At 41.4% G+C, this 71772-nt stretch overlaps 2 protein-coding genes and 4 long non-coding RNA genes across 9 annotated transcripts; 4 read left to right on the top strand and 2 right to left on the bottom strand.

Annotated features, from left to right (window-relative positions):
• Positions 1 to 13216: 13216 nt before the first annotated feature.
• Positions 13217 to 15071, top strand: LOC118562579. The gene is made up of 4 exons (XR_004930679.1): positions 13217 to 13319; positions 14767 to 14794; positions 14903 to 14932; positions 15016 to 15071. It is a non-coding gene; the product is annotated as an uncharacterized LOC118562579 (long non-coding RNA).
• Positions 15072 to 15078: 7 nt separating this feature from the next.
• Positions 15079 to 19212, top strand: LOC118562574. 3 transcript variants are annotated; one of them, XR_004930674.1, is made up of 5 exons: positions 15079 to 15099; positions 15912 to 15980; positions 16560 to 16607; positions 16685 to 16882; positions 18924 to 19212. It is a non-coding gene; the product is annotated as an uncharacterized LOC118562574 (long non-coding RNA). The 3 variants fall into 3 exon arrangements; XR_004930672.1 differs by lacking the exon at positions 16560 to 16607; XR_004930673.1 differs by lacking the exon at positions 15079 to 15099 and having other exon boundaries at positions 15483 to 15980.
• A 7917-nt stretch (positions 19213 to 27129) lies between these two features.
• On the top strand, positions 27130 to 48430 carry LOC118556181 (interferon-induced protein 44-like). Of its 2 annotated transcripts, XM_036135006.1 has the most exons (8): positions 27130 to 27223; positions 27331 to 27351; positions 27424 to 27457; positions 46988 to 47189; positions 47457 to 47615; positions 47745 to 47913; positions 48000 to 48100; positions 48171 to 48430. In XM_036135006.1, exons 1-8 carry the CDS (start codon positions 27190 to 27192, stop codon positions 48330 to 48332), a joined length of 882 nt encoding a protein of 293 aa, XP_035990899.1. In that variant the 5' UTR covers positions 27130 to 27189; the 3' UTR covers positions 48333 to 48430. The 2 variants fall into 2 exon arrangements, with proteins under 2 accessions (XP_035990899.1, XP_035990900.1); XM_036135007.1 differs by lacking the exons at positions 27130 to 27223; positions 27331 to 27351 and adding an exon at positions 29032 to 29033 and having other exon boundaries at positions 27437 to 27457.
• On the bottom strand, positions 31787 to 45900 carry LOC118562578. The gene is made up of 2 exons (XR_004930678.1): positions 45741 to 45900; positions 31787 to 33014 (listed from the first exon to the last, which is right to left on the bottom strand). It is a non-coding gene; the product is annotated as an uncharacterized LOC118562578 (long non-coding RNA).
• On the bottom strand, positions 42635 to 45485 carry LOC118562572. Its single transcript, XM_036135001.1, has 3 exons — positions 45099 to 45485; positions 44841 to 44908; positions 42635 to 43965 (listed from the first exon to the last, which is right to left on the bottom strand). Exon 3 carries the CDS (start codon positions 43946 to 43948, stop codon positions 42902 to 42904), a length of 1047 nt encoding a protein of 348 aa, XP_035990894.1. The 5' UTR covers positions 43949 to 43965; positions 44841 to 44908; positions 45099 to 45485; the 3' UTR covers positions 42635 to 42901.
• Positions 48431 to 50405: 1975 nt separating the features above from the next.
• Positions 50406 to 60497, top strand: LOC118562575. Its single transcript, XR_004930675.1, has 4 exons — positions 50406 to 50561; positions 57102 to 57173; positions 57908 to 58105; positions 60116 to 60497. It is a non-coding gene; the product is annotated as an uncharacterized LOC118562575 (long non-coding RNA).
• The last annotated feature ends 11275 nt before the right edge of the window (positions 60498 to 71772 follow it).

The following is a 71772-nucleotide window of genomic DNA, read 5'->3' as shown; positions in this document are numbered from 1 at the left end:
AGTCCTGGAGCGCCTCCATGGCTCCCTCAGTCCACACCCTCACCTGCCTCACTGTAGATTTAGCTCTGATCAGCAGGGGCCTGTATGCAGGAATTAGCATCACAGAGAGATGGTCTGAAGAGCTCAGGTGGCAGTGGGGGGCTGCCTTGAATGCGCCTTTTATGTTTGTGTAAACTAAGTCTAGAGTGTTCTCTCCCCGAGTTGCAAAATCCACATGTTGGTAGAAATGAGGGAGAACAGTTTTTATATTTGCCTGGTTAAAATCCCCAGCAATAATGAAAACTCCCTCTGTGTGTGCAGATTGCATCTCAGATATAGCCCGATAGAGAACACTCATAGCCTCTTTTGTGTTTGCGCTGGGAGGGACGTAAACCGCTGTGATAACAACAGTAAACTCTCTAGGCAGATAAAAAGGTCTGCAGCTAATAATCATCAGCTCAATGTCCGGAGAGTAGAAACTTGTGACTAATCTAGCATTTTTACACCAGGTGTTATTGATGTAAACGCAGAGTCCGCCTCCTCGCGTCTTACCGCAAAGTTCTCTGTGTCTGTCGGTGCGGAAAGTAGCTAGCCCCTCCAGGCTAACGGCGTTGTCCGGGATTGATGAGGTGAGCCATGTCTCCGTCAGGATCAGGGCGCAGCAGTCCCTGAACTCACTCTTTGCAGAGAGCTCGAGTTGTAAATAGTTCATTTTGTTGTCCAGTGAGTGGACATTGGAAAGCCAGATGGACGGGAGCGGCAGTCTGAATGGGTTTGCCTTTAGCTTCGCTGCTAAGCCTCCTCGGCAACCGCGCTTCTTCGGCCGGCTACACCGCTTTCGGTGTACACCGAAAGCTACACCGCTTTCACCTGCGTGAGCTGCTTGTCGAGGCCGCTGCTTCACAGGCCTCCGGGGCTGGTCTCCGTAAAACGCCACAGCCAGAGAGGAAAGTAGAGCGTAGTAGTAGTTAAAAGTCCAAAAGCGCTACTTGATCGTAACTCCAACAGGCGCTCGCGGTCAAGTACTGATCGGCTGGGTAGATGAGTGGTTTCTAGCGATTGTAAGATTACAGTCTCTCAGTCTAGGTCAGTACGCAACACAATTAGAGGGAAAACAGCCATTGACACCCTCCGCAAGGAGCGTAACCCAGAAAAGATCTTTGCTAAAAAAGCAGATTGTTCAGAATTCTGTTTCCAAGCATAGCCATAGAAATTTGTGGTCGTAGCCCTTGTCAGGAGTTGTCTTCTTGCAGTAGAGAAAGGAATACATTAGGATGGTTGAAGGGGAAAAATTGCATGAAAAATGTTATATCAAAAAACATCATAATTAGACACATTTCAGGTGTGGGGGGAGGGCGGTAGCATCCTAGTCCAGTACTCCAAGTGAGCAGTGCATGCGTGCACATCCAACCTAGATTTCTGTGCCAGTGGAAAAATAACAGTGGGCACAGCGGAGGCATTGAGGCACAGGGTGTGTATTTATTGCCATGTTTGTGTATGTGTGTGCACCTGTGCATCAGTATGGGCCCATGACTGTCCTGTAGACCCCCTCCAGTCGTAGTCTTAGTTGTATATTATCAGCAGTTCAAGAAGGACACTGTTTGAGTTCACAGGTGTAATGAGCAGCTGATCAAAATTCAATTTAACCGCTTACACACTCCCTGCAGTCTTACTAAGGCCAGAACTGCCACGAGGTCTTCTGAATTTGCAGATATACCAGGTAACCGGCAGCTCCAATAAGCAGAAATCCTGTTATCAATAATCCACATATGTCCAGCTGCGTGTATCCTCGCAGGACAGCTCAGCTACCCTGCCCCTGGGCTTCTTGTTGAGAAAATTTGATTAGGTGCGTTAAGCAACCAGCTGATCAGATCCATAGTTTGCAATTTGGATGATTTGCAGAAAAAGTTTCTGAGTGATTTACACAGCAGGATACAAACAGAGAGCACAAGCAGGAAAATGTGTTACCAAAGATAATGGTTTTTTTTAGCCAACACGTACAACACCCTTGAGTTAACACCGCCTCTGTTTCTCTGTCCTTTACTGTCCTAGCGACAGCTCCAGAGGTGACTGAGGAGCCAATGGTTGTAAATCCAAGGGACCCGGCTGGAGGGTCCCCTTCAGACTCACCTCCCAGGGACATCAGAGGTGCAAGGGAATTTCCTGGTGAGTCTTTGATCAGACCAGGTGTTTTCACTTGAACTATTTATGTTACTTCAATCTTCCTGGTTTAAAACATTTGCTGTCTGAAAATAAAATGTGTTTAACATTTGATCACTACGTTTGACATTCATAGTCAATGCAATGAGTTAGGTACATCTGACCTCAGCTCCTCTCTGACTTGATAATACAATAAAGACTTTAGCTTTGTGGTAAGTTCAAAAGCTTTTGTAGGAGGAAAACCAGGAGAATAAACACTGAAAGAACCAGAGGAAGAACCGTGAGGATGAAGAGGATGAAGATACACTGGAGGAAGAGAAATATATTTTGTGTTTGTCTCCTTTATAAGCGAAGGAGATAGGGAAGTCTGTCCAGCCAGTGCACTTGGACCACCTAATGGCAGAGGACGGGACAGAATTGTGGAACACCATTTTTTAGTGTTTAATAAAAGACGAAACAAATAATGTTTAGTTCCTGTCGTTTTATATAAACAATTCTTTATAAAGAAAAGCCAGCAAGTCATATTTTGCCTGCAATAAGAGATTAGTATTGTATTAGTATTAGTATTTACGCATTAATTTGTCTGCTGCTTTTTCCAGCCCTCTCTCCTGGCTTTAGCAGACTTTGAGGTGTTACCTGTCATTTTAATTAATGACTCAAATTAGGCATAACCTTCCATTAAAAGCTCTTGTTCTGCTTGGCCATGCTAAACAGCCAATAGCAGCGTTGTTGATCATGGTTTCTACTATTGATACATTTCCCCTTTTAAACAAACGCATGAATGCGCAGAAATTTCACATAACTCAATCCAGCGATACTAATCATAAACAACAGGTGTGTTTGAAGAACCCAATTAGCCGGATCATGATTAGCCGGATGAAATCATCTTGGATGTCTCATTTGATCTTGGATGTTTTAAGCAACGTACGAAGAACGGGCCCCAGGTTTAGTAGATGTGTTAATTTAAGTTAACAAAATCTAAAATAATTTATTTCAGAACAGGAAATTATTAATAACCAGAAAGATGGATATCATCAGTTCACACTTAGGTTAAATCAGAGTTAATACTTCATGTCATTTACTACCTGTTCAAAAGGGAAGTGTTTTATGTAGAAAAAGTTTGATCTACAGTAAGTTCCATGTTCTGGATCACAGGAACATCCAGGACATGGAAAATTGGAATTCATTTGTTGTAATTGAAGATGTTTTGCTTGTTTGAAATTAATGGCTTCTTTTACTCCTCTTCTCTGTACAAAATAGTCTGTGGGTCAGAATCTGTAGGACGTCTCCTTAAGAAGTTTCGTATGAACTGTCAGGGGGCAACTTTCTTCCACCGGGATAAGTTGCTACACAAAGAGGAATGGTCCAAAATACCTCCAAACAGAATCCAGACTCTCATAGGAAGCATTTAGAAGCTGTTATTTCTGCAAAAGGGGGATCTACTAAATATTGAGTTATTTTTTTTTTTGATTGTGGTGCCCAAATTTATGCACATGCCTAATTTTGTTTAAACAATTATTGCACACTTCCTGTAAATGGTATAAACTTCGTTTCACTTCTCAAATATCACTGTGTTTGTCTCCTATATGATATATTTAACTGATTTTTTTTATCCTAAGAACCAACGATTTATGAAGGAAAATCATTGAAATTAACAAGGTTGCCCAAACCTTTGCAGACCACTGTATACCTGCCTCATTCAACCACCCCTTGCCAGAATATCTGGTCTTGTTTCTCTGCGTGCATGTGATGTTATGACTCTTCATCCCTTGAATCTATTCTCGCCAGTTGCTCCACCTCCTCTCTGTAGTCCTGGTCATCGTCGTCTCTGATCAGGCCCACCACCGTTGTGTCGTCTGCAAACTTCACGATGTGATTGGTGGTGAACCTGGGGGCGCAGTCGTGTGTCATCAGGGTGAACAGCAGGGGGCTCAGGACGCAGCCCTTAGGGGAGCCCGTGCTGAGGGTGATGACATCGGAGGTGTTCTGTCCGACCCGGACTGACTGAGGTCTGTTGGTGAGAAAGTCTAGCAGCCAGTTGCAAAGGGGTGTGCTGAAGCCCAGATGTTCCAGTTTTCCCACCAGGTGCTGTGGGATGATGGTGTTAAAGGCTGAACTGAAGTCCAGAAAAAGCATCCGCACGTGCGTGTTCTTCTCCTCCAGGTTTGCTAGGCTCAGGTGAAGAGCAGAGGAGATGGCGTACTCAGTGGAGCGGTTCCGCCAGTTGGCAAACTGGAACGATTCGAGTGTTGAGGGGAGACTGGAGACGATGTGTTCTTTCACCAGCCTTTAAAAGCACTTCATCATGATGGGAGTCAGGCCGGTAGTCGTTGAAACAGGTGACTTGAGGTTTCTTTGGCACCGGAATGATGGAGGCAGACTTGAAGCATGCTGGCACTGTGGCTTGGTTCAGCGAGGTGTTAAAAATGTCTGTGAGGACACCAGCCAGCTGACCTGCACACTCCTTGAGCACCCGCCTAGGTATGTTGTCGGGGCCTGGGGCCTTCCGCGGGTTGACTCTCCTTAGGGTTTTCCACATGTCGGCGGTGTCAAGGCAGAGGACCTCCTCTTCCTGATGGGGAACAGATTTCACTGCTGGAGTTTAGTGCCTCAAACCTCCCAAAGAAGTTATTTAGTCCATTGAGAAAGTCAGCATCAACCTCACCCACCGGGGGGGTTGTATTCGGTGATCGGCCATATGCCTTTCCACATGCTCCTGGTGTTGCTGGCGCCATGGAAAAGCTCCTGGATTTTCTGACTGTGGTTTCGCTTTGCTAGCCTGATGGCACGGTTCAGGTTGGCTCTTGATGTCCTCAGTGCCTCCTTGTCTCCGGACTTGAAGGCTGAGTTCCGTGCTTTTAGCGCTTGACGGACCTCCACAGTAATCCAGGGTCGTTGGTTGGCTCGGGTGATGATAGTCTTGGTGGTGCTCATGTCCTCAATGCATTTGTTGATGTAGGCTGACACAGTCATGGCGTACTTATCAATGTTGATCTTGTCCTCATAAGTTGCAGCAGCTTTGAACATGTTCCATTCAGAGCACTCAAAACAGTCCTGGAGCGCCTCCATGGCTCCCTCAGTCCACACCCTCACCTGCCTCACTGTAGATTTAGCTCTGATCAGCAGGGGCCTGTATGCAGGAATTAGCATCACAGAGAGATGGTCTGAAGAGCTCAGGTGGCAGTGGGGGGGCTGCCTTGAATGCGCCTTTTATGTTTGTGTAAACTAAGTCTAGAGTGTTCTCTCCCCGAGTTGCAAAATCCACATGTTGGTAGAAATGAGGGAGAACAGTTTTTATATTTGCCTGGTTAAAATCCCCAGCAATAATGAAAACTCCCTCTGTGTGTGCAGATTGCATCTCAGATATAGCCCGATAGAGAACACTCATAGCCTCTTTTGTGTTTGCGCTGGGAGGGACGTAAACCGCTGTGATAACAACAGTAAACTCTCTAGGCAGATAAAAAGGTCTGCAGCTAATAATCATCAGCTCAATGTCCGGAGAGTAGAAACTTGTGACTAATCTAACATTTTTACACCAGGTGTTATTGATGTAAACGCAGAGTCCGCCTCCTCGCGTCTTACCGCAAAGTTCTCTGTGTCTGTCGGTGCGGAAAGTAGCTAGCCCCTCCAGGCTAACGGCGTTGTCCGGGATTGATGAGGTGAGCCATGTCTCCGTCAGGATCAGGGCGCAGCAGTCCCTGAACTCACTCTTTGCAGAGAGCTCGAGTTGTAAATAGTTCATTTTGTTGTCCAGTGAGTGGACATTGGAAAGCCAGATGGACGGGAGCGGCAGTCTGAATGGGTTTGCCTTTAGCTTCGCTGCTAAGCCTCCTCGGCAACCGCGCTTCTTCGGCCGGCTACACCGCTTTCGGTGTACACCGAAAGCTACACCGCTTTCACCTGCGTGAGCTGCTTGTCGAGGCCGCTGCTTCACAGGCCTCCGGGGCTGGTCTCCGTAAAACGCCACAGCCACAGAGGAAAGTAGAGCGTAGTAGTAGTTAAAAGTCCAAAAGCGCTACTTGATCGTAACTCCAACAGGCATAACCTTCCATTAAAAGCTCTTGTTCTGCTTGGCCATGCTAAACAGCCAATAGCAGCGTTGTTGATCATGGTTTCTACTATCGATACATTTCCCCTTTTAAACAAACGTATGAATGCGCAGAAATTTCACATAACTCAATCCAGCGATACTAATCATAAACAACAGGTGTGTTTGAAGAACCCAATTAGCCGGATCATGATTAGCATCATCTTGGATGTCTCATTTGATCTTGGATGTTTTAAGCAACGTACGAAGAACGGGCCCCAGGTTTAGTAGATGTGTTAATTTAAGTTAACAAAATCTAAAATAATTTATTTCAGAACAGGAAATTATTAATAACCAGAAAGATGGATATCATCAGTTCACACTTAGGTTAAATCAGAGTTAATACTTCATGTCATTTACTACCTGTTCAAAAGGGAAGTGTTTTATGTAGAAAAAGTTTGATCTACAGTAAGTTCCATGTTCTGGATCACAGGAACATCCAGGACATGGAAAATTGGAATTCATTTGTTGTAATTGAAGATGTTTTGCTTGTTTGAAATTAATGGCTTCTTTTACTCCTCTTCTCTGTACAAAATAGTCCGTGGGTCAGAATCTGTAGGACGTCTCCTTAAGAAGTTTCGTATGAACTGTCAGGGGGCAACTTTCTTCCACCGGGATAAGTTGCTACACATAGCAGTGATCTCAAAACACCAATGTTCCCACTTTTTCACTTGCACATTAATAAGTTGCAGCCGATTAAAAGTGTAAGCCGATAAAAAAATCCTGTCCAAGAGGTCACGTGATTCGACTTTTGCTGCTCAGCCAATCAGATCGCTGTATTGTCAGCTGATCGAGTTCACCAGTTCATCGTGGCTGCGGCCGTAAGATGTTTGTATGCATTTGTTTCCAGACAAAGAAAGCCCAATAATAGCATTTTCTCTTCCTAAACAGCTTAAAGCTCAGAACCTCACTCACAAGTTCAGAACCGAGAAAGCCCCTCAGACAAAGAGTGAAGCATATTTAATTATAAGAACTCAAGTCCAGTTTCTTTTCACCTTTTTTTGATGTGAGAACAAAAGAACTTACGGACAGTGTCAAATCAATATTATAATCAATAACAACACAAAATAGGAGTAATAAGACACATACAAAAAAAACAATTTCATATTATTCATTAGACTGTATTACTTTTCTTTCTTACATTTTTCTGGGTAAGACACTGACCCACAAACCTATGGAGGTCTGTATGATTCTTCCTTTGATTAAACTTTTATTTAAGAGCATTATTTACTATTTTCACTCTTAGGTTCACATCTCATATTTTGGCCCTAAATGGCCCATCTCCTGAAATTTAGAGAGGTCCCTAGCTGAATACATCTAAATCAAATGACTGGATTACCTCGTTGGTATGCAATCAAGTTTCTGCAGCTAAAAACCTATTTAAAACTGTTTAATTTAGGTAGATCAGGCAGATATAAACTTTAAGGACCAGTTTTTTCATTGGACATTCATGTTGCCTTTATGATTATCATAAATGGCTTGTACTTGTATAGCGCTTTAACTAGTCTTGACGACCTCCAAAGCGCTTTACACTACAGTCAGTCATTCACCCATTCACACACATAAGAATTTTGATGCATCCTGTTTTGCAAACCTCTGACACACAAGCAGGAAAACTCAGGATTAAAGATTATGAGAAAAAGAATATTAAAATATTAAAATATATAGTCCTTTCACTACCTCGTTGCAACTGCTGACATTAGCAGGGAAAAAAGGTGGAACATAAAATTAGATGCATTGATGTATGTGGAAGTGTTAATTTAAGCGATAATTTTTACTAAATCTTATAAATTCATCCGTCCGTCCGTTGTCTTCCGCTTATTCGGGGTCGGGTCGTGGGGGCAGCAGCTTCAGTAGGGAGGCCCAGACGTCCCTCTCCCCGGCCACTTGGGCCAGCTCCTCCGGGGGAATCCCAAGGCGTTCCCAGGCCAGCCGAAAGACATAGTCCCTCCAGCGTGTCTTGGGTCTTCCCCTGGGCCTCCTTCCGGTGGGACGTGCCCAAAACACCTCACCAGGGAGGCGTCTAGGAGGCATCCTAACCAGATGCCCGAGCCACCTCAACTGGCTCCTCTCGATGTGGAGAAGCAGCGGCTCTACTCTGAGTCCTCCCTGGATGACTGAGCTCCTCACCCTATCTCTAAGGGAGAGCCCAGACACACTACGGAGAAAACTCATTTCAGCCACTTGTATCCGGGATCTCGTTCTTTCGGTCACAAAGTTTGTGGCCATAGATGAGGGCAGGAACGTAGATCGACCGGTAAATCGAGAGCTTCGCCTTTTGGCTCAGCTCTCTCTTCACCACAACAGATCGGTACAGCGCCCGCTTCACAGCAGACGCCGCACCAATCCGCCTGTCGATCTCCTGCTCCATCTTCCCCTCATTCGTGAACAAGACCCCAAGATACTTAAACTCCTCCACTAGGGGCAGCACGTCCTCCCCAACCTGGAGAAGGCACTCTACCCTTTTCCGGTTCAAGACCATGGTCTCGGATTTGGAGGCACTGATCCTCATCCCAGCCGCTTCGCACTCGGCTGCGAACCGCTCCAGTGAGAGCTGTAGATCACGCCCTGATGAAGTCAATAGGACCACGTCATCCGCGAATAGCAGAGACACAATCCTAAGGCCACCAAAACGGATCCCCTCAACACCTTGGCTGTGCCTAGAAATTCTGTCCATAAAAGTTATTAACAGAATCGATGACAAAGGGCAACCTTGGCGGAGTCCAACTCTCACCGGAAACGAGTTCGACTTACTGCCGGCAATGCGGACCAGACTCTGGGACCGGTCGTACAGAGACCTGACAGCCCTTATTAAAGGGTCCGGTACTCCATACTCCCGGAGTACCCCCCACAGGATCCCTCAGGGGACACGGTCGAATGCCTTCTCCAGATCCACAAAGCACATGTAGACTGGTTGGGCAAACTCCCATGCCCCCTCCAGAATCCTGCTGAGGGTGTAGAGCTGGTCCAGTGTTCCACGGTCAGGACGAAAACCACACTGCTCTTCCTGAATCCGAGATTCGACTATCTGATGGACCCTCCTTTCCAGAACCCCCGAATAGACCTTACCAGGGAGGCTTAAGAGTGTGATTCCTCTATAGTTGGAACACACTCTCCAGTCCCCCTTTTTAAATAGGGGGACCACCCCAGTCTGCCAATCCAGGGGAACTGCCCCCGATGTCCACGCAATGCTGCAGAGCCGTGTTAACCAACAAAGCCCCACAACATCCAGAGCCTTAAGGTACTCAGGCGAATCTCATCCACCCCCGGAGCCTTGCCACCGAGGAGCTTTTTAACAACCTCGGCAACCTCAGCACCAGAGATGGGAGAACCCGACCCTGAGTCCTCAGGCTCTGCTTCCGCAATGGAAGACGTGTTAGTGGGATTAAAGAGGTCTCCGAAGTATTCCGCCCACCGACGCACGACGTCCCGAGTCGAGGTCAGCAGCACACCACCCCCACTGTGAACAGTGGGGGTGGTGTGCTGCTTCCCCCTCCGGAGACTCCGGATAGTGGACCAGAATCGCTTCGAAGCCGTACGGAAGTCTTTCTCCATGGTCTCTCCATACTCTTCCTACGCCCGAGTTTTTGCCTCGGCGACCAGCCGAGCCGCCTGCCGCTTCGACTGCCGGTACACATCAGCTGCTACCGGAGTCCCACAGGCCAATAAAGCCCGATAGGACTCCTTCTTCAGCTTGACGGCTTACCTCACCGCTGGTGTCCACCAGCGTGTTCGAGGGTTGCTGCCGCGACATGAACCGAAAATCTTGGGGCCACAGCTCCGACTAGCCGCCTCAACAATAGAGGCGCAGAACACAGTCCATTCAGACTCAATGTCCCCCGCCTCCCTCGGGACGTGTTCAAAGTTCTCCCGGAGGTGGGAGTTAAAGCTCCGTCTCACAGGGGACTCTGCCAGACGTTCCCAGCAGACCCTCACAATACGTTTAGGCCTGCCAGGTCTGACCGGCTTCCTCCCCCACTATCGAAGCCAACTCACCACCATCAATTCATTTATAAATTCATTTTAAATGACTGATTTTAAAGAGGACAATAATATTATTGGCATATTACGTTGGAGTGGATTCCCACCCACTGACTTTTTTTTAGTTTCCCATATTTTATTAAGTCTGTCAGAACCTCTGGGGAACACTGACTCATCTTAAGAAAAAAAATTGATTTTATTTGCTTTGTTGGTGCTCACATGGGATCACACTGCATATTTAACAGGATTGTGGTAAACTTTACAGTGTCTGGCTGGCAGATCACCATCAGTAGGCTAGGTTGTGTTTTAAGCCTCTAGGAAATGTGACACATATAGTCTATTCTGTCCATCTGAACACCCAAACGCCTCTCTCCATAGAAGAACCCGCTGCTACGGCCACAACAGATCAGCCAAAAGTTAAAAAATACCGTAAGGGAAGCGCTGACCAACCAGGATGTTGCCCAAATTCCGAGGTAAGACACCACAATTTGTTTTTATTGTTAGTAGAGCGATGATGTCTTGTAGCTACTGTTACTTGAGCAAACAACGGTGACCTGAACTGGGAAAAGTTTCTGTTTTGTAAAATGTGTCTGAGATAAGAAATCATGACATTATAATAAAATTAATGAAAAACAAAGTTGAATAAAGGATTGTAGGGTTCTCTATCACAACAAATTTGTGACTTTTACAATGATTTCAATCTTTTTAAATGTATGGACTTCTAATTATAATTTATCTTGGTGTTGAGTTTAATATCCAGAAAGTCATTATTTCTTGAAAATTCATGAACTTCAGCAGCTTCTTTCCTTATATTTAAGAAAACCTGTTCATCACTATTATATCTTAACACAGACTCTCTGCTGTTTTTTCAGCCTGAAAACAATAGAAACTACTTAATGGAGTGTTCAAAGTGTAATATTAAGTTTGCTCCATCTGTCAAATTTGACCAACGTGAAGTCAATATTAAGCTGCACAAAGAGAAAGGAGATGACCAAAAGCCCTTTTTCACGACAACGTTACCCTGCACAAAACAGGTGAGGTCAAATATCAGGGTTGATAAATCTTTAGACAGTTCTATGAAAAAGTATTTGAAATTTTGCTTTTTTACACTTAATCGTTCTAGATCAGACATTTTTTTTTTTATTTCAGAGAGAGATTATATGAGTAAAAAAAATAATTTATTTAAATAAGGATGTAGTTTTATAAGGTAAGAGAGGTATTCAAAGCAATTAATTGGCCCTGAAGTAATAACTAGTTGTGCAGCACCTGACTGCAACAGCTGTCACCAATTCCCATCATGAAATAAATAAAAAAAACACTGCTATCTAGTAACATGAAGTGGATAAGCTTCAGGAATGTCATTAATATATACAACAAATAGCAAAAGAACCAACATTTCAAAAGCATTTCAGAAAATCCCACTTAAGTTTTCTATCATATATAAGGGGCAGGTTATCTGTCTCTTAGGGCCTGGTCTTCAAAAATTCCCACTAACGACCACTAAACTGAAAGAAAACTGTGAGAGCAAAAAGTGGGTTTGTTGCATCTGATCACAAAAGATTACGTCCCGAGTGTATATGAAGTACAACACAGTCAGTCATGCATACTATTCAGTCCTTCCCATTTAAATGAGTAACCTGCTTCTGCTGCTGGCAGAAATTGGAAGATCAAATCCTTCACATAACTTCAGACATGCAGCAAGCACTAAAATTTGTTTTTAATGAATGGAGAATTTCTGCTGTTAATTGTTGTCTTAGAGGCACTATTAATATTTTTTTTAAATAAAGAAAAACAGTTTATTTTTGTCAGCAAAAGTTCTGCAAAACAGAATATTTTTTATTTTATTTTATGTCATACTTTAATAAGAAAACTAAAGTGCTCCTGACTCAATTTAGAGGCAAAAACTGCACCAACTTAGTTTCAGCTTTGGAAAATCGCTTTATGGTTGTTCTGTATTGACATTTGCATATCAGCTCCCATAGCTTTTTGTAGTTTGGTCATTAGCATATGAGCTACATATGCTTGAAGGCACTTATGCAAAAAAGGTTTGTATTCAGTGTTCTGCTCATTTTCTAGACACAAAATGCTTTGCTTTTGGTATAAATATCTAGAAGGATAGCCCCTACTAAACCACGTTTATGTAATTTACCTTTACAGGGGGCATATCATGCAAAATCCACATTTTTAGCCCTTTAAAGACATTTTGTTGTCTACTTAAAGTCCAGAAATGCATAAAATCTGAATTTAGTCTGGCCCAGTAAGTAAATGTATTTTTATCCTTTATGGGTCCTTTCATTAGAGCCATTCAGTTTTATCTTATTGCTATTACCTTTTTGGAACAATTACATATTTGCAGACAATGTTTACATACTGGTGATGATTTTAACAATTTTAATTGTTTAAATTTTATGAAAGGTTTTGACATTGTATATGCAAAATAAACTATATATGAACCTTGCCTTAAACTGATTGATTGTTTGCACATATATCATTTCATCACACCTCAGCTGCTGATTTCATTGCATCATTTGATCTAAAACTTCTATGGTTTCACAAATGTTCTTTGATGAAGTGTAGAGTTTCAGCAAAGTTTGTTTGTGTTAGCCACATTTGTTTTACATAATTTTTTTAGGCTAGTAAATTTGCATATTTTATTACCAGTTTTACACTGTGGAGCATTTTTTATGATCATACTCTCTTATTTGTAACCTTAGTTTTTCCTGTAACAATAGCAGTGTTTTTTTATTCAGGTACAAGTTTACCTTTATTTTTAAAGCTATAATTGTCCATAACATTTTTTATTGTTAAAGTTATGCTGACAATAATAATTACATTTTTATATGAAAGAATAATTATTTCATCATTAGAAAGTTTATATACCTCAAACTTGTTTCTATACTGCCATAGATACTGCTGAATAATGAAGAACAAGGCCTGTTTTAGTGGGTTTTAGCTTTTTAAAGCTTAACTTTCTCTGTTGTTTCATCAGAATGAAGAATACCCTCTTAAAGTGACTCTTAACAACTGTGAACACAATTTGTATTACAAATATGTCACTGAGAATAATAACAAGGGTGGATTCAACATTGACTTGTCCATCACAATCGATAAGGTAAGTTAAGATGCCTAGATTTTTATAGGTCTGCTTTTAGGGAGCATTTAAGTTTATCATTTAACTAAAGTGGAGATGTAGAAACAGGCTTAGACCACGAAAATAAAGCTTTGCTTTGGTATTGTTAGTATTATTAGCATTAATTAAACTGCTTCAAGCTAAATGTAAACGTACTTGATACCATCACTGAAGAATGTACAGAATGATTTAATACAAAATCTATAAAGTGACCTCTAAAGAACCCCGCCTCTCGCCCATTGACAGCTGGAGATAGGCACCAGCCTCTGAGAAAGATAATAGTAGAGGCTATACAAGTGAATTTGTAAGTACCTGATTGCGGTCGTTTATGTGAGGTCTATCCATAAGAAAAATGCTTAATAGTGGCTGTGAGGAGCCAAAGGACCCCACCAGGGCAGCAAGGCAGACGCCAAGGGAACCAGAACCCCAGATGCCCGAAGGAACCCCCAAGCACAGGGGCCAACACAGGAAAGCTGCCTCCCCCATTCCAGGGAAGAGGAGAGATAATCACCACCTCCTCCCTGCCAACAGTCACAATGCCTGGCCAAGCACTCAGTCCCAGAGCCCAAGAGAAGTTATAGTCAGAGAGGCGGTCCACAGGGCAGAGGTTTCCAGAGGGACTAGGCAAGAGGGCTATCCGGAGTCCAGGGAAGATAATTTGGAACTAGCGGCATACGCACCATGCAGATGTATCCAAGCAGGGCAGAGACAGGAGACAGAGCTGAAGTCCAGGCTTGAGTTGTTATGATAAACAGGAGAATCCAGATAAGGGCAGTGGCAGACAGATTTGCTCGACAGGCAAGGCAGGAGGTCAGTGTCAGTAGCAAAACAGGAATGAGACAGGTCAGTAACAGGAGGTCAATACCAGGAGCGCTAGATAAACGGTAAATGGACTGAACTTATATAGCACTTTTCCAGTCATGCTGACAACCCAAAGCGTTGTACACTAAAACCACATTCACCCAATTCGCTCTCACTAACACACCGAGACGCTGCTCAGTAGGCAATTTGGGGTTAAGTGCCTTGCCCAGGGGCACATCAACATTTGGCAAGGGGAAGCTGGAATTGAACTCACAACCTTCTGATTGCAAGACGACTACTCAACCCATCAAGCCACAGTCGCCTCTCGATATAGTGTTCCTCCCAGGTACAACAGCTCCCAGTAATTCGAGTTGCCAAAGGTGAAATCACTCAGAGCAGTTTGCAGGTGAATCACAGGAAGCAGGGTGTGATGTCACAGGAATGCAAACAGCAGGAACAGATGGGGACCGTTACACCAGACCTGAGAGCTTTGGCAAGTAGAATGGTGGATCTGGTTGGATTTACTATTTCTGGCCCAAATAGCTCTACAAAAGGTTTGAGGGCAGCTTATATATTGAATACATGTCCATTCCTAAATGTTGTTTCTGGATGTTTCTTTTGTGTGTAGGACATCCAGAAGGAAGACGGATCTAAGGGTTCGTCATTTTCCTTTGATCACTTTTAAAATTCAACTTTTAGGTGAACAAAAAGCTGAAAAATTGATCATCTAAGGCTAAAGTTTAAACTGCCTGTTCTCTCTGCAGATGCTCAACCTGCACAACATGAACGTTCAGGTAAGTTAACGCAATCTTATTTAGAAACCGTTTCAAAGATAAGTTAATTGGCAACCTCTGTGTCCAAATCTCTGTTTGCTTAGGTGATGTGGAGATGCAAGCGGAAGAAGAGAAGGAGCAATATGAACTGATAGAGTATAAACCACATTCTTTGGCAAACTCAACAGGTGGGTTTAACCTCAAAGAATCAGAATGAACATTATTAAAACCTTTTAATGTATAATATAAAACAAGGTATGTGCTAGAGTTTTTAAATAGTAAATAACTATATATGCATCTGTACATTTATACATACAGAGGGTTAAAAAGAAATCCTGCAGAGTAGCTCATTAACCTTGCTGTAAGGTTTTCATTTGAGACTCAACCTGGGTAAAAAAAAAACAACTGATTGGCGTGTTTTAACCGTACGCACTCAGCAATCCAAAACCTTATTAATCTCACAGGAAAAGATCTATAGCTATAGTTGCTCCATCAAAGAAAATTATAGATTTATTCTCAACAAGATCCATGAGGCAGCAGAGTGCAGACTTGCAATAGTGGAAATAGCACAAAGGAGGAGATCAAAATGTAGGATCTGACAACACAGGAGAAGAAAAGGGGTTTAAAATAGAGGAGAAAGCAGAGATGAAAGCAGGTGAAAGTAATCAACTAGACAAGAGACAGATTAAAGACATGATGAACTGACAGTGTACACACAGAGGAGGAACTGACCAAAATGGGTGCAAGACCTCGAAACTTAACAAAATCCATAAACAATGCAAAGGAATTAAAGAAAGCCTAACCCAAAATTAACAACATCCCAACACAAACACCTAAGGATCGTGACATATAGACAATGAAACTGCACAATGTTAAAAAAGCTTTGCAGTAATGACAACATGGCATGTTTTCCTTAGATATGTCACATAATGTTTAGGTTCAGTTTCAGCCATTCTTTAGCTGAAGCTCCTAAGGTTAAACATGTTTCTTTTCTTTCCAGGATCAGAAACTGACACTGGTAATTGGTTCTCACGCCTGCTTTTTTCTCGGACACCTACCAGGGACACAGGTCTGTTGTTTTTTTTAATTGTTTTTTTATAAAAACATCTTTGGTAGAAAAATACACCCTAAAGTTAGTAAAGTGTACTTGTATAAAATTGCAATATCATTAAATTAGTGTTGCTGATTTATTTGAAATAATTATTCATGACTGCGATTGACTGGCGACCTGTCCAGGGTGAACCCCGCCTCTCGCCCATTGTCAGCAACCCCTCATGATAGGGATAAGCGTGATGAAAAATAGATGGATGTATTCATGATTAAAACATCTTTTTTAACTTTTTACTGACTACATTTGTCTTAAACTTAGTTTTACATTAATTAACCCCCTAACATTTGCCCCAAAACATTGAAAAACAATTTTCTTCGCATGCGTCTTAGACCATGAGGAGCACATAGAAAAGCCTGGTTTTCTGATTTTGCCCTAAATGTACCACAACATACTTTAGAAATTATGCCTTTCATAATTTCTTACCCTTATGGGTAAGAAATTATAAACTGTATTAAAGTGCTGGCAAGTTGAAGTGCTGGTTTAATATGCTGCAACATTGTTTTTTTGTTTTTTTTTTTTACTATTATTTCCAATTAGGAGTGAGCTTTTTTGATTCTAAAAAATCTGACCAGTCAAATGAAAAAAGTGAGTCAAGCTTCTTTTCTTTTTGTTTTGAAATGTGTAAAAGTCAGCAGACATTGATGGTCTTTTCCAAACCACAGGGAAGGTGAAGGTCCACTTTATATCCAACCACGATACGTTTGGTGCTGATGATGCCATAAAGAAAAAGTTAAAGAGCAACATGGGGTCATCACTACAGGAAGAAAAAAGAAGGGAGAAATGCAACATGATTGTTGTCTTCTGTCCAGTCGACCGCAGTGTTGAATCAGGTGTAAACTCAATGATGGAAGCTACAGCAGGTAATGAAAATATTTATAACATTACCTTCATTCTACAGCTTTAAAAATCTGGTTCCACCTGGATGCTTTTGATTTATCACATTTCACAACATCTTTATGGAATATAAGCATTTCTCAGATTAATCAAACCTTTCCAGTTGGTCAAAGTTTCCCGTAGTTCTAGATGTCTTAATGTTTTCTGGGTTTTCTCTGTAATTCTCTCAAAGGGTTAATTGTGCCCATGTCAGCATCAGCTGCACGTAAACACCAGTGCTTGTAGCATTTAAAAGATGGTGGGTTTTAATAAACCAGGTATGCTGGATTTTCTTGCTCCTCCAGGTACCTGGGCAAAGTGAGCATATGGTAATTTTCTTAGGGTTCCTGCAATTTAATTTATAAATAGGTAGCGTACTTCTGCTGTTGTTGGATTTTGCTGCAACCATACATGTCCCTTTAGTGGACTGACACACAACCCAAAATTACTGAAATTAGAGTTTAAGCATCTAAACAAATTAATTTGAATTTGTAATGTATTTGTGAGCAAAGAATGTATTAATCTCGTCATAGTGAGGAACTAACAAAGATGAAATGATGACAAGATCGCATGAAGTTGGTTATCAATTTTTCTCAGAAGGTGAGATGTGAGGTGCACTGCTAAAATTTGTTTAAAATAAACCATACAGTTTCTGTGAAGTTCTGTGCAGTAGTAAAATTGGGACATGCATGATGACTTGTTGTTTTAATGAGAAAATACACAAGTGTGTTCAGAGAAAGAGATAAGCTAAGGAGAGGTGGAACACAGTGAGGAGTGAAGAGATTTGCCAGTAGTGGAGGGAGATTCAGCCTAAGGTGAAGAGGTAGCTAAAGCCAAACAACCATCTTATACAGAATTGTATGACAGATTGGACGATAAGGTATTGGAAAGGTAGGAACATTGTAATGTTCTGTTGTGGTTCTGGTTATTTTTTCAGTTTAGGATTATTTCTGTTTCTTGTTTTGAATTTATGTGTAGCCTGTTTTTGTTATCTGGCCTTTGTTATTAGTTTTTATTTCAGCCCGTGTCTGTTTAGTCTTATTTCTTACCTTAGGTTTTTGTTATCAGTCTTATGCTCCCTTTATCATCTCCACCTGTTTTTGTTAATTAGTCCCGCCCTGCTCTCCTGTCCTGTTGCCTATTTAAGCCCGCCTTCGTTTTCAATTAGTTGCCGGTATATCTCATCTCGTCCCTGTCCGCTACCTCGTGGTAAGAGCTTTGCAGCATCTGTTTTATTCTCTGTCTGTTGCCCTGCATGATCTGTCCCGTTTTTGAGTTTGTCCCAGCCTTTGCCTTTTTGTCAACCTGGAGGATCCATCATCTATGTCAATAAATACCTCTTTAGCATCAGCTCCGTGTTTGGCTAAACTTTGGATTTCACCACAAGCAATCATTACAAACATGGGAAATATTCATACACATTGGCCAGGCTGAGGGACAATTCATGTACATTTGAAAACAACTTTACTTTTGAGTAAAACAAGTAAATAATGCTGAATCCAACATGAGTACTTTAAAGAAATTGTACAAACATGCAAAAACCTATTTGTTTTGTGGATTAATGAGAGAGATTTACATATGTTTCTACATGCCACTGTTAATACAGTTCTGTATAATATGAATAAACTCACAAAACATTTTAATTTGATTTTGAAATATTATCTAATCTTTTGAGAGATAGCTTTTTCATTTCGTATAAAAATGGGTAAAAACAATGTTTAAATCATCTCACCACCAGGAGAATTAATTATCATGGATTAAACTGTTTAAAACTGTTATAGGTAATCACCCTACTTATTCACTAGTTAACTACAAATTTAAAGTCTTGTTATGATTTTTAACATAAGAACTTCTACTAAGACACTTTTACAGAGTATGATTAATTTCTCAGTGCAGACTGGTATCAGAGGTCCAGGATTTAATTGTGTTGCTATTCATATTTAGACTGAGAGAAAATTGTATTTTCTTTAAATGGAGTATAGCTCCTCTTGACCACTTTGAGATGTTTTTTCTTTCATTCTTTTCCAGTTTCATCTTCTGGTAAACCCGTCATTCTAGTTCTGATGCATCACACCAGAGACCCGGACTATTCCACTGGACTATATGACCCTCGTGAATCGTGGAACAATGTTGTGCATTATGTTCATGTTCTGTACCATGAGACTACACAAGGATTACTGACATATTCTGATATTGACCAGGCAATCAATGGCATTCAACAATTCCTACTAAAGAAACAACAGTTTGTTTGAAGTGTGCTTTATCGGTCTTGTTTAAAAATGTTTTAGCTCAGTAGTCCATTTCTTCATTGCATTTCTTGACTGTGTGTGTATATATATATATATATATATATATATATATATATATATATATATATATATATATATATATATATATATATATATATATATATATATATATATATATATATATATATATATATATATAAACAAACTGCATGTTTCTGTAGATTCTACAGAAGTTTTAGGGCTCAGAACAATTGGTAAATAAAGAAAACAGAAGCAGAAGCTAAACAGTTGCACTGCAGATAATCTGGTCCAGATTTTACTTCACACAGTAACACTGCAGTCAACCTCCTGTTGACTGGATGGACTTCCTGTGATTTCATCCCTGTGATTTTTTTGCTTCTCAACCCTTCTCAGGCAGACAGTAGCATTAACTTTTCTTTTTCTTTCCAACAAGCTTTCCCTTTCTGACCTCAGTTTTTTTTCCAGTTATGTTAAATGTTATTCAATTTTAAAAATGGGAAAGCAGGAAATTGTTGTAGAAACAAAACTTAATAACTGAACTTAAAGGTAGGGAACAGTAAATGTTCTTCTTGTTGAAATTATTTTACAGTACTTGCTTGAATATACATCACAAGCTATGTTTCTTAAACATATTACAAATAAAACTGTCATGTTTAATGTTCTCTGCGTTATTTTCTGCAGCTTTACCATGAGACAAAAACACAGCGGACTGAATAAACCATGTAAATATTCTTTTGTTGTGTATTTTCTATTGTTTTACTTCAATTCTCTTAGTTTTTATAGCTTAACATGCATCTCCCAGTGCAATGTAATGGTCCATTTGTGAGACACATAAATGTTATTGGCATAAATTATCTTGTTACCACCTCCGATTTCACCACTCAGAGCTGTATCTTTCACACTGATATCTACAATCACCACAATGAATGTCTGACTTGCCTAGACACGGTTGGTGAACTAAAGACAACTGTCTCCCTGTCCTATAATGCACCAGTCTCACTTCCTGCTGACCGATTATGTCACCCTGTTCACCTCAGCTGCCTCTATCGGCTGCCCAGAGATTAATTTGGCATTAATGGTCAGTGTAAAGCCACAATGTAAGGCTGCTTAAATAATCATAAATAGTGTCTAACCATTTTTGTTTTATGCATTTGACAAAAGTTCAAATAAATGAACTTAAACTCTTCCCTAAAGAAGGAAATATTCTTTAGGGTTCATAAAATGTGTTGACTTGTAGCCCATGACCTTTTTTTTAGCATTTTCCCATTAAATACTGTGATGTTATTGTTTAAAAACATAATAGGGAATGGAGCAAACCGAAGAGTTAAAAAAATATGACCCTAACAGAATATGATGATATCCAGGCAGCACCGGGAGCTACTAAGTTTAAAAAAAATGATGAATTTGGCACTGTTACAGACTCCAAGTATGTATGTAAGGGCTGAAAAGTGTGCAGTATTTAACATAATATGTCCCAGTAATTTTATGCAAGACCACCTGGTGGCCAAGGGCCCACACCAACCCCTGGCAGCACAAGCCCCCCAGAACCAAGTAGAGAGGACATCCTGAACATGCTGGGCAGGCACCAGCCCCCCGTGGCCCCTCAGAATTTAGAGGGACCAAGGTAAGGAGGACACATTACCATCCCACCTGGTGACATTCAGAAGGGTGGGATGCTCTGCAGGGAACAGCCTGTCCTTTTTGTTGTCCAGGGAGCAGGTGTTACAGGTAAATCGGTCCTTGGGAACCTTTCTATCTGCTAAATGCGACACCACCACTATGGCGCAGAAACCGTGGTTAGAAATTGTATTGTAGTTAACTATTATATAATGTAAAAGAGATTCTGGGTGATCTTAAATGCATCGGGAGAGAAAACAATAAAATATTTTTTTTATCCATTTTGTTGAGCTGGGTGGCCAGGTTTTTTTTATTTTAGGGAGGGTGCAACAGAAAAGATTTGAGAACCACTGTTGTAAACTGATTCACTGTTGCTCCTCTGTCTGCAATAAGATAGAGCATACCTAAATAATATATGGTCTGAATCAATCAGCAAACACTCAAATATACACCTTTTTAAAGCTAAAACTGATTAAAAAATACTTTAAATCTACCTTTGGCAGAGAAAGCCTGAGTGGACTGACTGGCTATCGTCAGTTTCATGCATGAGATTAGAAGCCACATTTCATTTGACGACAATATAACTGATTCTAGAGAGTCTGCTGGACCACCTTAGTGCAACTAGAACCACACTAGGATTGATAAACTTACCGAAGTATTTTAAAGTCTATTCTCTGAGATGCAGGCAGCCAGTGTAAGGACTTTAGAACTGGGGTTATGTTCTCTACTTTCTTAGTCTTAGTGAGGACGCGGGCAGCAGCGTTCTGGATCAGCTGCAGCTGACTGATCCACTTTCTGGGCAGACCTGTGAAAACATCGTTGCAGTGAATTAGTCGACTAAAAATAAACACATGGATTAGTTTTTGAGATCCTGCTGAGACATTAGTCCTTTGATCCGGGAAATGTTTTTCAGGTGATAGAAAGCCGACTTTGTAATTGTACTGAGATACTTTTGGAGGTTCAGGTCAGAATCCATCACTACACCCAGATTTCAAGTCTTATCAGTTGTGCCTTGCTGAAGCCACTGAAGCTGTGCACACATTTTTTAATGCTTGTATTGGTCCAAAAATAATTACTTCAGTTTTGCTTTTATGCAATTGAAGAAAATTTTAGCACATCCATGCATTGATTTCTTCTAAGCATTTATTCAGTACTTTTATTGGTTGATATTCTGGTGACATGGTGATGTAGAACTGTGTGTCGTCTGCATAATGATGGTACCTGATGTTGTTGTTCATAAGGTATGTAAATTAATAAATCATTTGGTGTTGAGTATTTTTATTTGTATAGGGTAAAGCAGGGCACCAAAAAAAACCATTTTGCTTAGGACACCCAAATATCCAGGTCTGTCCCTAATGTTACTGAGTCTGTTGAGTGAGGTATTTTTTTTCTTCTTTTTATTTCTTTGTTTTAGATATTTATAAGTGAGCTATATAATCTGGATCACGTGAAACATTAACAGACCTCCGGAAAGGAAACACAATAAGCACAATGTATGTAGTAGGTGAGCTTTTGAGGACTGTCTGTGGAACATAACATGCATGCATCTCTTCACCTCCAAAATCTAAGCACCAGATCAGTTATCCATTTCAATTTTAAATTTTTTGCCACAAAGAGAATCCCCTTAATATACAAGATCACAGTGGGCAGCTCACAAGCCCTCCAAGCTGCATTAAACAATGCTTAACTCTGTTAGCTGGGCTACTGGAGACATGCCTCAACAGTTTTTATTGATTGCTTTGACGCAGCAGTTCAAAACAGTTAACGCAGAGGCCTAAACAGTGGCAAAAATGGTCAAAATTACACATTTTGTTTGCAAAAGGCTCCAACTGTGCCAAAACATTTATATATGAAGCAAAAACAAATTTTGCCCTCAAACAACACAACTTGCACACAAATGTTTGAGCCCTTTCAATCATTCATTACACAAGGGACAAGAAAATACAAAATACCACACTCAATGTGAATCAGTGCAGAATTGCTGGTTCATTGCAGCCAATGACTGTACGCAGCTTACATGTCAGTGTCATTTGTAGTCAAATTTGCCTTCTTGCAAAAAATGGATCCAGAATCAAATTTGCTGTGATCCAAATTTTATTGATTATTCATTCTCTTTTTACAGATTGTGGCTAAAAATGAAATATTCCAACAGAAGATACTAGAGCTGTCTCTTCTCTCTTGACGAATAGACATCATGGCCTCATCTTTATCACACTCAATACTTTTCATTGTGATGCAGCTAGGGAAAAATCTTCCTGCATGCCTGATCCATCCTTGACGTGCCTCTGCGTCTATATCTTGGGCAGCAGCAGTCATTGCATTGAGCAAGGATCTGCTCATAGGGGCAGTGATCATATACCTTCAATCTCCATGCACTGAATAATTCCTCTATAGGAATAGATAGAGATATATCTGTATAAACTGTATAGCAACATTACCTGTTCTCCAGTCAAAAAACTTACAATGGATGCGACCGTGTTTCTATTGAGAACAGGTTAGACTCTTTGTCCAGCCTCTCCAAGTGAAAGGCCATGATTTACCACAGTTGCTCGAATTTCATCTGTAACTTTAGCCCTTCCAGCTACACCTCCACCTCGCACACAGACTCCTTTTCCCTGAGCCATCTACCTTTTACTCTGACTCATCTGCCTTAGACCATCCATGCTTACAAAGAACAACACACACGGCACATGCCTGCAGACTGCAAGCCTTATAAAATTTGATTGCAAATTGAAAAGTTGTGTAAAGAAGTGTAAATCGGGTGCTTCAGTGATTTCATACCGATCAAGAAGTTTCTAAGAGCTTGGAACATATGGTTTCTGTTTGACTACCACAGCTAAAGCAAGGTTGCCATTTTCTTCAGGTCAAAGCAATCAATAAAAACCGCAACAGCCAATGCCTGGTCCATTGCTTCTCAAACTCCAGCAATTAGCCCACAACATTCAGATGCATGTTCATGCACGGGTGGCTAGCCCAGGTTTGCAAACAAGAGACTGGAACAGCACTGAAAAATGGTGTGTAATGCCATACCATATTCCGATACATTTAGCTCTTTACCTAAAATAATGAAATTTTGCTTATTGTCCCTTCAAAGGCAAATAAGGATATGTTCACTGAGTAAAATTGTTTTAATATTCATTTGGAGATCTATATTTTTTCCTAACAGTAAATTATGCAAATTAAATGTAATGACACAGAATTTACAGTTTTTTCCAGTCGCTTTGGTGCATTTCTCGCAACAGAATTAAACTTTACACAACACTCAGTGCAACCTCCACAACGCTTAGTTGTTTAGGCGCAACCTAGTGGCAGTTTGATGTTTGTTTTATCCAGTGGCATATACTTTTAGATATGTAGCAATTGAATAAATACAAATATCTGCAAAATTATCACTTTTGACTTGCTTTTGATCACTATTAACTTGCTTTTCTCATGTCGGTCGAAATAAATTATTCTTGTACAGGCTGAATAATCATTGTTCAAACGACTAATAATCTTTATTTAATTTCTTTTGCCATTGCACAGAACATTTTTGAACATGTCAAACATTTTGTTCATCCAATTTCAAAATAATTTTTTTGTGTTTCCATGAAAATGTCACTAAATAACTTTTCTAAGGTGAACCTATTAGTTGCAACCAATGGCAAGCCTCTTCTTCACGGTCACTCACAGTTGAATTCCATGAACCCCCACTTTACAAGTATGTATAAACCAGGAGACAGGACCGGCATGAGACGCATACTGTGTCTACAAAACTGCAATACATGGAAGGTTAGCGTCGTGGAAGAGAGGTGAGGACGCGTGGAGGAAAGGGACAAAACCGGGGAAGAAGAAGAAGAAGAAGACATAGACAGATTCCTGATAAAATCAGGGCAAACCTTGTGGAACTTGTGGTAAATCATGGCCTCACAATGGCTGAGGCGGGTCGAAGGGTGCAGCCAGGTGAACAGAACAGGTGAGCATACTGTAATTTAGGGTTATTCATAACAAACTAATTTTCTCTGCACTATCATAGTCATACAAGCTTGCATTGGAACATGACCTTTTAACCATTCACATGTAGACTTACAATTTACTATAACTCTAGCTCAGATTTGGTGTTGCATTGTGTGCTGTAGTGTTATAGTAAAGAAAAGAGTATTGTAGTACAGTACTGTAAAAATTGAGCATGTTTACTTTTTTGCACCTCAAAAAGGATTGCAAGACGACTAAGAAGAAGTCCCCTTTTAACGCTGCAGCAAAAGGAAAGCATTTGAGCAATGGTGCTTGCAAACAATGCTTTTTTTCACTCTCTTTATGGCGTATCCTGGATTTAGAGGCCAGGGAACCACTGCAAACATTTGTATATCTTGATGAAGCGGGATTCAGTTTGACAAAAGGCATGGAAAAAATCGCATTGGACAGAGAGCCAACATTGATGTCCCAGGCCAATGAGGAGGGAATATTATAATGTGTGCAGCAGTCTCAGAAAAAGGCATCCACACCCATATTTTCCGTCTGGGTCCGTACAACACATATCTAGTAGTTTGGGATAATGTAAGTTCCACCACTCTGTTGTGGTCAGGCAGTGATTTGCAGAACATGACAGGTCTTCTTGACGAGTTTTTCTCTTCCTGGAGTTCGTAGATATATCACCGGCGTCCACATCTCCGAATGACCCTGCTAGCAGCCATGGATGCAGCTTGTGATGACATCACAGCAGAGTCCTGCAGAGGGTGGATTCAGCACTCAAGAAGATACTTTCCTCAGTGCATTGACAGTGCTGATATTCTCTGTGATGATGAAAATATTTGGATAGACAGACGGGAGCATCTTGGTGTCCACGACTGATTTGCAGCACTGTCGGTTTTTCAGTGTTATCAGTTTCAAAACTACTGCAGTGAGGTTTACTGAGCCAATGGGAGTTTATATTTGTTGTAAATGTTCTTTTATTCCACTTGCAAAAATACAGTATGAAATGCATATACAGTGTCTGAATTCTTATTTAATTCTAGTTTTCAAAATGCCATGCATAGTACATAATGCTGTCTTGACTTTACATGAGCACTCCCAGATTGATTTTTCACAATGAAAACATGTTCAAACTATTTGATTTAATTGTTCAAAGATGCTGGGGTCATAATTTGTCATTTTGACGACGCTGACACTTTCATTGATGTAAACACTTGCTTTTGCAGCTAATATGCAGCTTATCTGAATTCCCAGCATGAACTTTCACTTTCAGTCTGCAGTTTAGACAGACAGGCAGGCAGGCAGGCTGACAACATAAATAGACAGACAGACAGACAGACAGACAGTCAGAGCTTTCATAATTGAGGACAAAGTGAAATTTAAAAAGTATGACACACTAATATTCAACCTTTTAGTCTCATAATAAAAAAAATGCTAAAGCCACCAATAGATCTCAGAAATGCAAATACCTTCTGTTAATATATTTGTTGGAGAACACTAGTATACAAACAAAAGACTAGAAGGAAGGATTACAAATGTTATCAGTTAATGTACACAATGTGATTTACCAAAACTGACATGGATTGCAGATGCCATTTCTGCGCATATATTTAGCATGTTTGAAAAGCTGGTGCAAACTAGGACACAAAAATGGCTGGTGTCATAGTGGTGAAAAAGCGTCATAGGCACAGTGGCACAGTTTTCTGGGGGCTAGGGGTTCATGAACCCCTGAAAAACCTGATCTAGTCCATATAACCCTCCATTCCTAATAATATTGAATCATTCTGATCCTTTTCCCCATGGCTTGATTGCACAACATAAGTGATGCAAAACACAGTATCTTGCATGACTAACGTGTTGAATTTTCTTTATATTCCTTGAAGTCTGCTTTACTTACAGCAAACTGGTAATTTCACAGTCTTACAGGAAAAAATACAAGATGGAAATACATACAGTGCAAACACTTTAATAAGTACAAAAACATTTATCACTGCAGTGCAGAGACCAAAGAAAGTGAAAGTAAAAGTAAGGGACTTATTAGAAATCACGTGGTTCCACAGTGCAGGGGATTTAAGAGGGGAGAGGGCTGCTGTTGATTCATTTTGCAGAAGAGCACCAGAAACAAAATGGCCCAATATCCAAAAGGTGTTTGGGAGTTGTTTTCGGGTGAGAGCATTTTACTTTAGATGACTTTTCTAGATATTAGCAGGATTTTTATCTGCTTTTTATTAGATTCTAACAAGCTTTTTAACCTATAAACCCTATTAACAATATCTGTTTAGTTCTTTATGAGCAGCTCATCCAATCAGCTATCACCATCATCACTGTTTTTTTTTCTATTTCCTTTACTCCTTCAGACAACCACAGGAAGCATTTTGGTAAGTTAGTATCAAACCCAACTCTGCCTAAGGTAGCAAATGAATTATCCTCTGCTTCTGTTGCTGAAACTGATTTAAATGAAAAGTAAAGAATTCAAATGTCTCAGTCTGGGTAATATTGGACACTTTCCTTTTTATATTTGTGAATGATTACATTGAAGAAACCTTTTTGGGACCAGTTAAATTAATGTTCTTTTGGGGTTTTTTTCTTTGAAAAAGCTGCAACAGCTGAGTCTCCAAGTGAGTAATTACATTTTGTTTCAGAAAATGTTTGATCATCTTTGCAGAATAATAATTCATGTTTCTGTTCAGTTCTGGATGAACCGTGGAGGGAACTACAATGGGGGTGAGTTTTCTGAAACAGTCAGTTTCCTGCTGCTGGTTTGTTTGTCACTCTGTTGAAATGTAAAATTGGGGCTTCAGAGCTCAGTGGAACAAAGAACGACAGATGAAGTAAGTGAGTTAGCTCTCGACATGAAGTTCTGTTGTGTTTGGCTGGGTTCTGGTCAAAGTTTGCTCCAAAAGGGATTGTGAGTTAACAGGAAATGGAGGAAGGAAATAGATCAGGAAAGAGACGGCTGGAACTAAACCATTTAGTGGAATGAAGCTGAGCCTTAAACAAAAAAATATGAACTTCAAATAACTGATTTCTTTTTAAACTAATCATAAGTGGACCATCGTCACACAGGAGGAATACAGTTCAAATCATTCAGCTACAAACAGATTACTGGGAGGATTTAAAAGTCTTATAAAATGAATGAGACAATCAGATAAGTTAAACACCGACTATAAAGGTGTGGTGGGATCAAAGCTTATGTTTGGCCTAAGAAAAGAGCAGGCATACAAGGAAAAGGAAGACCTAAAGTAGTGGGGCTGGGGTGGCTCTTCAGGGTAGCACAAAATAATTCAGTTGGATAGAAGATGGTGTAATTAAAATTCCAATGGAGCTCATTAGGCCCGTTTACACTACACCTAAAATCCGAGCCATGCCAAGACCAGTCCGAGCTTGGATCAGTTATCCAAGACAAGCCGACCCATTTACACACAAAGCTTGTCTCGGTTCCTTGGTTGTTCCTCGCCTCCTAGTGGCGATCTGTGGTACTACCGCTCTCTGAGATTGAAGGCGGAAGCAGCAAAACAAAACAGCGGCGCCCGTAACATTCAGGATGTTATGCTTCATATTGTGATATTTTGGTGTTTGCGGAGAGTCAGGGGAAGAAGGCAACCATTGGTGAATTTACTTGAGAAAGTCGGCTGTTTGGGAAGTGGATGAGACAAACGAACGTCTAATAAGGATTTACAGACGCCGGAAACAATGGCAGGCGCTAAGGTTCATCACTGGAAATCATCACTGGAAATCGTGTGGCATGGTAAGGAAGCTAATATTATTATGAATTATGAACCACGGACAGTCAGCTGACTGTAAGGGGATGACGCGGTCTGCTCATGCGCTCTTCATCAGAAAACCGGGCCAGAAAAAAAAACCAGGCCGAGATCTGCTCAGGAACTGGTCTGCAGTTAACGCGGTCCGGTTATGTTTAGCGCGGTTCAGTTCAGTCTGCTGACCATTTACACACAAGAGTTATCTCGGTTACGAGCTCGGACTGGTCTCGGCTCGGTTAAAAAAGTGTAGTGTAAACGGGCCTTTAGTTTCCATATAACATACAATTATAAAGTTTGTTTTGGTGTTAATTGCATAGTGTGTATCTGTAATGATATTGCTGATATGTGTTATTAGGTACAATCTGACATGTTAAAGGCATACTATGCAACATTTTTCAGTTAATTAATGTGTTCCATACCGTTTTGGATGATTAAATGAGTCATTTCAGGTCGAACAAACGTTTTCTCTGCCGACTGGGGGTCTGTGGGGGAAATACCGTACTTGCAATTGCAAGAGCTCACGGCCCGCACACACAGAAGTCTCGCTTTACAGCGAGAACTCCATGTGTTTTTTCCCTGCCATTCACTATATGCACACGCGAAAGCAACAACAAAGAACCGCGTGTTAACGTCAAATAAACATGCAAGCATATCTAGTTTTATTATTATTATTATTATTATTATTATTATTATTATTATTTATTTGATTTTTTTATGTTGGCGAGACGCTACTGCGGCGGCTTGACGAGGCGGTGGCGGTAGCGTCTCGCCAACATAAAAAAAATAAAAAATTATAATAAAATAATAATAATAATAAAACAGGCGAGGCGGCGGCGGGCGCGGCTTGGCGCTGCTTGCCGAGGCGGAGGCGGCGGCGGCCGGCCGCCTCGCCAAGATAGCACTGCGGGAAGCTTGATGTACTTTCACTGTGTTAGTCATTGTTTGTACTGCCGTTTTTTCCACTTTTCGTTGCGTTCGCCTGTCTGCTAAGCTCAAAACAACCGCGCCTGGCTTGATGGAGAAACCAGGGGTCCATTCTTCGTACGTCGCTAACTCAGTTAGCAGGATTTCATTGTTGACGATTTGGCATGATCTTGGATCGTTTGGTTCTTCGAAAGACTTCCTGCACTTGTTGTCATAGCAACAAGTGCGCCAGCTTGAGCCTGCTCGAGAGCAGGCTTATTTCATGTAAACAAGATTAGATCACGGCTGTATAAGCGGAGGAGATGGGAAGTCTGCCGTAGCCATGTCCATTTTTACGACTGCAACCTGTTGCGGAAGGTGCAAGAATAATTTGCAGAGTTTTTCGAATTAATCGCGTATTGCGCAATAGACAGGATCCTTTAGCGCAGCGCGACAGTGTAGAGATTTTTCTTGGTGGCTGTTATAAACAGACAAACACATCATTTAACAGTGGCTTTTAAAGAGGAAAAAGTGGTGTTGGAGCCATAAATCTAAAATTTTGAGTTATTTGTATGGTGGTTTGCTTTTTATTTTTATCCTATTCAGTAAGAAGATTTGTTCGGGCCATTTTATTGTGAAGTTTAGTTTACTTTGAAAGGCTTGCTTCCTGTCGAGCCGTATATTGTATTAGAAAAAACTATGGTTGGATTATCTAGACACGGAGCAATACAGTTTTACCGTGTAAACTGTGGATGACTTGGAAAAGGAAGATTTTCATTTTTTATGGATAAAGATTGTTTTGTTTTTTTTTGTTAAAATTCCCAGTTTGCACGTGTCCTTTACTTCCCGTATCTAAGGAATGACACTGAAATTTGGATCTCTTGACATAACAAGTGCCTTTTTAAAATACAGTATAATAATTAAAGGCTACCATTTTGTAGAATATTCTTGTATTTCACTTTTACTTGTCCCCATGTTCTAGTGGGTCCCGTGGAGGCTCTGACATAAAAGAACAAAGTAAATATGAGATTATTAAAATGCAAAAATACATACTGTAGAAAGTGATAGAAACATCTACCATGGACAGTATTTACACATTAATTTGTCTGCTGCTTTTTGCCAGCCCTCTCTCCTGGCTTTAACAGATTTTTAGGTGTTTTAATTAATGACTCAAATTCGGCATAACCTTCCATTAAAAGCTCTTGTTCTGCTTGGGAGAAAAACTGTGGGCGTTCTTTGGCCATGCTGAACAACCAATAGCAGCGCTGCTGATCATTGTTTCTACTATCGATACATTTCCCCTTTTAAACAAACGCATGAACGCGCAGTTGTCTCAGATAACTCAATCCAGCCATACTAATCGTAAACAACAGGTGTGTTGGAAGAACCCAATTAGCCGGATCAGGATTAGCCGGATGAAATCATCTTGGATGTCTCATTTGATCTTGGATGTTTTAAGCAACGTACGAAGAACGGACCCCAGAACAGCTGAGCATCTTTACGACAGTGCACTTTTACTTTCGCCCTCTGGGGGGAGCCTCGCTGGAAAATCAACCCCGGTTGCATAGTATACCTTTAAAATCAGCTATTTCTTGAGGCATTGTCAACCTGTCCAGAATATTATTAATAAGTTGACCCAGCCCCCTGCCCTGCTGCTTCGTCATCGCTGGAGGAAGTCGCTCCAGGTGTAGGAAAGCTGAAAACCCCACGTTTCAGTTCACTACTTATTTTTTACTTATTGGCATAACTATATGTTATTAAGATCTTTAGTAAACAATGGAAATCTCAGTTGATGTTTTACTCTGAAAAGATGGACCTAAAATAGCTGTAGGTATGGTCATAACAAAAAAATGTGTTCTATAAAAACAAAAAAATGAGAGCCAGATTAAGCATTTTGAGAACTCTCCCTAATTGTAATGTGAGCTGTAATCAGAATAATAAATACAAAAATCTGTTATTGATAAATAAATGTAAAAAAAAAAAAAAAAAAAAAAAAATCTAAAACAAGGGAGCTGGTGTTGGACCTTCAGAGATGCAGACCCACATCACTGACACAGGTGAACATCCAGGAAACTGATGTTGAGATAGTGGACTCTTTTCAGTACCTTGGTGTTCACCTGAACAATAAACTGGACTGGTCCCTTAACACTGATGCTCTTTACAGGAAGGGTCAAAGCAGATTCTAGATGCTGAGGGGCTGAGGTCTTTTGGACTGCAGGGGGCGCTCCTGAAGATCTTCTTTGCCTCTGTGGTGATGTAACGGGTCCCAAGCTGGGCCGGGTACCACGTCACAATATTGAAAAAAAGATGAGCGTTCAGTGTCTCGCTGGCTTTGGGCTCTGAAAAACAGAGTGAATGATCACAGGATCAAGAACACCGAACCATTCTCTTTCGTTTCCAAAACTCCTCTCATTTATTCACAATTATATAACAAAACAATCAATCAAGCAACCAATAAAATATTCCCAAAATCTGCAATAGTGTCTCCTTCAGTGTCCTCTTCCAGGTACAACGTGCATACGAACCTGTATACAGTTCTTATTCCCTTTTTTTCCAGGTAGCGTATGTTTCAGGTAAGTAGGTGAGTGTGTGTCACTGTCAGGTAAGTATGATATGTGTGAATGTAGGTGAATGTGCAGTGTCCAGTGTCCATTAAACAGGTGAGTATGTAATGTTGTTGTTTGTTCTGTTCCCATAGAACACAGACATACAGTATAACCATAAAGCTATTGTTATATTCAACATAACCATATAACTGTCAAAATACATTAGTTCCTCTCACACTCAGTATCACGCTTTGACTTCAATAAACACCTAAACCCATCATCATTTCACATTGAAATATATCCACGGGCACTCTCTGTATAGGTACTAGTCCCATATAGCTGCCATTAAATAGTACAAATAATACTGTTAGCCAGTGCAGTTTTTATAGTGCTGCTAATCACAACTATAGTGCAATATGAATTCACTTTCATTTTCTTTAGCTTAAAGCTGCTCAGAATACTCTATATGTCTTTTTAAAACGTACTGACATCATTGCAAATGGGGAATAAAAATGGAAAATAACAAATATGTTCAAACCATTCCAACAACAATAAGTGTACCAAAGGCTCACTTATCTTCATAAACCATATAGTGTACAGTAAACCCTTAAACACAAATATTTGGAAATGTAAAGAGAAGAAATATTAAAGTATTATAATAAATGTAAAGATAACAAAACCCTTCACCTAATAAAATACAGTTGTCAAGTAATCAGGTAACCAACAGTAGTAATATCGTAGATGAATATAAACAACCATCTCTCTGTGTTTAGTACATGCGGTGGACGGCGCCATCTTCAGTGTCACAAAGCCGCCCGTTGCCATGGCAATAACAGCAGCACAACCCGCGAAAATCGCGGACTTTTTATAGTGTCTAAAACTCGATCTAAAGCACTCAAAAATGTCATAAACGGTCTCCCAGTAACTTCACATAAACTATTGAATCTTAAGGGATAAGTTGAGGTTGTTTTCACGTTGTACTAACCTGAAAAACAGAGTGAATGATCACAGGATCAAGAACACCGAACCATTCTCTTTCGTTTCCAAAACTCCTCTGAGGGGAGGGAGCACCTGGAAACACGGACTATGACAGAAAGGTTCCGTTTCTCATCCTAGCGATCTACAGCGGATTTCTACTGATATTATTTGGCTGAATAACCATTACAGTACATTCAAATACTTTTAACTTGCATTTTCATTTTCAATTAAAATAAAAACTATTTTACTCTTTGTGAGGGTCTCACACACTCCCCGACAAACAGAAGTGGCTCCTGACACCTGACCTCAATAATAGAAAAACCCAAAGTCCAAACTTCTTGTAAACAGTGTATATGAAAAATAATAAAGTTCTTCTGAGCGAGGTACCGAATGTCTCTACTGTGTGTAGTCCATGGCACTTCTGGAGTGTATATGAGTATGCGTGCGTGCCTGGAAAGTATGCGTATCTTCTGTGTGTCTCAGTTCAGAAACAATGAATGGGTGCAAATGGGTAGTGAGTGATGGAGGGGACCATAGGGGGTTGAAAGGGAAGGGGGTAGGGATAGTACAACTGGGGCCACTGTATCGGCTGGATTCCAACTGTATTCACAGTGGGACGGGGCTGGTAGGCTGGTTGGCCCAGGGAGGGGTAGGTAAACACATAGCCAGGCCGTCTCACCCTGGTAGATTGTCTCAGAGGGGGCTGTCGGTCAGGTTGAGGCTCTGGGATGTCTTCCTCCAAGTCGACTACTTCGAGTGGGGCTATTGCTGGGTCGTCATGCGGCTGAGGCTGTCCCACGTCCTGTTCTGCCTCACTGAGTACCTCCTGATCCTCTTCTGTAACACTTTCTCTTTCCCGTTCAGGTTCAGCAAGGACTCTCTTATCCTGGTAGTTTCCATTCTGTTCCTCCTTTCTCTGTGGCTCTTGAGTCACACTTTGATCTGGTACGTGGCGGCTGGTCTGGGAGTTCTCTGCAGGTATCCGCAGCCAGTAGCGATAGACTCCATCCTCTTCCTCAGAGTCACTTGTGTTTGGACTCTGTGTCTGTTCTGAGCGTCTCTTAGCTCTCTTGTGTGACTCACGTGCAGTGGTGATGGGCTTCTGGGGTGGCTCTATAGGCAGGTCATTCACTTGTAACAGCAGGTTTCTGTGCAGAGTGCGAGTAGCTCGACCTCCTGTCTCAGGGGTCACTTTGTAGACAGGATTGTCTCCAACCTGCTCTTTTACGAGGTAGATGGTCTGCTCCCAATATGGTCTCAGCTTACCAGGACCACCCCTCTCACTGAGGTTACGGACGAGGACTCTGTCTCCAGGCTGAAGGACCACTCCTCTGCTCCGCTTGTCATAGTATTTCTTCCCTTTTAAGCTGGACTGCTGACTGTTTGCATTGGCGATGCGATAAGCTTCAGTCATTTTTCCTGCCCACTTTTCAGCGTATCCTCTGTGGGTCCCGTCTTTTTCATCTGTTAGGAGGCCACACAGCAGGTCGACAGGGAGACGTGGATGCCGGCCATAGAGCAAGTAATATGGAGAGAAGCCGGTGGCTTCATGCTTCGTGCAATTATATGCATGGACCACTTGTGGCAGGTGATCTTTCCAGTTCTCTTTTTCTTTCTCTCCCAAGGTCCTGAGCATCTGTAGCAGCGTGCGGTTCAGCCTCTCTACAGGGTTACCTTGGGGGTGATAGGGGGAGGTCCGGGAATGGCCCACGCCGGCTAACTGTCGCAGTGACTTGAACAACTCGTTCTCGAACTCCCTACCCTGGTCATGGTGGAGCCGAGATGGGTATCCGAATCTGGGGATAAAATCATTGAACAGTCTGTCGGCCGCCGTCTTGCCTGCCTTGTTACGGGTGGGGTAGGCTTGTGCGAACCTGGTAAAGTGGTCGACTACGACAAGAATGTACTCACATCCACCACGGGAGGGCTCCAGGTGGAGGAAGTCGATACACACCAGTTCGAGGGGAGAGTTTGACGTAATGCTACCCATCGGTGCTCTTTCATGCACGGCTGGCTTCTTCTGTTTCAGGCAAGGGCACTTTCTGGTGACGTATTCTTCTATCTCTCGTTTCATGAAAGGCCAGTAGAAGCGCTCTCTTGCTAGAGACAGTACTTTTTCCACACCGACATGGCCCATGTTGTTATGCAGGTAGGTGAGAGCTAGTGGCCTGTAGGTGGCGGGTAAGACCAACTGTTTGCGTCCTATTGTCTTCCTGTACAGCAATCCACCTTCTATGTGCAGCTTGCTCCACTCTCTGAGGAGACGCATGGTGTCTGTGTCACAGTTACCCTTGTTGCACTCTGTCGGTGGTGTGTTATTCTCCTTCAACTCCATCACTTTTCCGATCGCAGTGTCTGCTCTCTGTTCTCTTACCAGCTCATCATGGCTAATCGCCTGCAGTGGTTCCATGTAGGGTTGGGTTTGGGATGCTAAGTTGAGGGCTGCAACCCAAGCAACGTCTCCTCGTTGGGCTCTTCGGGTTCCCTCCCATGTAGTGCACACAGCCTCATCTGTCAGCTCCTCAGAGCACTCTGTCATGAGGGTGTCGATATCGAGGGGACAACGGGAGAGGGTGTCGGCATCGATGTTAATTTTGCCTGGTCGGTATCTGACATTGAAGCTGAAATCTGCAAGCTGTCCCACCCACCGGTGGCCTACTGCGTTGAGCTTGGCGGTACTTAGGACATATGTGAGCGGGTTGTTGTCCGTGAAGACAGTGAAGTGAGGGGCGTAGAATAAATAGTCTCTAAATTTGTCACATATCGCCCACTTTAACGCCAAGAACTCAAGCTTACCACTGTGTAGATGGTAGTTCTGCTCTGCTGGTGTCAATGTGCGTGAGCCATAGGCGATCACTCTCAGTTTTCCACCCTGATGCTGATAAAGCACTGCTCCGAGGCCTTTCTGTGATGCATCGGTGTGGAGTGTGAAAGGCTGATTGAAGTCAGGGTACGCCAGCACTGGGGGTTCCATCAACATGTCGACCAGACGCTCCAGGATCTGCTGGTGTTTCTTGTTCCACTCGACTGGGGTGCGAGAGGACTGCTGAGGGGATTTTGTTTTCCCTCGAGAGGGTTTAGACTGGGGGCTGTCAGACTGTTCCTTGAGCAGGTCATACAGGGGCTGGGCTATCCGTGAGAAGTCTTGCACGTAGCTTCTGTAGTAGCTCAGGAAGCCTAGTATTTGTCTGACATCTCCGACCGTCTTTGGTGCTCTGTGTTTTAGTATTCGCACTGCCTCCAGGTCCTTAGGATCCACTCTAACCCCTTCTGCTGACACCAACCGGCCAACATAGCGAACCTCTTTCCGGAACAGCTCACACTTTTCTGGCTTTAACTTTACGCCGTGGCGTTGGAGAGCTTGGAGGACTTTCCGCAGGACTTGCACATGTTCGTCAAAGGACTTTGAGAAGCACAGAACGTCATCTAGGTAAGGAATGCAGCATTCATCTCGGAGCGTGTCGAGCATCTCCTCCATGCTCCTTTGAAATGCTGCTGGGGCGTTTGATAGGCCAAAGGGGATTCTGACCCACTCGTACAGTCCCCATGGGGTCGTGAATGCAGTCATGTACCTTGATCCTTCTGCCATAAAGCCTTGGTGATAGGCCTTGCCCTGGTCGAGTATCGAAAACCAGCCATATCCTCCCAGGGAGTCGGTGAGATCCTGTATGCGGGGGAGGGGGTGCCGGTCCGGCACGGTCTTGTTGTTGAGGAGCCGGTAATCGATGCACAGGCGCAGGGATCCATCCTTCTTCCTCACACATATGACAGGGGCTGCATAAGGGGACTGGGACTTGACGATCCATCCTTTTACTATCAGGTCCTGAACATATTCCTTCACCTCTTTGTAGAGTGGTTTCGGGATCGATGCGTAGGCCTTCTGCACTGGGATGTCGTCCTTGAGCCTGATCTCCATCTGTAGTGAGGGGATGCAACCGATGTCGCTACTGTCACGTGAAAAGGCCCCAGACTCCTCAAACAGCATTTTCTCCACTGTCTGCTGTTGTTCAGGGTCCAGGGTCTACAAAGGACCTGTGTCCTGCCTCTCCACACACAAAGCAATGCGTGCAGTCCTGCAGATTCTGTTCTGTACATTTTGGGCAGCGCGCTGTCCTCCCCCTCACTTGGAAAGAGGGCTGGGGTGTGTGATTGGGAGGTGGTCGGGCTGGTGGTGGTAGGAGAGGGATGCAACTGGGGGTTGGCTGAAAGGGGTGGTATGGCTGGGTTTGGGGTAGTGAGTGGGCCATCTGGGTGTTGCTATTGTTCACCTTAGCATCCATTAGTGCGGCCACCATCTGTGTCAGGGTCTCCACCTGCGCACTGAGCTGTTGGATGGTCTGGTGGTTTTTGTCGTCCGCAATGATGGTGTGTCTCAGTTTGTTATCCGTCTGTCCACCTCCTGTCTCCACCTTGGCAGTGTGGGCCTGTGTGTTCTTCTGGCGGGGAGGCTGGCTGAGTCTGCGTTGATGTTCATTCTCGTCGCTGATCATTTTAGTCATTTGACCGAGGATCTCCTCATCTGTGACTTGGCTGTTGGAGACGAGGGGTCTCAGTCTCTGTCGAAGGTCGGCGTGTTTCGCTCCCAGGCCCTGATAGATCGTGTTGAGGAAGACCCCTTGGATGGTCTTAGGGTCATAAGAAATGTCCGTGTCGGCCTGCTTTGACTGGAAGAAGAGCCTCTGTTTGAGTCCGATCATGCGGTACAGGAACTGCTGGGGTGACTCTTGTTCAGCTTGTCGGGCACACATCAGCTCCTGAAACATCTCTGTGGTTGCCTTCTCCCCAAGATGGGACCTGAGGAAGACCTTGAGTTCGGGGACAGCAAGCTCATCCTTGAATGTACCTGGTTTTATGATTCTCAGCACACCCCGGACCACTTCTGTCTCCGGGAAGCCATCTTTCAGTCCCTCGTCGATTCGTTTACTGATGCTGTTATAGCTGATCTCTGAGCTCTGGTCTCCAATTTGGCCTCCATGGACCTTGAACTCTCTGCGCTGGAGAAAGGGGAGGTCTTTCAGGGGAATCATCCTCTCCGGGGTGGTCTGTGGAGGGGGCGTTGACACTGTCCCACCGTGGTGGTTGTGTGTAGGGGCGGGGGAGGCAGCCGCAGCTTCTAATAGTCTCAGTTTCTTACCCAGCTCCTCATACATTCTCCTCAGTTCCTCTCCTGGCTGGGTGGTTGCATTGTTGGGGGGGTTGGAGTGGGGAGGCATGATGATGCTGTTGCTCGGGGGGTCAGATGGCGGTGGTATGGGGTCTGAAGGGGCTGTACTGTCAGGGCGGTTGGAATGGGGATTGGGTGGCCTCAATGTGTGGACTGAAGGAGAAGGTTTGGGGCTGGCACTGAGCACGGCATGTGGCGTGGCGGCAGCGGGGGACTCTGTATCTAATATCTTGCAGATGACATCATTCAGCATCAGCAGTGTGCTCAAACCTTCATCCTCGCTTCCCAGAAGGTCTTCAGACTGCATGTAGGCGATGACGTAGTCCAGGCATCCTTCCTCATCAGCTGGACTAAGTTGGTCGATTTCGTTGCCAGATACGAGGTCCTTCGCAACCTCGTAGAGGTGGGCACTTGATAGTCGAAACAAGTTCTTCTTGATGTTCCACACCACCTCTTTCCGTTGCTGGGACATGGTGTGTGGTTCTGATGATGAGTCGATGTCTCGTTGGGGGTAACTACTGGTGTGACGAACCAGCAGTGTTGATCCTTGGTGACTGATGTGCTGTGCCTCTCCACTTCAGCTGTGCAGCTCCCTGGCGAGATCTTTTGTCTTATCTCTGCTCCTGGACACCCACTGGCTGGTTGCTGGCCTGTCACGACTGGTCACCGTGGTCTCGTGGTTCTGGTATCACTGGATCAGCATTCCAACCGGACGAGCCCCCACAATTTGTAACGGGTCCCAAGCTGGGCCGGGTACCACGTCACAATATTGAAAAAAAGATGAGCGTTCAGTGTCTCGCTGGCTTTGGGCTCTGAAAAACAGAGTGAATGATCACAGGATCAAGAACACCGAACCATTCTCTTTCGTTTCCAAAACTCCTCTCATTTATTCACAATTATATAACAAAACAATCAATCAAGCAACCAATAAAATATTCCCAAAATCTGCAATAGTGTCTCCTTCAGTGTCCTCTTCCAGGTACAACGTGCATACGAACCTGTATACAGTTCTTATTCCCTTTTTTTCCAGGTAGCATATGTTTCAGGTAAGTAGGTGAGTGTGTGTCACTGTCAGGTAAGTATGATATGTGTGAATGTAGGTGAATGTGCAGTGTCCAGTGTCCATTAAACAGGTGAGTATGTAATGTTGTTGTTTGTTCTGTTCCCATAGAACACAGACATACAGTATAACCATAAAGCTATTGTTATATTCAACATAACCATATAACTGTCAAAATACATTAGTTCCTCTCACACTCAGTATCACGCTTTGACTTCAATAAACACCTAAACCCATCATCATTTCACATTGAAATATATCCACGGGCACTCTCTGTATAGGTACCAGTGTTGTAGTCAAGTCACTATGCCTCGAGTCCGAGTCCAGGTTCGAGTCACCAGTGTTTAAGTCCAAGTCAAGTCCGAGTCATTAAAAAAAAAATCCGAGTCAAGTCCGAGTCGAGTCCACTACTCATCCGAGTCAAGTCCGAGTCGAGTCACTATTGACGTGTGATGTATGACATGAAGCAGTAACATTCCATTGCACTAATAACTCTTTCGCTGTAGTTACCCTTGGTTTTACTCGGTAAAACTACCGCTTTTTCCAAGTCTAAGACGTCTCCTAACCATGGTTTTTAAACATTGTTGTTATGGAACGCCCAATAGCGACTCGAGGTACGCTGATAGGCCGCACATGAAGGATGTTAAAGCCGCAAGCGGCGTCGATCGGCCATCGCAGCCAAGCGCGCTCCGGCCTATTGGCCACCGCCGCGGTGCCGGCCGGCGGGCGGTGTTCGCGCACCGACGCGGTGCCGGCCGGCGGGCGGTGTTCGCGCACCGACGCGGTGCCGGCCGGCGGGCGGTGTTCGCGCACCGACGCGGTGCCGGCCGGCGGGCGGTGTTCGCGCACCGACGCGGGGTTCGCGCACCGCCGACCGCCCGCCACCACAGATGCTGTTACGCATTTTCCTCGCTCGTCCACCGGGCGATTCCCACAAACGCGTTCGGCAGTGTTCCCCCATGACTCACAACAAATCTGGTGTGGATCGGTCGATGCAGCGAGGAGATACAGCCGTTGGATAATGATAATGCATTTGGCCACCGGACCGGACTAAATTGTTCGGCGGGCCGGAAAATTTATACCGATTCCTGGACGGTGACTACAAACAGAAAAAAAAAAAACGACCAATGACGGCATGAACACCGAGCAGGAGAAAAACAACGACTTACCTTCCTATCAACTCGGCCCGTCTTTCCGAGCCCTCGACACTCAAGCCATCGTTTGAGCTGAACGTTGGTATGTTGTTCCACAGTTCTACCAGTAAAATGGGCGCCTGGACATTCTTTTGTGAAAGTTTAACAGCTGTAAAATCGGTCATATAGTTGTGTCTGTTGCATGTGTAATGGCTGGTTGCTACGTGCGCTCTCACACTGTTTGCCCAACCTTAGCGGCAAGGGGCGTTGCTCATGAGATGGTGACGTCACGTGCGCGGTACGACATTTAGATATTAAAATCATACACCAAATAATATTCTAATGACATATTAAAATTATAGCCTAATGATATAAAAAAAAAGTCGAGTCTTTTTCTCAATTTCCGAGTCAGAATGATCTGAATGTAGGAGTCCGAGTCCAAGTTCGAGTCATCAGTGCTCAAGTCCAAGTCAAGTCACGAGTCTCTAAATTTAGCTAATGACTCGGACTCGAGTTCGAGTCTCGGACTCGAGTACTACAACACTGATAGGTACTAGTCCCATATAGCTGCCATTAAATAGTACAAATAATACTGTTAGCCAGTGCAGTTTTTATAGTGCTGCTAATCACAACTATAGTGCAATATGAATTCACTTTCATTTTCTTTAGCTTAAAGCTGCTCAGAATACTCTATATGTCTTTTCAAAACGTATTGACATCATTGCAAATGGGGAATAAAAATGGAAAATAACAAATATGTTCAAACCATTCCAACAACAATAAGTGTACCAAAGGCTCACTTATCTTCATAAACCATATAGTGTACAGTAAACCCTTAAACACAAATATTTGGAAATGTAAAGAGAAGAAATATTAAAGTATTATAATAAATGTAAAGATAACAAAACCCTTCACCTAATAAAATACAGTTGTCAAGTAATCAGGTAACCAACAGTAGTAATATCGTAGATGAATATAAACAACCATCTCTCTGTGTTTAGTACATGCGGTGGACGGCGCCATCTTCAGTGTCACAAAGCCGCCCGTTGCCATGGCAATAACAGCAGCACAACCCGCGAAAATCGCGGACCTTTTAGTGTCTAAAACTCGATCTAAAGCACTCAAAAATGTCATAAACGGTCTCCCAGTAACTTCACATAAACTATTGAATCTTAAGGGATAAGTTGAGGTTGTTTTCACGTTGTACTAACCTGAAAAACAGAGTGAATGATCACAGGATCAAGAACACCGAACCATGGACCTTACCAAGCTCCGCCCACAACTGACCTAAAATTCTGAAGTCTCACAAACAAAGCCTCGCGGCGCATTCATTCTACGGTAGTTTCTATGTAAACATGGCGGTTTCCACTTGGACGGATTCTTTGCGGAGTATTCCTGACTCGATTAGTGCGTCATTTCTGCCTGATTTTGAGAAAATATCATCGACAACAATGGACAGAGGAGTTAACAAGTTCATGTCATCATTTTTGGACGAGTTAAGGGTATTTGAGCCACGCGAAGCCTCCAAAGTTGTGCAGGTCACCGCAAAATGCTATCGGTCGATGAGGAAAACGGCAGACCCTCACTCCCTCAGCATTAATATAGATGTGGACAAGATAACTGATGCCTATTGTTCTTGCAAGGCTGGGTAAGTTGTGCATTCATCGTTTTGTCTGTTACTTTTGAAATCAGCGGATAATTCCTGTGGTTTGTTGGCAAATGTTTGTGTGGCTAGCTTGATACGCTGTACTTGGTGCTAGAGTGGCTAACACGAGGAACAGTTTCGTCCAAAGCCTCTTCTGCTAAAATAAAATATTTAGTGTATGTCAGATACAGTACACGATTGAGATTGATCTGTTTAGCTAACGTAAGACTGTGTAGCAGACATGCTTCACGGTCTTGAAGCTGTAAAGTTGTATCAGTACTGCCGTTATGTTGCAATTAGCTAAAAGCTGTTCATGATGCATGCGTTTATTGTTGATTTTCTTTTTTTCAGACTTGGGGGTCATTGTTCACATATTATAGGCCTCCTCAAGACCTTGCAGTATTTCAAACTGCAAAGTTTTTCCTCAATCCCTGACCGATTGAGCTGCACCAGTATGCCACAAGCTTGGGGAGCACAATCAGCTCGGGGTTTGAGGATTGAACCCGTGCCCATCAACCACCTCACTCTAGCACGAAACGTGACTCACCGCAAGCGCAGACCGAAGGAATGCAGTGTGGACTTGAACAAAATGTATGTACTTTTTTACTGATTTAGATTTGAAACAAAATTTAACAAAATAAATATATGTACCCTGGTGTTGTTTTATGATTCTGAGTGTAACTACAACTGCATGAATGCAAACAAAACCAACACATAAAACTGTTCTTTATTTTAATTAATATTGCAAATTTGACAACTCTCAAAATTCATTTTCATTATATTTACAGAGTGACAAAGGTTGAACCCGAGGAGATAGCTGCACTGAAATTATTACATGGTACTCCATTGACATATATGCTGACGCCTTCAGCACCAACTGTCTCTACACCCCTGGGAGAAGTGCAAATTGGGTCAGCTGTTTCCTATCAGGTAAAAATTAATGAAATGTGTACTAAAACAAGACTAGTATTACTGTTCTTACATTTTCTTCAAAACAAAGCCCTGGAAAAGTGTCAAGTAGCAACACACAGCCCATATTCTGTTTAACTTAGGAAATAATATAGCAGGAATTGTACAACCAACTATTTTGAAATCTTTAATGCGAGAAATGAGTCGTTCAACATGCACTCTGTGTCTTGCTATTTTGTCAGTTAGTGCAAGATCTGCCTGAGACAACTGTTTGTCTGCTGAGGCAAAAGGTGGTATGTTTAAGGACAGACCAAGGGCATTTATCTCATCCTTGATTGTAAACCCTTTGTCTGCCATGACACCGTCACCATTCTGAATGTAACCAATGTCCTTCAGTTGTTGTATGGTTTCATAAAAACCACTTGCTTTTGTAATGGCCTTGTCTGATATTGATCCTGTGAATAATTCTGATGTGAACATGAAAGACCCCCGAGAGTCACAACCTATGAGTGCCTTGAATGTTGTGGTAGACTTATAATCGCTATATAGTTGGCATTGCACACCATGGGCCCAGGGGGATTCTGTTTTTAATTCTGTTCCATCAATAATAATTAATGTTGTAGGGAAATTAGCTTTGAAGTCTTTTGGCATGTTGTCTATTATAGTTTGTCTGTGTGGCCAGATAGAAACAGTGCACAGCTTAAGATAAATAATGTCAATCCAAGTGTTAAATACTATACCAGCTGACTGTTGTGAAATGCCGAACCGTGTTGCTAGATCGAACAGACCAAAGTTTTGTCTTAGTCTGCACATAGTCAGGAAAAGTCCATTTTCTGCTGACATTTCTCTAATGTCATTTCTGTTTTCATCATAAGTCAAAGTCTCCCTCTTTGGCAAGAGAAATGTAAATAGTGACATGAAACGGACTAGTGTAAGTCCTGTATAATATACACACAGATTTTTTTTGCTGTTCTTCTCAGATTCAACAACAGCATCAATACCAAACAGTTTTCGTTTCTGTTCTTTCTGTAGCTCTGTTTCTAAATTTTCCACTTTTGCTTGTAAGCGACTGATTTCAGTTTTTGCCATTTCCAACTCTGCAGTCACTGCAAGCATATCCAGCGGCGAAATCCCTGAAAACAAAAAATAAAAAAGGACTAAATATGTATATATAGACAAATGTATATAATGTGATGATACTGCTCTTTTGTTTCAGACAAGGAACTTGAAGGCAGATGCGACAGCGGTCATGCAACAGTGTGGCAACACCTGTGTCACAAATAACCCACCAGTGGATCTTCCAGAAAGATATAAAGCGTTGAAAGACCTTAATATTTGTGAAGATCCTGTGGAACTGGAAGCTCGAACCAGAGAACAGAGTAAATGTGCTGAGTGGTTTGAGGCAAGAAAAAAAAGGCTTACAGCCTCAAATTTCCATCGAGTTATGGTCAGGAAAGCAAAGGTCACACACAAGTTTTTAGAGTCAATTTTTGACGCTAACTCTGTTTCAGCCCCTTCACTGGATTACGGGCGAAGAAACGAGCCCTTAGCAAAATCAAAATATTTACAGACTCATCAGGACCGGCACTTGCATGAGTGTGGCTTTGTGGTCAGTAATCACTTTCCCTTCATAGGTGCTTCACCCGACGGCAAAGTATGTGACGGTGGCCGATCAGGTCTAATAGAAATAAAGTGTCCGTATACCGCTCGAAATTCCACCATTCTGGATGCCTGCATGCTACCCAATTTTTGCCTAGAAATGCAACCCAGTGGCTCTGCTCAGCTGAAGAAGACACACATGTACTATGCTCAGGTTCAAGGTCAACTTATGATCACAGGATGTGATTTTTGTGATTTTATTGTTTTCACCCACAAGGATCTACATGTAGAAAGAGTGTGGCCAGACAAAGTATTTATGTCATCCATGTTAGAAGTTTTAGCTGCTTTCTATCAAGATCATGCTGTGCCTTATTTACAAAACCTGTAGGAACTGGTTATCCTCACTTACAATGTTCATCTGTTTGCACCTCTATCCCTTTGTCTGCATCATTGTTTTCTGCAGCATCGTAGGTATCCCTGTAAATAATTCAGAACATTCACTGTGAACTAGATGGTATCCCTGTAAACAATTGAAACAACAAAAGTGATTCTGTTTCTGTTTGATGTTCATGTTTGTGGAAAATGTGAATTGTGACACATGATAAATAATAAAATAACTTTTAATCAGCACTGTGTTATGGATGTGTATATAATTGTGTGTACTAACAAGCTCTCTGCTCTAATCGATGGTCTCTTGTCTTTGCTGTCCTGCCTACTTGCACTTTCCGATGCTCTTTTTCGTGCGCGCCTAGCTTTATGCACTCGCGCTCCGTCTGCTGGTGTCGGATAAGGATGGGACGCTGTTGGCCCATCCCCGCCGACAAAATGCTAATAAATAAATAAATAATAAGCAATAAGTATTATTGCTTTGCTTTAAGTATTAAAGCAAATTTATAATACTTACACCAGCACACACTCCCTTGTTCTTATTGATCCTACGAAGGTTGAGCTGCTCGTGTGGTCGCGCACAAGCTTTGATCCAAGCCCGGCATTCTGCACCTGATTTTGGAAATCGGTGAATTTTCCCACCACAAATACGATTAGGGTATCTGACATCACCAGTACAGATACGCCACTGGCAATGGAGAACCATTATTTTTTTATTATTTTTCGATTATTAACTCGAAAACTTTATGCCGGTATGCTAGCACAGCGGTAGTATAGCACTACATTAGCTTGTGTTTGTGAGACTTCTTCGAACGTTGTAGCCACTCTATGACGTAGAATGGGCATCAGCCAATGAAAAGCGGCCCCTCTGGTAAGGTCCATTCTCTTTCGTTTCCAAAACTCCTCTGAGGGGAGGGAGCACCTGGAAACACGGACTATGACAGAAAGGTTCCGTTTCTCATCCTAGCAATCTACAGCGGATTTCTACTGATATTATTTGGCTGAATAACCATTACAGTACATTCAAATACTTTTAACTTGCATTTTCATTTTCAATTAAAATAAAAACTATTTTACTCTTTGTGAGGGTCTCACAGTGACATCAGCCATCTTCTACAGTGTGGTTTGTTGGAGCAGCGGTTTATCTGTACACGAGAGGAACTGCTGGATAAACTCAGCAGGAGAGCCAGCTCTGTCCTGGGATGCTCCCTGGACCCAGTGCAGGTGGTGGGAGACAGAAGGACTGTAAGAAAAATTCCATCCCTGATGGACAATGTCTCCCACCCCATGCATGGAGCTGTTGCAGAGCTGGAGATAACTTTTAGTGACAGACTGCTGCATCCCAGATGCTCTAAGAACCACTTCTCTAGGTCGTTTGTTAGATTTTATAATCTCTGCTGCTCCAATCTCTGCTATAGGCTTCGGCTGCTGGAGGACATCAGGGCCTATTTCTCTCACTCTGCTGAATTCTCCTACTCTTCTCCAATTTAGATTATTTTTGTTATTTCAGCTTTTAACTTTTTGTTCTGTCATTCTTTTTCTTCATAGTAGATACACCTGGTCTGGTGTTCAGTGAGCTGTGGCATCATCCAGGGGAGACAGATCATCTGTCATTACCATATAACATAGAAAGGATTCCTATGAATGTGTGTTTCTGTGCTTTTTTGTCTCTATTATTGTGTCTCTGCAGTGGGCCGAGGCAAATTACCATTCATACTGAGCCTGGTTCTGGTTCTGCTGGAGCTTTTTCCTCCCTGTTGAAGGGGAGTTTCCCCTCCACTGTTGCTTCAGGCTTGCTCAGTAAAAGGCATTGCTGCTAAGCCATGGACAATGAAGACGACTCTCCCTGTGGCTCTATGCTCTTTTAGGAGGAGTCAATGCTGCTCGTCAAGACTTGATGCAATCAACTGGGTTTCCTTAGAGAGGAAACTTTCTGACCAATCTGTATAATCTGATTGAATTTGACATTATTAAGTACCTTGAGGTGACATGTATCATGAATTGGTGCTATATAAATAAAATTGAATAGAATTGAATTACAGAGATTAAGGTTTGTTTTATTAAATTCTTCTGCTGTTGTTTGGTTTTGTATCCTGTTGGACTGAATGGTTTCTGTTAAGTCTTTGCTTACGCGTAGAACTAACTAACTAATGCACTTTGGATTCTCAGAAAAAAACAGGAGGATCTTCGGTATGTGCAGGAATACAAGCCTGCACAAGATGACATCAAGTACCTTCGAGTCCTCCTGTACGGACCTGTTGGAGCTGGGAAGTCCAGTTTCATCAACTCTGTCAGTAACGTCATTAGAGGACGGATGTCAAATATTGCTTTGGCCAGTGCGATGACCTCTGACATAAGCTTTACCCGAAAGGTAAAAAAACTAGGATGCATCTGTGTATTTTCCAGAACCAAATCAATGTTGCTATTATGTCAATAAAATACTTGTACAACAGAAAAAGAGCAGGTCAGTCTGGATCATGTTCAAATTTCTGTGTTCATAAAGACATACGCTCTCAACTTCTCCCTGTTTCCCAGCGATTAGTTAAGGTTTTGCTAGACTTTAATTTAAAAAAATTAAAGAAAGTCACTGCATCAGCTGTAATTTGCTCTGGATAAGCTTTTATTCCCTGTGTTTCAGTATGAAACTCACAAATTCATTAAAGGACGAGGAAGCTCAAAGACGTTTTACCCTGTTGTCTTCAACGACATCATGGGTTTGGAAGAGGGGAACAACAGAGGAGTTCATGAAAATGACATCAATCTGGCTTTACGAGGACACGTGAAGGAAGGTTATAAGGTATGACAGCTGCAAAAACCTATTCTGGAAAATCTGCAATAATTAATTCATTAATTCACTCCGTTATATAACAACCAAATTGTTGTTGGTTTATGTTAAACTTCATGCTGTTTATTTTGTCTTTTCCAGTTCAACCCAGTTTCTCCACTAACTGAAGGTGACCCAGGCTACAACCCGACACCCTCCGCTGACGACAAAGTCCATGTGCTGGTCTGTGTGATGTCTGTAAACGCTTCACAGATTAAATCATCAGTTCTGGAGAAGATGAAGAACGTCAGAGAAAGAGCCAGTGAATTGGGTGATTTTACAGAGAGTAATCTGGAAAGAAACTGTATCTGGATTCACTGTCACTCACTTTAACCTTTCAAAGCTTTCTTCCTGCAGGAATTCCTCAAATGGCCATGATGACGCACATCGATGAAGCTTGTGGTGAAATCGAGAAAGACCTGAGAAACGTGTACAAGAGCAAACACCTGAGGAAAAAGGTGAGTTTTGGTCAAAGATATAAGACTAACATGTTTCAGACTGTAACTATGAGTTGTTTTTAATGTTCAGATGAAAGACTTCAGTGCAGCAGTTGGAATCCCAATGAACTGCATCTTTCCTGTGAAGAACTACAGCGAAGAAATTGACCTGAAAGATGATGTTGATACTCTGATCCTGAGCGCCCTGCGGAAAATGATCGACTTTGGAGACGACTTTATTGAAAAAAATTAAACAGAGACTTAGAGGAAACACTGAGGTGAAACAGGTGCACTTACATATACTTTATATCCACAGGACACAGCCAAAGCTTCGTTAAGTAACGTTAAATTAGGACTCCAGTTCTGGACTTGAGAAGTAAAAAGAACTCAGCATAAAGCAGAAAAAGACTTTAAAGAATATTTATTGTAGTCATTTCTAGTCATTTTTCCACATGAAGCACTTGCAATGACACTGTGTTCAAAGGAGCTGTACAAATAAACTCGCTTTGCCTTTTCCTATTAATAGTACATTAAATAAGTAGTTGCTATGTTACATAATGTAATGTTAAGCATATCTGGGATGTTCGGTTAATTGGAATGTTTTATGTTAGAGGAAGTTTGAATAAACCTCATCAATCAAACTCATGAGTCTTGTTTGTTTAATCGTTCTCTGTTGTTTAGTTGAGTTTTTAGCAACACTTACAAAATATTGCTATCTTAACAATGCTGCACAGACAAATTCAGGCTAGGGCTCCTTTACACCATATCGGATGCTGGTGGATGACAGAGATCAATCACTACCACCCTGGTACTACTTTCTTTACACTCAACAAAATGGTGTCAATGGCTTGAGTTATCTTTGTGCTGCAATGTATGCAATGTGCCTTTTTATGTGAAAGTATGGTTTTGAAGATAGAATGAAGGTTGTCCAAATTTGACGACACAACCTGGAGGTCACAGACAAAATGCACCTTAAAACAGAGCGCAAACCATCCATTTTCTGACTCACTTATCCCTCATGGGGTCGCGAGGCAGGGTTCAATATTTTCTACACGATATAGTTTAGCATTCTTCGTTATTTTTTGGCAATCTGGAAGTTATTCTGTTTGCGCATGCGCAAATGAGCTAATGGAATGGATCGTGCTACCAGTGTCACGAGTTTGAAGGGAGATGAATCCGGAATTCAACCAACACACTAGGAATGCTCTTTACGGAGATTTATTAGAGGGAATGAAACGGGCAAACAGACAGGATCCAAAAAAAGGGGTAAGGCAGACATCCAGACGATACTTGACAGGCAGACAGAAACTGGGCAGAAAAATACAAAACGTGTTACAAAAAATGAATCAAGACGCTGGGAGCTCTTACCAGGAAAACAGGGGATGCACGCATGGTATGATTGGCGACGACCCGACAACTAACTAAGGAGGGAGTGAGGCTTAAATAGACGGATAAACAGGTGAGCGGAATTGAAAGTAATTAACCGAAGGCGGGAGCGATACAGAACTGACAGGACACTAGATCACAGAACTAAAATCAGAACTAATACAGGGACCAGAATAACTGATGAAGTAAAAAGGCTAAACTGGAATTCAAAACAGAAATAAACCCAGAGGCAGAAATAAGCTACTTAACCAAAACAATAAACATAGACCGGATAACCTAAAACAGTACAAAAGCTGAAGAAGCCAAAACCTGATAGCTGATCAAATAAATAAACGTGAACAAAAACCCAAATTATGACAACCGGTACAGATCGGGTAGGGACAACAACAATGAAGCTAGCATCTATTTTGACCCTATATACACACACACATATACATATATATATATATATATATATATATATATATATATATATATATATATATATATATATATATATATATATATATATATATATATATATATATATATATATATACACATATATATACATACATATATATATATATATATAAAATGCTAAATATTTCAGCACATGATATTCAAAGTACTTGATAGCTTTAGTAGGCTACGTAACATAAAAGTATATGGCATTTGACATTTTAAAAGTCTTAACCCTAACCCCCCACCCCCTCCCCCCCTGAACATCAGAAAATCATTGCTGTTCCTAGTGTTCCATAGTTACTGGAGGAAAATAGGGAGTACCAATATAACGTCTGGTGGCTTCACAGCGAAGTGTACTACCAACGGCCAATCAGCAGTTCAGTGAATAAATAGAGATCAGTGGTTTCAACACGCAATGACGCGTCTACGTGTGTAACGTCTATGCTGTCCACTCTGCAAGACTGAAAGTGAACGTAAAGCGAAATTAGTTGCTGTTGCTTATCAGACGCTGCAGATTTTATTGTAAATCACATGATCAGGAAGTGCTGGGAGGTATTTATACGATATGAAGGCTGAACTATAGCCTCAGTGACGCTGCAGAGCACCAGGAGCATGGATCGGTCTGAAGATCAGAACACAGAAAGCGCTGCAGGTTATCTTCTCCTTTTTCATTTACCTGCTTTCTGTGTGTGTTTAATGTGTGATTTTTTGTTAATCGTTAGTGTGTGTGGCAGGGTCCACCTAAAATTGAGAAAATGAGCTCATAAACGTCTATAGTAAGGATATAGTTAATAATGTGTAGATAAGATGAACTTTAACATTATCATTTAGGAAATTAATAGCGACCCAGTGGGTTGAATGCAGCTGTAGTAACGTAATTTTACTGAGGATAAATAATAGGAAATAATCATGCAGAGAATAGGTTGCATTGATCTGCGGCAATGTGCTTCAAAGTCAGCGTATTTACGCCGTGATCCAGGAACAAATTCAACATTCTCCTCCCAAGGCTCTGCGTGGGCAGAGGTGCTGTCAAAATCAATTTTTTCCACATTTTTTCTCCATTTTATATTTTGCCAAATACAACCGCTTCATGCAAGATGGCAATCCCAGTAAAATGCCGACAGGTGAGTGCGCATTATTTTCAGATAAGGTAGTAACTGACTGGCGTGTAAAAATGAATAAGCAAATCAAAAATAATTATTGGGGTGTAAAACGGCACGTTCAAACATTTAATGCTGTGGGATAATGAATTAATTTAGCTAAGTTTAATCACTATGGCACACATTTCTTAATCCAGTCAAATCGTGTAATTTCTCTCCTTTGACCGCATTTGTGTTGTTTTTTTCTTGTAGCCTACTATAAACCAGGTTTTCCCAAAGTGTGGTGCGCTAACTGCCACTAGGGGGTGCGCGAGGCGAAAACTGTAATAGCGTCTGACCGTGTTCCCCCCCCACACACACACACACAATAAAGATGTGTAAATAAGCATTTCTTGTGTAAAGCTAAAAAAACTGGTAATTTAATCAATAAATAAAAATGTATTGTAATGATCCTTATTAGACCTTATTGCTAAATGCTGTTGCACACTTACTGTTTCTTTAAATCTGATCGCTTTGGGGTCATACCGGAAGAAATGTGTGGCTTCCGGGGAGAGGAGTCGTGATGAAGTGAAAAGTGAAAGCTTTCCTGTCCTGTTTGTCCTAAAAGAAAGTGTTAGCAGCAAAACCTCGTCTGGTGCTTGGGTGTCATAACGGAACGATTCATTATTAACACAAAACTGTATTTATTTATGAGAAATCTTCTTCTACGCTTCATTTTAAGATGAAAAATCCGCATTGTGCTGTAGATGTGCACATGGCTTGTGGTCTCTGCTTCAATAATTCTCGCAAATATGCTCAATAGGCTGAAATCAGGGGAACAGGTGAGACGTCTAAGGTGAAAGTTAGTCATTAAAGAGGATATGAAGAGAGTGAGAGAGAAATTGGAGGCAACAGAGGATAGAATCGCAACGAATCCAGGAGAAGAAACCGAGCGAGAATCAGAAAATGTCTCTGTCTCTCTCCTGACTTTAGGTTGTTTATGTCAGCAGAGGAAAAATTTAATTTGGGCCGAAAGTTTTATTTACAAGATTAAATTGAGTGACTCGGTCTCTGTGGATTGTGCAGCGCCTACAAACAGCGCTGCTGCTCAAGGTGCCGTGACTTTGAACCGGTGACAAGCTTCGACGCGCATGACACGCACACCGCTGTTGTTACCGCTTGTCCTGGGGAGTTGGTGATAGATGTGATTTCTTACGCATCTATCACCACAGATCTGTAATACTTTTCATTGCGATTCAGACAGGCGGAGACTGCGCCGTGCAGTTTGTTTTAAAGAGGCAATTTTAGCGCAGACAGAAACGGGCTGTGGGGAGCCGAGGTGTGTTGCCGTGGGCGTGTTTACCTGCTGAAGGTAACCGCTGTGAAACAATCAGAAAGATTTCTCTGATTGTTTCTCAATAACTCTAGCACTCCATAAACATCTTTATGGAGCAATTGAGGAAGCAAAACCTGGGGACCTAGGTCGGGTTCTCCCATCTCTGGTGCTGAGGTCACCAAGATGGTTAAAAAGCTCCTTGGTGGCAAGGCCCCGGGGGTGGATGAGATTCTTAGACTTAGAGGCTTGACTGCGTCATGGAAAATCTCCTGGATTTTCTGACTGTGGTTCCGCTTCTCTAACCTGATGGCACGGTTCAAGTTGGCTCTCGATGTCCTCAGTGCCTCCCACCAACACGTCTTCCTCAATGGAAGACGTGTTGGTGGGATTAAGGAGATCTTCGAAGTATTCTGCCCACTGACACACAATGTCCCAAGTCGAGGTCAGCAGCACGCCACCTCCACTATAAACAGTGTTGGTACTGCACTGGTCCAGGCTAGGAGGTTTAACTGGAACAGGAGTGTGAGTCGGTCAAGTACCATGCTGGAAGCACTTGACATCCGATGCCCTCCTGGTTTCTGGTCCTTATGAAGGGCTCCACTTAGCGATGATGTGGAGCACCTGCCTGTCACGCCCCGCAGAAAAGGAGGCAGAGAGAAACCCAGACCTGCACCTAGACCTGAGAGTATGACAGCAACATCTTTTGATGAAGTCTTATGAGAAACCAAAGCACATTAGACTTACGAAAGGAAACACTGCAACTATTATAAAGGAAAACACATTTGTTTAGATCTACTTATATTGCAGAAAAAGGTTAAACCATTTTCTCTGATCAGTCCGATTTTTACTTTAGAGGATGCTGTTTTTCTGACCCTTCCATAACTGCTGAAGCAGTAGTACTGAATAGAGTGATGAAATATTTCAGCAGACAGCCTTTGTAAAACATTGTTCACATCATATCAGATTTTAATAGTGGCATTAATAATTTGCATTTATAACACAAAACATAGACTCTTAAACACATTAAAAGAAGATAATGTAAGATATCTGATATGCACCGAAATGACCTATTCATGATTAAAATTTATCAAATAACATAATATTTTTTCCCTTAACCCCCGTTAGCTCACTGAGCCTTAAGGTTTTCTTTTTCCCTTGTACAGTGAAATTGCATATTTTGTGGACTTAAGGGGAAAGATGTTTTTTCTTGAGGCATCAGCAAACAGTGCCCCATTTAGATATTCAGAGATGACAGTGTGCAGTAGGCAGTAACATTAAGGTGATCGTAACGTATGATGGACTAGTAACAGTGGGATGATTTTAAAGTGTTGGACTGCAGTCTCCCATCAGGGGGGCGATTGCCCTCACAGCTCTTGAGAAGAAGCTGTTTCTAAGTTTATTTGTTTTGGCTTTGATGCTTCTGACGGGTTTACATGATTGGAGAGGGGCAAACAGCGTATTGTCTTGGTGGGTTGGGTCAGTGCAGATGCATCTAAACCCTTCTTTGGACTCGTTCTGCATAGATTGAATCTAGATCCTGCGGATGGCATCCCACAATCCCCTTCACTGTTCTCACCACCCATGCTAAGTCCTTCCACTCCTGAACTGTGCAGCTCCTGAATGTCTTTTATCGGCGGTTTGGTACTATACATCAGTGGCTTGTAGGCAGGAATCAGGTCCTTAGAGATGTGGTCTGATGAACAAAAGTGAGGGCCTGTGGCAGCTTTGTATGCTCTTAGGATGTCACAGTAAACTTGATCTAATGTATTATTGTCTCTGGTTGGGAACTTAATAAATTTATGAAACTTGGGGATCACAACCTTTAAATTAACATGATTAAAGTCCCCAGCAATTATCTGCGCCGCTTCTGGATTACTGTCCATTTGGCAAATAACAAAGCAGTAGAGTTCCTCAAGAGCTAGATTAGCGTTAGCACTCGGCTGCACATATGTTGCAAAGATTATCACAGAGCTGAGCTCTCTTGCCAGTTTAAATGGTCTGCACTTAACTTCAAGATATTCCAGGTCAGGTGAGCAGAAGGTTCTGACGACTTTTGCCAAAGTGCACCAGGTGTTGATGTAAATGGCCAGACCTCCTTCTTTGCTTTTATTAGCATCCACCGTTCAATAGGCCATAACAGCATGCTTTAGTCCAGCGGCACTGCTTCTTTGGGGATGTTGCCGTCTAACCACAATTCTGTGAAAATAACTACACAGATGTCCATCTTACATGCAGTGATTCTTAACTGTATCTTGTCAGGTTTGTGGGTGAGGGATCTTACATTGTTCCAGAGTTAGGCTTTTATTTAATAGCAGAATTTACTATTTTCACTCTTAGGTTCACATCTCCTGACATTTAGAGGGGTTCCTTGCTGAATACATCTAAATAAAATTGCTGAATTACCTGTTAGGTATGCAATCAAGTTTCTGCATCTTAAAACCTATTTAATTTAGGTAGCACAGGCAGATCTAAGCTTTTCAGTACCAGTTTTTTGGTTGGACATTTATGTTACCTTTATCATTATTATCATAAGAATTTTGACGCATCCTGTTTTGTGGAAAACCCCTGACACAAGCAAGAAAACTCTATTAAAGATTATGGGAACAATCCATCCATCCATCCATTTTCTGACCCGCTTGATCCCTCATGGGGTTGCGGGGATTATGGGAACAAGAATATTAAAATTGTCAAGAACCGAGACTGGACCCAGTTTTCAACCAAGATAGTGACGTTTAAGTACTATTTATTGAATGGCGGTAGCACGGCAACCCAAGCGGCTCATGTCTGCAAGGACCCTGGAGGCAAAGACAGCAGGTTAATGACCAGGGAATGCTTGCGTATCGAAGGATTGAGGAGTAGGGTCACTAACCTGGAGAATTGGGAGCGGGGTGCTCTGAGCGCCGGCTAGCGATCAGGAAGTGGGGCTGAGAAACGGAGCTCCGGGGTCCGGTTTAAGGCTCAGAGAGGGCTCGGCAGGCAGGCAGATGCACAGGTCGTGCAGGGATTCCGTATCCGTAATCCAAAGAGTTGTCAGAGGTAGGAGTCGAGGGGTCAGAGGTCCAGAACTAGTCAGGGTTCGGTCCAGAATCCGGCTGAATTCAAAAGCATACAGGGGTTAATCAGCAGCGATTACTCACAACAGATCGGGGTCGGGCAACAGGCAGGCAGTCCAGATCAGGTGAATTCGGAAGTCCACAAGGCAGATCAGTTAGTTTTCCAGACAGGCAACAGAGCTAGGAATGGGTTAGGCAGATTCGGAGACCGAAAACAGATCAGTTCGGGCAACAAACAGGCAGGCAGAAAAACAATTGAGAAATGCTAGATGGTCTCATCGAGGTGGCACAAGACGATCTGGCACTGATGATTGAACTGAAGGCTGGTTATATAGTGCTGGAGACAGGTGGATCTGATTAAGGCTGATTGAAGACGGGGTAGCACTGGGCAGGTGTGTTGAGTGGATGATCAAACCAGCATCAGTGCTGGTTACAAAAATATTAAAATATATAGTCCTTTCACTGCCTTGTTGCAACTGCTGACGTTAGCAGAGAAAGAAAGTGGAACAGAATGACAAAATTAGCACTGATGTATGTGGAAATGTTTGATAATTTTTACTAAAGCTTATAAATTCATTTTAAAGAGAACAACGACAGCACTAACAGATCACTGTCAGTAAGCAGGACAGTCCCAAGGTTGTGTTTTAAGCCTCTAGGAAATGTGACAGTCTAATAAAATAAAGCTAATATTTTTGTGACACATCTGGAAATGACCACCGAGCCGTTTACTTTCTCAGAACGTGTTATATTGAGTGATCAATCGAGTTTTAACAGACAAACGATAGCACTAACAAGTGTTACATTTTCAGTTTTAACCCACTAACTGAACGATAATGTAACGACACCATCGCTATATTTCATTAAGAAAAGTAAAACATCTTAATTTCCACGCCTAATAGGTTGGAAATAAGGCGGAGTTGACTATATAGTGTTCTTCCCAGGAGAAACAGCTCCCAGTAATTAGAGGCTGCCAAAGGTGAGCAGTCACAGGACTGAAAACAGCACGGTCTTAAGCAGGAACAGATGGGGAACATTACACCAGATCTGTTAGCTTTAGCAAGTAGAATGGTGGATCTGGTTGGATTTACTTCTGGCACAAATAGCTCTACAAAGGGTAGACATTGTATATATAGTAGGCAGGGGTGGTTCTAGACCAAATTTAGCAGTGGGGCCAGGGTGGGGCCAGTGTTTTTTTACAGGGGCACAGGACAAAAGATTGGGGAAAAAAGCCTAAACAGGTCAACATTTCATTATTTAATATATTAAGTAAGCCAAAGAGCCAATTGTGGCTCTGGAACTGCAGGTTGCAGACCCCTGATCTTTTCTCAATACGGCGGGAGCTTAATGTGAAACAGCTACATTTTTTAATTATTGTTATTTTTTATATTTATTTTTTTAATTATTTTGTTATTTTATTATTGGGTAAAACCACGAACGTAAAAAATACAACTGATCCAAATGACCAGTGAGTCACGGTATCTTTGTCAGCATTTATCATCCTAAGAAATTTTATATCATGTCTTTAGTACAGGGGCCATAACAGGGGCCAGGAACAGTTCTACAGGTGCCCTGGCCCCTGTTGGCCCCTGTCTAGAACCGCCCCTGATAGTAGGGCTGTCAGTTTTAACATGTTTTCCTTTGATATGTCACATGATGTTGAGGTTTAGTTTCAGCAATTCTTTAACTGAAGCTCCTAAGCTTAAACATTTTTCTTTTTTTTCCAGGATCAACAACTGACACCGGTAAATGGTTCTCATTTGGTGGTTTTTTTTCTCGGACACCTACCTGGGACACAGGTCTGTTATTTTTTTATTGTTTTTTTATAAAAACATCTTTGGTAGAAAAATGCACCTGTAGTTGGTAAAGTGTACTTGTATAAAATTGCAATATGATTAAATTAGTGTTGCTGATTTATTTAAAATATTTATTCATGACTGCAATTGACTGGCGAGCTGTCCAGGGTGTACCCCGCTTCTCGCCCATTGTCAGCTGAAAATAGGCACCAGCACCACTCGTGACTCCACAAGGGATAAGCGCGATAAAAATGAATGGATGTATTCATGATTAAAAATGTTATTTTTTTACCTTTTTACTGACTACATTTGTCTGAAACTTAGTTTTACATTAATTAACCCCCTAATTTTAGCCCAAAAACGTTAAAAAACAATGTGCTCCACATGCGTCTTAAACCATGTAGAGCACATAGAAACACCTGGTTTTCTTAATTTGCCCTAAATGTCCCACAACATATTTTAGACATGAATTTTGACTGTCTAAAATAAATGCCTTTCATAATTTTTTACCCTTATGGGTTTTTAATTATAAACTTTATTTAAGTGCTGCCAAGTTGAAGTGCTGGTTTAATATGTTACAACATTGTTTTTTTACTATTATTTCCTATTAAGAATGGGCTTTTTTGATTTAAAAAAATCTGACCAGCCAAATCAAAAACGTGAGTCAAGCTTCTATTGCTTTATGTTTTGAAATGTGTAAAAGTCAGCAGACATTGATGGTCTTTTTCAAACCACAGTGAAGGTGAAGGTCCACTTCATATCCAAACAAGATACATTTGGTGCTGCTGATGCCATAAAGAAAAAGTTAAAGAGCAACATGGGGTCATCACTACAGGAAGAAAAAAGAAGGGATGAATGCAACATGATTGTTGTTTTCTGTCCAGTCGACCGCAGTGTTGAATCAGATGTAAACTCAATGATGGAAGCTACAGCAGGTAATGAAAATATTTATAATGTTACCTTCATTTTACAGCTTTGAAAAATCTGGTTCCACCTGGATACTTTTTTTTACATTTCGCAACATCTTAAAAGAATAAAAGCATTTCTCAGATTATTCAAACCTTGCCAGTTGGTCAAAGTTTCAGATTTCCCGTTGTTCTAGATGTCTTAATGTTTTCTGGGTTTTCTCTGTAATTCTCTCAAAGGGTTAATTGTGCTCATCCCAGCATCAGCTGCACGTAAATACCAGTGCTTGTAGCATTTAAAAGATGGTGGGTTTAATTAAACCAGGTATGCTGGATTTTCTTGCTCTTCCAAGTACCTGTGCAAAGTGAGCATATGGTAAATTTCTTAGGGTTCATGCAATTTAATTTATAAATCGGTAGTTTACTTCAGCTGTTGTTGTTGCTGCAACCAGACATGTCCCTTTAGTGGACCGACACAACCCAAAATTACTGATATGTTGAAATTGCAACAGTGCTGAGAAATTAGAGTTTAAGCATCTACACAAATTAATTTGTATTTGTAATGAGCAAAGAATGTATTAATGTTATCATAGTGAGGAACTAAAAAAGAGGAAACATAATAGCTGACAAGATCACATTAAGTTGGTAATCAATTTCTTTCAGAAGGTGAGATGTGAGGTGCACTGCTAAAACTTGTTAAAAATGTACTTTACAGTTTCTGTGAACTTCAACATAGTAGTAAAATTGGGACATGCATGATGACTTGTTGGTTTAAGGAGGAAATACACAAGTGTGTTCAGAAAAAGAGATCAGCTAAGGAGAGGTAGGACACAGTGAGGAGTGAAGAGATTTGCCAGTAGTGGAGGGAGATGCAGCCTAAAGTGAAGGTAGAGGTAGCTAAAGCCAAACAACCATCACATAGGGACTCGTATGACAGATTGGACGATAAGGTATTGGAAACGTAGAAGGATGGGAAATACTTATACAGGTTGGAGAGGCAGAGGGACAAAAATGGGGAGGATTTTCCACAGTTTAAGGTGATTGAGGATTGAGATACAAATGTACCAACAAGTGTTACAAGGACAACCCAGCTTCACTGAAAAAAAAGTATTTTCACAATTCGGCTTCCTCAATCAGACTGGGTTTTCCTCTTTTTAGGAAACATGATTTGTCAAAAAAAAAAATCACATTTTTTTTAGTCAAAGCTGAGTAGACTTAATTAGTGGGAACAGGTGGAGATGACCTAGGGGAGGGTGGTGGCTGGAAGGAGACTGAGCTGATTGGATAGTGGGTGATGGGTGAAAGGTGACTGGCTAAATAAGAAAAGTAATGATAGTAAGATGGAAAGATAAACAAAAACCCAAAATCAACACAGGAATATGTCATGATTTTGTCACTTTTCATTTGTCTTCACACGTTTTCACAAGTATTTTACAACAGTTCATAGTATTTTATTATTCCAATTCATGTACATTTCAAAAAGACTTTACTTTTGATTAAAACAAGTAAATAATAATGCTGAATCCAACATGAGTACTTTAAAGAAATTGTACAAACATGCAAAACCTGTTTTTTTCTGTTGATTATTGAAAAAGAAAAATATGTCACTGTTAATACAGTTCTGTAAAATATGAATAAACCCAGAAACCTTTTTACTTTTACTGATTTTGAATTATTATCTTATCTTTTGAGAGATACCTTTTTCATTTTGAGTAAAAATGGGTGAAAACAATGTTTAAATCTCATCAACAGGATAATTAATTATCATGGTTTAAACTGTTTAAAACTGTTATAGGTAATCAACCCCCCTACTTATTCACTAGATGTTAACTACAAATTTAAAGTATTGTTATGATTTTTAACATCAGAACTTCTAACATGACACTTTTACAGAGTATGATTAATTTCTCAGTGCAGACTGGTATCAGAGGTTCAGGGTTTAATTGTGTTGCTATTCATATTTAGACTGAGAGAAAATTGTATTTTATTTAAATGGAATATAGCTCTTTGAGATGTTTTTTTTCTTTCATTCTTTTCCAGTTTCACCTTCTGGTAAACCCGTCATTCTAGTTCTGATGCATCACACCAGAGACCCGGACTATGTCACTGGACCATATGACCCTCGTGAATCGTGGAAAAATGTTGTGCATTACGTTTATGTTCTGTACCATGAGACTACACTAGGATTACTGAATTGTTCTCAAAATGACCAGGCAATCAATGACATTCAACAAGTCCTACTAAAAAAACAACAGTTTGTTTGAAGTGTGCTTTATCGGTCTTGTTTAGAAATGTTTTAGCTCAATAGTCCATTTTTTTATTGCATTTCTTGACTAAATACAACAGGAAACATACACCTACAGAGCTTCTCACCCTAAGCAGGGAATTTCTATTCCAACTGTTAAGAATTGTATATATATATATATATATATATATATATATATATATATATATATATATATATATATATATATATATATATATCCATCTATTTTCCACTTGTGTGCCACGTTTTGAAACTGTTGAGTACATGCCTCTGCGAAGTGACGCTCTTCTGATTTAATTACGGTTAAAGCAAACGACTTCAGTTCCCAGGTTTCAGTGATGTGATGCGCCGTCACACCCAGATAATTATTGTTACTCACGGAGGTCCAGTGGTCTCCTGTCAAAGCCAAATCCTCTTCTTTCGTTTTCATTTTGGCCTCATAAAGTTTGTTGATTTTAGTCATCACTGTGCCTCTCGACGGTGGCTTGTAGAATGCGTCTAAAGTTGCCACTTTCAAAACTTCTGCGAGGCCCCTGCCCTCGACAATATTAATCGGTTTACAGTCCTTGGCTATCCATCTGGCAATTTTGTCGGTCAGCTTCTCAGAAGGAGACTTACTTAATGCCCTGCGCTCGGTGAGGGTGGTCTGACACATGCCAGGCGTAACACCTGAAGTCGAAGCCCCAACAAATGTATGCTCAGGCAGACAGTAGCATTAAATTTTTTTTTTTTTTCCGACAAGCTTTCCCTTTCTGAGCTCAGTTTTTTCCTGGAATGTTAAATGTTATTCAATTTCAAAAATGGGAAAGCAGGAAATTGTTGTAGAAACAAAACTTAATAACTGAACTTAAAGTAAATGTGCTTCTTGTTGAAATAATTTTACATTACTAGTGAATAAACAATGTATATGTTCTTTTGTTGTGTATTTTCTATTGTTTTACTTCAACTCTTAGTTTTTAATGTTTAACATGCATCTCCCAGTGCAATGTAATGGTCCATTTGTGAGACACAGAAATGTTATTGGCATAAATGATCTTGTTACCACCTCTGATTTCACCATTCAGTATCTGTCACACTGATATCTACAATCACCACAATGAATGTCTTGACTTGCCTGGACACTATTGGTGACCTAAAGACAACTGTCTCCATGTCCTATAATGCACCAGTCTCTCTTCCTGCTGACTGATTATGTCACCCTGTTCACCTCGGCTGCATCTATTGGCTGCCCAGAGATGAATTTGGCATTAATGGTTAGTGTAAAGCCACAATGTAAGGCTGATTAAATAATCATAAATAGTGTCTAACCATTCTTGTTTTAGCCATTTGACAAAAGTTCAAATAAATAAACTTAAACTCTTCCCTAAAGAAGGAAATATTCTTTAGGGTTCATAAAATGCGTTGACGTGTAGCCCATGACCTTTTTTTAGCATTTTCCCATTAAATACTGTGATGTTATTGTTTAAAAACATAATAGGGAATGGAGCAAACTGAAGAGTTAAAAAAATATGATCCTAACAGAATATAAAGATATCCAGGAAGCACCGGGAGATACTAAGTTAAAAAAAAAAGAATTTGGCACTCTTACAGACTTCAAGTATGTATGTAAGGGCTGAAAAGTGTGCAGTATTTAACATAATATGTCCCAGTAATTTTCTAGTAAGACCACCTGGTGGCCAAGGGCCCACACCAACCCCTGGCAGCACAAGCCCCCCAGAACCTGTCATGTTTTTCAAATGTTTTGCCCACATGCAGAAAACGTTCGGGAGACCAATACACAATTTAAGATGTTTATTAAAGAAGCAAGGTGCAAAAACAAGTCGGAACTGCTAGACGCCTGGATCGAGGCCTGAACGTCTGGGCGGGATTAACTGCAAAGTAAGAGAGATAATGAGTCATGGATCAAAACCAGAAAGATGCCAGATTGTGCGCAGCTTACCCTTAGTCGGAGAAACACGAGCAGGGAAGAGTAAGCACCGAGGGAACTAGTGTCTACTCTGATATGTGTGTGGTGACTGGAGGGTGGCTGGTGGAAACTGGCGAGAGACCCTAAGCAACCTCCACAGGTAGGAGGGACAGACGGATTAACCAGAGTACAGAAAGCTGAGGGTGCCAGTGGAATCCGGGAGGGGGGACCTCATCCCAACTAGGTACGTCCTAGGAAGTTTGAGGGGGAACGCCAGAGCAACATCTGAGCACAGGACTTCCACTGAACAACTCCTCATCAAAACCCCAGGCCAGGTAAGTGCATCCAAGCACACAGAACTGTGACAAAAATAGAAGAGCCAAAATTAGTCCAAGGTAGAAGAGCAAAAACTCACGATACAAAAATCCGGGACTGGTGTGAGGCCACGTCGTACCACAACTGGTTTAAGGTTCTGGCATCTTCCGTCTGTCCCTGCACTGCTTAAGAAGCCAGCGGAATCTGCTCCTGACGAGCCGCAGGTGTGGGGCACGCCCCCATAGGCACCAACACCACCTGTGGGAAAAGACCCAGAACAAGAGCAAACAGACAGCACCCTGACAGAATAAAGTAGAGAAGACATCCTGAACATGCTGGGCAGGTAACAGCCCCCCTTGGCCCTCAGAATTTGGAGGGACCAAGGTAAGGAGGACACATTACAATCCCACCAAGCGCCACGGCTTGGAGTCGATCCTGCGTCAAGGACTAAAGGCCTCCTAATATGGTTAGCGCTAACCGCTACATCACGGGCGCGCCCCGGAAAACAAAACTTGCCAAATCCGGTCAGGAGAAGGGCAAAAACATTGTTTCCACCAACAAAAGCCTTCAGAGCCGTTCTCTGATGTTCTTTTAATGAAACAAGATTAGGTAGATTGGACAACACGGAAGAAATAGCAGCATCAATGTTAACGCTTGCTTCCTCGATGCGAGCCGCCATTGTTGTCTGAATCAAAACAGTCTCACGGTCGCTTCTCCACTACGTCACATCTATAAAATTCCAGGCCTGCGTCCTGATTGGCTGGACAATAAAATTGGTTGAAGAAATCACTCTCTATGGGAGAGGTCCCAGATGGATGTGAGTGAAGCTAGGCGGAGTGCATCTGGCGAGAGTCAGGTTAAGAAATTGTACTTAACTATTATATAATGTAAAAGAGATTCTGGGTAATATTCAATGCATCGGGAGAGAAAACAATAAAATAATTGGTTTTATCCAATTTGTTGAGCTGGGTGGCCAGGTTTTTTTTTTTATTTTAGGGAGGGTGCAACAGAAAAGATTTGAGAACCACTGTTGTAAAATGATTCACTGTTGCTCCTCTGTCTGCAATAAGATAGAGCCTACCTTAATATTATATGGTCTGGATCAATCAGCAGCCTCTCAAATGTACAACTTTTTAAAGCTCAAACTGATTAAAAATACTTTAAATCTACCTTTGGCAGAGAAAGCCTGAGTGGACTGATTGGCCATTGTCAGTTTCATGCATGATGTTAGAAGCCATTTGACGACAATATGACTGATTCGGGAGAGCCTGCTGGTCCACCTTAGTGCAGCTAGAACCACACTAGGATTGATAGACTTACAGAAGTACTTTAAAGTCTATTCTCTGAGATGCAGGCAGCCACTGTAATGACTTTAGAACTGGGGTTATGTGCTCTACTTTCTTAGTCTTAGTGAGGACGCGGGCAGCAGCGTTCTGGATCAGCTGCAGCTGTCTGATCCACTTTCTGGGCAGACTTGTGAAAATGCTGTTACATTAATTGAATCGACTAAAAATAAACACATTTGTTTTTCAGATCCTGCTGAGACATTAGTCCTTTGAACCTGGAAATGTTATTTAGGTGATAGAAAGCCGACTTTGTAATTGTACTGAGATAATTTTGGAGGTTCAGGTCAGAGTCCATCACTACACTCAGATTTCAAATCTTATCAGTGGTTCCTTGCTGAAGCAGTGCACACATTTTTGAATGCTCGTATATTGGTCCAAAAATAATTATTTCAGTTTTGTTTTTATTCAATTGAAGAAAATTTTATCACATCCATGCATTGTTTTTTTCTTGTTAGGATATCAAGGTCAAGTGGAACGAGCTGTTTATCCCAGAACTGCACGGCACACTTAGATGGCATTGACCCAAAAGATTGGCACATATCTATCAGATACCACCCCGGAGGTGACATAGTTTCCCTGCTGATGTCACAGTTTGGATGTGTACCGCCCTTGTATGGGTGTGTCCCGAGATCCCTTTATAATGTTTGTGTGATGAGCACTCGAGGCCTTCCTGCCGATCAGGGGCCCATCAGCGCTGGTGTGACTGTAACTATTTCTCTGTCTTTACGTAGATAAAATATAACTAAAAGCATACCTGTCTGTTTTATGTGTCCTACGTTCAAGGTAATAAGTAAGTGGGGGTCGCCTGACTGGGTAAAACGAGCTGGGTCCACCGAGGGTGCTTCACCGTAGACGGGTCACGGTGAAACAATAACATTCTCTAAGCAATTATTCAGTACTTTAATTGGTTCATAGTCACCTGGTGACATGGAACTGTGTGTTGTCTGCATAATGATGATACCTGATATTGTTGTTCATAAGGTATGTAGATGCATAAATCATTTGGGGTCCGTTCTTCGTACGTCGCTAACTCAGTTAGCAGAATTTCAATGTTGACGATTTGGCATGATCTTGGATCGTTTGGTTCTTCGAAAGACATCCTGCACTTGTTGTCATAGCAACATGTGCGCCAGCTTAAACCTGCTCGCGAGCAGGCTTATTTCATGTAAACAAGATTAGATCACGGCTGTATAAGCGTAAGAGATAGGGAAGTCTGCCGTAGCCATGTCCATTTTTACGACAGCAACCTGTTGCGGAAGGTGCAAGAATAATTTGCAGAGTTTTTCGAATTAATCGCGTATTGCGCAATAGACAGGATCCTTTAGAGCAGCGCGACAGTACAGAGAGATTTTCTTGGTGGCTGTTATAAACAGACAGACACATCATTTACCAGTGGCTTTTAAAGAGGAAAACGTGATGTTAGAGCCATAAATCTAAAATGTTTAAGTTATTTGTATGATAGTTTGCTTTTTATTTTTATCATATTCAGTAAGAAGAGTTGTTCGGGCCATTTTATTGTGAAGTTTAGTTTTACTTTGAAAGGTTTGCTTCCTGTCGAGCCGTATATTGTATTAGAAAAAACTATGGATGGTTTATCTAGCCACGGAGCAATACAGTTTTACCGTGTAAACTGTGGATGACTTGGAAAAGGAAAATTTTCATTTTTTATGGATAAAGATTTTTTTTATTACAATTCCCAGTTTGCATGCCTCCTTTACTTCCCGTGTCTAAGGAATGACACTGAAATTTGGATCTCTTGACATAACAAGTGCCTTTTTAAAATAAAGTGTAATAATTAAAGGCTACCATTTTGTAGAATATCCTTGTATTTCACTTTTACTTGTCCCCATGTTCTAGTGGGTCCCGTGGAGGCTCTGATATAAAAGAACACATAATATCAAATTATTAAAATGCAAAAATTCATGCTGTAGAATGTGATAGAAACATCTACCATGGACAGTATTTACGCATTAATTTGTCTGCTGCTTTTTGCCGGCCCTCTCTCCTGGCTTTAACAGATTTTGAGGTGTTTTAATTAATGACTCAAATTCGGCATAACCTTCCATTAAAAGCTCGTGTTCTGCTTGGGAGAAAAACTGTGGGCGTTCTTTGCTGAACAGCCAATAGCAGCGTTGCTGATCAATGTTTCTACTATCGATACATTTCCCCTTTTAAACAAACGCATGAACGTGCAGTTGTCTCAGATAACTCAATCCAGCCATACTAATCATAAACAACAGGTGTGTTGGAAGAACCCAATTAGCCGGATCAGGATTAGCCGGATGAAATCATCTTGGATGTCTCATTTGATCTTGGATGTTTTAAGCAACGTACGAAGAACGGACCCTTGGTGTTGAGTATCTTTATTTGTATACTTAGGGTAAAGTAGGGCACCAAAAAACCATTCTGCTTAGGACACCCAGATATCCAGGTCTGGCCCTAATGTTACTGAGTCTGTTGAGTGAGGTATTTTTTTATATTTTTTTCAGAGACTTATAAGTGAGCTATATAATCTGGATCACATGAAACATTAACAGACCTCCTGAAAGGAAACACAATAAGCAAAATTTCTCTAGTAGGTAAGCTTTTGAGGACTGTGTGTGGACCATAACATGCATCTCTTCACCTCCAAAATCTCAGCACCAGATCAGTTATCTGTAATGATCAGAGAGAAAGGACCCAGAATTCAGCCAGACCAGCAGAGGTTTCTTTTAAAAGAAGCTTTTTAATCACAAAATCAAAAGAACAGGGGACAAATCCAAACAGGCTGTCAAAACAAAAAGATGACACAAAAAATAAACAAACAAGCAGGGCAGACAAGGCAGGAACCGACCGGACAGAATGGCTCAGGTTTCTGGAGGAAAAGGGGTCAAAAATCCAAAAAGCAAACCAGCATACAGAATTTGCAGGAGGAGACTCACCCATACTCAACAGGACAACCTGGCACTGATGTCTGGTCTCAGCAGTTTATATGGAGGTGGAATCAGGTGAAACCGGTGAGAGGTGATTGCAGCAGGGGTGGAGTTAGGCAGGTGTGCAGAGTAAGTAATTAGACCAGACATCAGTGCTGAGGCTCAAAACAAGAACAGATCACAATTACAAAACCTAAACTAAGAAGCATCTGGGGTCCGCTCTTCGTACGTCGCTAACTCAGTTAGCAGGATTTCATTGTTGACGATTTGGCATGATCTTGGATCGTTTGGTTCTTCGAAAGACTTCCTGCACTTGTTGTCATAGCAACATGTGCGCCAGCTTAAGCCTGCTCGAGAGCAGGTTTATTTCATGTAAACAAGATTAGATCACGGCTGTATAAGCGGAGGAGATGGGAAGTCTGCCGTAGCCATGTCCATTTTTACGACTGCAACCTGTTGCGGAAGGTGCAAGAATAATTTGCAGAGTTTTTCGAATTAATCGCGTATTGCGCAATAGACAGGATCCTTTAGCGCAGCGCGACAGTGTAATTGTAGAGAGATTTTCTTGGTGGCTGTTATAAACAGACAAACACGTAATTTAACAGTGACTGTTAAAGAGGAAAAAGTGGTGTTGGAGCCATAAATCTAAAATATTTAAGTTATTTGTATTATGGTTGGCTTTTTATTTTTATCCTATTCCGTAAGATTTGTTCAGGCCATTTTATTGTGAAGTTTAGTTTACTTTGAAAGGCTTGCTTCCTGTCGAGCCGTATATTGTATTAGAAAAAACTATGGATGGATTATCTAGCCACGGAGCAATACAGTTTTACCGTGTAAACTGTGGATGACTTGAAAAAGAAGATTTTCATTTTTCATGGATAAAGATTTTTTTTTTGTTAAAATTCCCAGTTTGCATGAGTCCTTTACTTCCCGTTTCTAAGGAATGACACTGAAATTTGGATCTCTTGACATAACAAGTGCCTTTTTAAAATAAAGTGTAATAATTAAAGGCTACCATTTTGTAGAATATTCTTGTATTTAACTTTTACTTGTCCCCATGTTCTAGTGGCTCCCGTGGAGGCTCTGACATAAAAGAACAAAGTAAATATGAGATTATTAAAATGCAAAAATTCATACTGTAGAAAGTGATAGAAACATCTACCATGGACAGTATTTATTGCATTAATTTATCTGCTACTTATTACCAGCTCTCTCTCCTGGCTTTAGCAGACTTTGAGGTGTTTTAATTAATGACTCAAATTCGGCATAACCTTCCAAGCTTGTGTTCTGCTTGGGAGAAAAACTGTGGGCGTTCTTTGGCCATGCTGAACAACCAATAGCAGCGCTGCTGATCAATGTTTCTACTTTCGATACATTTCCCCTTTTAAACAAACGCATGAACGCGCAGTTGTCTCAGATAACTCAATCCAGTGATACTAATCGTAAACAACAGGTGTGTTGGAAGAACCCAATTAGCCGGATCATGATTAGCCGGATGAAATCATCTTGGATGTCTCATTTGATCTTGGATGTTTTAAGCAACGTACGAAGAACGGACCCCTGAAGACATAACTAAAACGGTAAGCACGAACCTAAACAAGAATCCAGACTAGACAGAACTCAAAACAGCCAGATAATAAAAGACAGGAAAGAGAAGGAAAATTAAAACTAACAAACCATAACAGAACTCAGAATATTACATTATCTGTTTCAATTTGACATTTTTTGCCACAAAGAGAATCCCCTTAATATACAAGATCACAGTGGGCAGCTCACAAGCCCACCAGGCTGCATTAAACAATGCAGCCTGGTGGGCTGCATTGTTTAATGCTCTGTTAGCTGGGCTACTGGAGACATGCCTCAACTACAGTTTTTATTGATTGCTTTAATGCAGCAGTCCACTCAAAATCCACATTTTTCAAAACAGTTAACGCAGAGGCCTAAACAGTGGCAAAAATTGTCAAAATTACACATTTTGTTTGCAAAAGGCATTTAAAATCTGAACCAAAAGCACATTTTGCCCTCAAACTACACAATCTGCACACAAATGTTTGAGCCCTTCATTACACAAGGGGCAACAAAATACAAAACACCACACTCAATGTGAATCAGTGCGGCATTGCTGGTCATTGTAGCCAATGACTGAATGCAGTTTACATGTCAATGTCATTTGTAGTCAAATTTGTCTTCTTGCAAAAAATGGATCCACAATCAGATTTGCTGTGATCCAAATTTGATTGATTATTCATTCTTTCTTTTTTTTTTCAGATTGTGGCTACAAATGAAATATTCCAACAGAAGATACTAGAGCTGTCTCTTCTCTCTTGACGAACAGGCCACATGGCCTCATCTTCATCACACTCAATACTTTCCATTGTGATGCACCTAGGGAAAAATCTTCTTCCATGCCTGATCCATCCTTGAGATGCTTCTGCATCTACATCATGGGCAGCAGCAGTCATTGCATTGAGCAAGGGCATCTGCTCATAGGGGCAGTGATCATATACCTTCAATCTCCATGCACAGGTTAGACTCTTTGTCCAGCGTCTCCAATGAAAGGCCATGATTTACCACATGATCAATCATAGTTGTCCGGATTTCATTTGTAACTTTAGCCCTTCCAGCTACACCTCCACCTCGCACACAGACTCTTTTTCCCCGAGACATCTACCTTTTACTCTGACTCGCCTGCCTTAGACCATCCAAGCTTACAAAGAATAACACACATGGCACCTCTTAAGGCCTGCAGACTGCAAGTCTTATAAAATTTGATTGCAAATTGAAAAGTTGTGTAAAGAAGTGTCAATCAGGTGCTTCAGTGATTTCATACCGATCAAGAAGTTTCTAAGAGCTGGGAACATATGGTTTCTGTTTGGCTACCACAGCTAAAGCAAGGTTGCCAGTTTCTTCAGGTCAAAGCAATCAATAAAAACTGTAACAGCCAATGCCTGGTCCATTGCTTCTCAAACTCCAGCAATTAGCCCACAACATTCAGATCCATGCACTGGTGGCTAGCCCAGGTTTGCAAACAAGAGACTGGAGAACAGCACAGAAAGATGGTGTGTAATGCCATACCATATTCCGTCTAATAAGATACATTTAGCTTTCTACCTAAAATAATGAAATTTTGCTTATTGTCCCTTCAAAGGCAAGTAAGGATATGTTCACTGAGTAAAATTGTTTTAATATTCATTTGGAGATCTATATTTTTTACTAACAGTAAATTATGGAACTTAAATGTAATGACACAGAGCTTACAGTTTTTCCCAGTCGCTTTGGTGCATTTTTCACAACAGAATTAAACTTTACACAACAGTCAGTGCAACATCCACAACGCTTAGTCGTTTAGGCGCAACCTAGTGACAGTTTCATGTTCGTTTTATCCAGTGGCATATACTTTTGGATATGAAGCAATCGAGTAAATACAAATATCTGCAAAATTATCACTTTGGACTTGCTTTTGATCATTATTAACATGTTTTTATCATATCTGTCAAAATTAATTATTCTTGTACAGGCTGACTAATCATTGTTCAAACGACTAATAATCTTTATTTAATTTCTTTTGCTATTGCACAGAAAGTTGTTGAACATGTCAAACATTTTGTTCATCCAATTTCAAAATATATTTTTTGTGTTTCCATGAAAATGTCAATAAATAACTTTTCTAAGCTGAATCAACTCATGAAAATGGTTGTGTGACCTGCTAGTTGCAACCAATGACAAGCCTCTTTTTCACAGTCACTCAGAGTTGAATGCCATGAACGCCCACTTTACAAGTATCTATAAACCAGGAGACAGGACCGGCATGAGGCGCATACTGTGTCTACAAAACTGCAATACATGGAAGGTCAGCGTCGTGGAAGAGAGGTGAGGACGCGTGGAGGAAAGGGACAAAACCGGGGAAGAAAAAGAAAAAGAAGAAAAAGGGGCTAACCACACAAACAGATTCCTGATGACATTAGGGCAAACCTTGTGGAACTTGTGGTAAATTATGGCCTCACAATGGCTGAAGCAGGTCTGAGGGTGCAGCCAGGTGAACAGAACAGGTGAGCATATTGTAATTTAGGGTTATTCATAACAATAAACATATTTTCTCTGGACTCTAGCTCAGATTTGGTGTTGCATAGTATGCTGTAGTGTAATAGTAAAGAAAAGAGTATTGTATAACAGTACTGTAAAAATTTAGCATGTTTACTTTTTTTGCACCTCAAAAAGGATTGCAAGACTAAGAAGTCCCCTTTTAACGCTGCGGCAAAAGGAAAGCATTTGAGCAATGGTGCTTGCAAACAATGCTTTTTTTCACTCTCTTTATGGCATATCCTGGATTTAGAGGCCAGGGAACCACTATAAACAATTGTATATGTTGATGAAGCGGGATTCAGTCTGGCAAAAGGCATGGAAAAAATTACATTGGACAGAGAGCCAACTTTGATGTCCCAGGCCAATGAGGAGGGAATATTATAATGTGTGCAGCAATCTCAAAAAATGGCATCCACACCCATATTGTCCGTCTGGGTGCATACAACACATATCTAGTAGTTTGGGATAATGTAAGCTTCCACCACTCTGTTGTGGTCAGGCAGTGGTTTGCAGCACATGACAGGTCCTATTGATGAGTTTTTCCCTTTGCCGCACTGTTGGTTTTACAGTGTTTTCATTTTCAAAACTACTGCAGTGAGGTTTACTGAGCCAAAGGGAGTTTATATTTGTTATAAATATATAACTTTTTTTCTAGTTGCACAATACTGTGAACAGTTACAAATATACAGTATAAAGTGCATATACAGTGTCTGGATTCTTATTTAATTCTAGTTTTCAAAATGCCATGCATGATAGATAATGCTGTCTTGACTCTACATGACATTGGGAAGCACTTCCAGATTGATTTATCACAATGAAAACATGTTCAAACCATTTGATTTGATTGTTCATAGATGCTGGTGTCATAA

This window comes from Fundulus heteroclitus, unplaced genomic scaffold (assembly GCF_011125445.2).
Source record: "Fundulus heteroclitus isolate FHET01 unplaced genomic scaffold, MU-UCD_Fhet_4.1 scaffold_98, whole genome shotgun sequence".
Taxonomy (NCBI): Eukaryota; Metazoa; Chordata; class Actinopteri; order Cyprinodontiformes; family Fundulidae; genus Fundulus; species Fundulus heteroclitus.
Note: the sequence above shows the minus strand (reverse complement) of the source record. Positions and strands in the feature narration are given on the sequence as shown.

Excerpts from the sequence above, each read along its gene's own strand:
- LOC118556181 (XM_036135006.1), top strand. The coding sequence starts at position 27,190 with ATGAAAAGTAAAGAATTCAAATGTCTCAGTCTGG. Across the intron at positions 27,224-27,330 it reads ATTCAAATGTCTCAGTCTGG|CTGCAACAGCTGAGTCTCCA; the intron begins GTAATATTGGAC and ends TCTTTGAAAAAG. Across the intron at positions 47,914-47,999 it reads AGAAAGAGCCAGTGAATTGG|GAATTCCTCAAATGGCCATG; the intron begins GTGATTTTACAG and ends TTCTTCCTGCAG.
- LOC118562572 (XM_036135001.1), bottom strand. The coding sequence starts at position 43,948 with ATGCTTGCAGTGACTGCAGAGTTGGAAATGGCAAAAACTGAAATCAGT.